The 62,045-nt window shown below is 41.1% G+C and overlaps 2 protein-coding genes across 8 annotated transcripts in view; both read right to left on the bottom strand.

Moving 5' to 3' along the window:
• Nucleotides 1–16,426: 16,426 nt before the first annotated feature.
• LOC307162327 (uncharacterized protein) lies at nt 16,427–46,841 on the bottom strand. 7 transcript variants are annotated; one of them, XM_079877569.1, is made up of 7 exons: nt 46,732–46,841; nt 32,414–32,664; nt 28,195–29,698; nt 24,925–25,030; nt 18,174–18,355; nt 17,072–17,168; nt 16,427–16,794 (listed from the first exon to the last, which is right to left on the bottom strand). In XM_079877569.1, exons 2-6 carry the CDS (start codon nt 32,445–32,447, stop codon nt 17,099–17,101), a joined length of 1,896 nt encoding a protein of 631 aa, XP_079733695.1. In that variant the 5' UTR covers nt 32,448–32,664; nt 46,732–46,841; the 3' UTR covers nt 16,427–16,794; nt 17,072–17,098. The 7 variants fall into 7 exon arrangements, with proteins under 7 accessions (XP_079733695.1, XP_079733696.1, XP_079733697.1 ...); XM_079877570.1 differs by lacking the exon at nt 24,925–25,030; XM_079877571.1 differs by lacking the exon at nt 24,925–25,030 and having other exon boundaries at nt 17,072–17,165.
• Nucleotides 46,842–57,410: 10,569 nt separating this feature from the next.
• Nucleotides 57,411–62,045, bottom strand: part of LOC307163631 (uncharacterized protein) — a 315,702-nt gene continuing 311,067 nt past the window's right edge. The window contains exons 9-10 of the mRNA XM_079879755.1: nt 57,760–57,853; nt 57,411–57,482 (exon numbers count right to left, since the gene is read on the bottom strand). The gene's annotated coding sequence lies outside the window, so the exon portion shown is untranslated. The remainder of the gene's footprint in view (nt 57,483–57,759; nt 57,854–62,045) is intronic.

The raw sequence follows: 62,045 nt of genomic DNA, 5'->3' as shown, positions 1-62,045 counted from the left end.
TTCTTAACACAAGAAGAGATTATTCTGTTAGGGAGCTCTGCGGTGGCCTATACCACTACATTGGCATTATTGAGGCGTTAAAACATACCCTTTCCCAGTGGAAAGACAAGCTTGTCGATGGATGTTGTTTACATCTTCAAATGTCAGTGGATGGCCTGCCACTTTTTAAAAGTTCAGGTCTTCAGTTGTGGCCCATTTTAGGTAGATTGGTTGGAGTACCCATGAAAGAACCTGTAGTCATCGGGATGTACTCAGGTATAAAGAAACCTGAGTCATCAAAAATGTATCTCACAGATTTGGCAAATGAACTCACACAATTACAGGAGGGGTTTACATTTGAGGGGAAAAGGCTCACTTTAAAAGTTCATTCGATGATATGTGACGCACCGGCAAAATCCCTTGTGAAAGTCACAAAGGCTTTTAACGGTTACTATGGCTGTGACACACCCCCTCATGAATGGCCAAACACGGTCTGATGAGGCATTTGCCAGGCAGGAGGATGAGGAACACCACCATGGTCCTCATGCCTTCACAAATGTACATTTTGGTTTGGTGTCCCAAGTCCCACTGGACTACATGCACCTGGTGTGCTTGGGGGTGGTAAGGCGCCTTATCTTTCTGTGGATGAAAGGTTCTCTGACTGTCCGTGTACCAGGGAGAGATGTGGACAGAATATCCAGAAATCTTCTAAGCTTAAGACCCAATTTGCTAGAAGGCCAAGAGCACTGAACGAAGTGGATAGGTGGAAGGCGACGGAGTTCCGTCAGTTTCTCTTATACACAGGGCCGGTGGTGTTGCGTGAGGTGATAAGACCTGATCTGCAAACTTCCTGCTGCTGTCGACAGCCATGGCAATGCTGGTCTCCCCTTTCTTTGCCAGATAGTACAACGAATATGCCAACAGCCTCCTTCATGCTTTTGTGGAACATTTTGCCCACCTGTATGGAAATGATCAGCTAGTGTACAATGTGCATGGGTTGACCCATCCTGCACAGGATGCAAAACATTTTGGCAATCTGGATGTTATATCATCCTTTCCATACGAAAATTATTTGCAAAAACTCAAGGGTTTTGTACGCAAACCCTCAAATCCCCTGGCCCAAATAATCAGACGCCTGTCCGAGGGATTAAATGGTGGTGTTACAAGTGACCAGCCCATCAAATTGTGCAAAGAACATGCCCGAGGCCCTATACCAGTACCAAACTTGATCTCTTTGGCGTCTTCCTTCTGAAATAAACATTTAGTGCAGCAGCAGCGAGCATGAGGAGAATATGTTGAGTTCATTCAGACCTGAGCGAGTTTGTGTTCGTTTGTGTGATTGTCTCGATGTTTGGAGTGAGAACTGTTACTGAATGTCGAGTCAAAGTTTGAGATCTGTGAGGGGAATTGATCTTGTTGCTACAGTCACTTTATTTCTTTATTTCTAAATGTGTTAGTTATTTTACATTATTAAAATAAACTGCAACAGATACTGCTAAATCCTTTACATTGAGCCTATAATGAGTCACATGAGACATTTTAAATCTATAAATATTAGCCTATATATATCTATTGCACTTGGAATAATATCACTTGTGCTCTTTATTTTTTAAAAAGCTTCATGGTCTGTTTCAGTTTCTGCACATTTTAATGATCTAATTACTTTATTGTAATGAATGTAGCTATCATAAAATCAAACTTTATCAATTCTTTCAATAGAGCAGTTTCACAGGCTTTTATATCCTTTATCATTTACTCAATCTGTTTCTAACGGTTAAACACTCAGAATAAAGTGAGATGATCTGCTGATGATCCTGAATGGCTTGTTGAATGAGTGTTGATAGTCTGAGGCTCATCAATATTAACAGATCTGCTGAAAACACTCTTTATTTCATGACAATAGTTCCTGTTTTCACCTCATTTATTATGCTGATGTCTTCAGATCTCCTGTAAATGTACACTTAAAGCTAATTTCATCTGTGTCAGCAGACTGATGGGGATTTGTTGGTTACAAATATTACTTTTACGTTTCTTACAGTTCTTTCCTACTTTCTAAATATTTGCCCTCCTTTTAATAAATAAAAACAATAATGTTAGAATTAGAAATAAAAATGTGGGAATTAGCATACATTGTTTTACGATAGACGGATAAATTATGAAATGTGAGAATTGGCATATGGATAAAAAGACAAAAATGTATACAGCAAAAAAAAAATAAAAAATCAGGCATGTTTAGAACAAAAATCATTTGATGACATACTAAAACACTGTATTTAAGGATCATAGTGCAGCCTAAAAATATTCATTAATTGTGATTTTAAATCTTTATACATTGCCACTGTCCTTCAAACCACTAAGTTTTACCCATTTGTCAATACGTTTTTAATAATTTAAATGAACTTAGTATGATCACTTAATCTTTTATAAATACGTCATATACAGGTATATATTTAATACAGGTCAGAATAACTAGGTTGCTTAATTTTTACACAAATATATCTGTTACGCTAACATTATTAACCTATGTTTTGACATTTTATCACAAAAAATATATTTCCAACATTAAAGCTCCAATATGTAAAAAAAAAAAAAAAATCACCACAAGAGGGCGCAGGACATTGCGTCACTGAGAGGCGACATTTCTTTTCTGGGACGGACAATTATTTAAAATCGGAATTTCTCTGAAATAAAAAATCTTTGGAGACTTTTGAGATATTGTAAGTACACAAATGGAGGAAATATATCACTCTGTGCAAGTTATTTTTGAAAATTTTATTGCAAAATTGCTACATATTGGAGCTTTAAAATGGACAGTTTACTTGCATTTAATGTTTTTCAATTTTAATAATTTTCCATTGTCCACATGCTAAAACAGAATATTGGAATCCTGGAAAAATATACCAGGCAGGTTCAACAAACAAGTTACACGAATAGTAAAACCTTCAAGACCATTCTACTAACACAAACTGAGGTAGGAACCAGGCTGAGGTAGGAAATTAAGGTTGAACTTGAAAGTGCAATATTCAAAGTGCAAAACATTTAAACATTATTAAGTCACTTTTCAATTTTTTGGCTTGTTTGCCTAAAGAATAAGTAAAAAAAATAAAAAAAAAAATAATAATAATAATACTAATAATAACTTAAAGGACTCAGTCAGAGCTCAAGGCCATGGACAGTGCTTCTACTTTCTGTCCAGTGAGTGAAAATACCTTAACTGAATTAATATCTGTCACTGGTTACAGTCCAAATAAATAACTAAAATAAAAATAATAAAACAATAATAATAATTAATGAAAAGTGTGCAGGGCCAAGGACAGTGTTATTTTCTGTCCAGCCTGAAAATCCCTTGTCTGAATGAAGATCCTGTCATTGGTCACAGTGGTCTCTCCCTGGTGGATCAGCTGTTTTTTGCTTCCTGTAAAAACAAGAGATGCTCTGTTATTTTTATGCAGCTCACCTCTGCACATCACTATAGTCATCCCCATTGGCAATACATTGTACTTCTATAGCCCAATAAACAGATCAAAACAATATTTAATATACCTTCAAATCTTTTTGTTGGCATTCAAGATCAGCTGCTTCTCAAAGTTGGCATCCCCCAGCCGGTTTCTCCTGGGCCTGAATGAGATAACAAGAAATTTTAACATCATGATTATTATGGCAAAAATGGGAACAGTAATCTGTATTAAAGCAATTGTGAACTGGGGCAATCACTGAAATAATTTGACCAAATATTTATATTGAAAACCAGAACTAGAATAATATCACCAAGAACTATGATTGAGGCTGGGTATGTACTGTACTTACTACCAAAGAATAATAATTATGTAATATAATCACAGTTTATTCCTACCTGAATATTAGACCACCGATGCTGAAGAGCCTCTCTACTGAAGCGCTTGAGGGCAGGGCAGTGTTGTGTTTTATGAACAGCCTTCTGAGCTTTGAAAACTGCATGTATTCATCAAACCCATCTGTGGTTGGGGCATCCAAATAGGTGTCCACTTCAGATTTTTGAAAAACCTGAGGTTTTTTGTTAAATCTGAAGAATGACGCTGCTGGATCTTTCTTGGTACTTTCACCACTGGACTGGGCTAGACCTGAGTCTCTTGCAGCTGAGTCATCAGAGTTGAGGGTTTGAAATTCTCTTTTCAGCATCAATCTGTACTGCATACGTTTCTCCTCATCTTGGACCCAGTCTAGCTTGAATCTTGGCACCAGCATAGCGGAGAGTATGTTGTCCCTCTTCTCCAGAAGACCTGCAAGCCTAGTGCTCAGTGACTCCAAGATACTCTTTATGAGGGGTCGGCATGTAATGAGACCCTCTGCTGCAGTGGGCTTCATGCTCTCATCCAACAGGTCATTCATATGGCATTGCAGTTGCACAAGGGTTGGAGCCAGGTAGCCAAGAAAGATGTTCTTCTCTGCTTGGAGGATGTTTAGTGCAAGTGTTAAAGGCCTCATCACATCCACAAACTTGTGTATGAAGTTGACTTCCTCTGGAGAGAATCGGCGAAAGCCAAACTCATCACTCACAGTGTGCAAAATCAGCTCGTCATGTAGGGGAGTGGCATCATTTTCAGGGGTGACCTCAGCCACGTTAATTTCTGCCTTGGTAGTTAGTGTTGCTATGCGAGACAGTCGCTCCATGGCAAGAAATACTGAATTCCATCTTGTGTCATTTGGCACAACAAAGCCAATCCCAAGCTTTTCCTCCACAGCATCAGAAGCCTTTGTACTTCGCTTAACCAGGTTCCACAGAGCAGATGCTTTTGCAAAAACAGCCTTCGACATTGTTTTTTAACGTTTTTCAGTTACCTTTTCCGTATCTTTGGCCACTAGATTCAAGGTGTGAGCCATGCACCTTATATGAGGGGGGAGAGACGGATGATCCAGACCTGAGAGAGGCTCAGGCTCCATCTGGTCATCTTCATCTGAGCTCTCACTGGCGGCAGCAAAGGCGGACTCTGGTTCATTGTCATCTTCACTGTCAGTTTCATCAAAGTGGACCACTGTCTCTGGCATTTCAGTATCAATAGAAACAACATCCATCCCAAAACAGTTGAACTCCTTGACAAAATTTGAAGCATTATCTGTTACTGTACACGCAACCTTATTGTGGATTTTGAATTCTTTGTTTACATCTGACAATAATTTTGCCAACACATCATGTGTATGTGCTCCTTTAATCCGTCAGCATGCCAGTACAGCAGAGTATCTCTTAGAAACATCAGTTTTGTTTAGCCAGTGGACAGTGATGCCCATAAATGCCTTGTTCACAGCTGACCAGCAATCTGCTGTTGTGCACACAGTATCGATCTCAGACAGTTCAGTCTTAAGTTCACATATGTTTTCTTTAAATTTCTTGTTTAACAGTGTCTGTACTTTTTAGCGCAATTTTCCACCGGACAAAATTGCGATTGTTAACTCATGATTTCTGTTCTGTCTGTGCGCACCAATCTTGTACTTCTATCTACTCCTCAACCAGACCACCTAGAGACTTCGGGTTTTCGGCATTATGTTAAGGAAGGTTAACACTCACTGAGTTTGTATTACTTGTTTTCTTGATGCCACCTTTTTGGATGGCTGCAACCCCTTAATTAAGTTTATGAAAGCTGGGCTTTCCACTTTACTCAAAGGCTGCAGGTCTCCGACAATATACTGCACCACCAGGTTGTCCAGCTGCGGCTGGGAGATGACAACGGACCCGCAACAGTACGCAGTTAATGGGGTTTGGGTCGAGGATCTTTTGATTTTTTATTTGCTTTCACATACCTTGAAAGGCTAGCCGGGTGCTTCAGTTCAATGTGCCATTTTAAGTGCGGATTTTATTTTTGAAAGCCGGCGGGCAAAGTTTGCACAGAAAAGTGAGATTTCTCCCATCCTCACCGACCTTGTCATAAACATCATAAAATTATTTTAAAGGGGTCATATAATGCCATTTTAGTACAAGCTAATATGATTCTTTAGGGTCTAAATTAAAAGTTTGTAATATACTTTAATTAAAAATTCTCATTAGTATTGTAAGAAAACACTAATTTTACCTGGTCAAAAACAGCTCTGTTTTCAGCACGCCGTTTCAGTGCATGTGTCTTTAAATGATAATGAGCTTTGCTCACCCCGCCCCTCTGTTCTGTGCGTACACCGTTTGTAACACAATAACCACGCGTTGTTCATTATAAACGTGGGATTATGAATTATATTGAGAACGTCGTACATAGAAAACATGCTGTAATGTACCCTGAGTGTAAACCTTAGATGCATTCATCGTGAAGCCTGCAGCAAGGTTTGCAAATTTCGCAAAGATTAATATAAATACTAATATAAAGGTTAATAAAACATTACACTCACATCTTGTTATGTGGAAGCAGGAGAGAACCCAAACGCAGACAGTGTGCAGACATTAACACGGTTTTATTAAGACAAAAATGGGAAAACAAAACCCACGAGGGGGCAAAACAAGACAGGACCAACTATACTAGACTAACAAGACAAGACTAAGACTCAAACAAAAAACTGAACAATAAACTAACAGCTAAGACAGGATCAAACTCAGACAAGACTTTTCTCTGGACACAGTACTCACAGGTTGATATCACATCAGGTATCACATAAGATATAACAATGAACGAGCACAGGATAGCAAACACCAGGGGATTAAATGGGGAGAAACTAATGAGGGAAACAGGTGACAAGGGTAAAGCAATAATGACAAAACGAGGATAACAAGGAGGCGGGGCAAGAGAACGAGACAACACAAGCACATGGCCCAAACAAAAGGCCATGTGCTTGCACCATAGACTGTAAAAAAAGATGGACGACGCCCCTTCGTTCTCTTCCATTGATGAAAACTGAAGCCGCCAGAGTCCCGATATGGCGCTGACATATTGGAACTTGAGTCTGCGCAGTAGCGATCTCGGGACCAGACCTGCGCAGTAGTGAGCAGGAAGTAAAGCCGCGAGATCAACGCTCCGCCTTCACTCTCGCAGAATGCACTCAGGGAAAGTGGATTCTGCACACTTTTTAAAAAATTGATTGCAGTACGACGAGAGGCTTGTTAAAATAAAGTAAATACAATCTCCTCAGTCCTCCGAAGATCCCGAAAAAAATGTCCGTTGGTGCTTCAGTGACTACTTCGCACGAGAACCTGTCAATCACAGCTGTCAATCATGACGTTACACCACCGCATCACGTAACTAACTAAAAAACAACTTATTTTTGAAACAGACACTTGAACTTACATCAGCGTGATAAAAATGACAGCAAATGAAAGAAACCACCTTTGGAAAAAAGATATTTGAACTGTAATTTAATTGTTTAGTTGGTCTCACGTCCCGTTGAATAACACGGGGAGGCGGGGCTTATGACCTATACTAGGACCAGCCACCGGGGGGCGATCGAGACGTTTTGGCTTCACTTTTCAGTGCTTGTGCGGCACGCTTGGCTTGCACAGAAAACATGGGCCTGTCATGATCCTGCCTCAAGACCAGGGAAAATCAGACAGGAAGGCAGAACCATGACACATCTTCTGGAGGTTCAGTAGTAACACGTTGGTACCGATCCGTTTTTTCTCGTTTGTAAAGCTGTCTGGTGTGAAATGATTCGCGTAAACATGAAAGCATGGACGATCGTGGGGAATCCCCGTGAGGGAATCCCCGCGTCAATCCTTTGGGCATATCGCTTCAAAAACAAAACTCAGCCACTGCATCTTCAACGGCTCGGATTTAGGAACATCCAAATGACTGCTGTGTTCCTTATTACATCTAAGAACAGAACACCACAATCGCGTAGACGCCATTCTACTCCAGCATATCAACAATGGCGGACTACTATGAGACGGCTGTCACAGCTTGCTCAGGGCGGGTCTTGTGTTGAAACACGGCTGTCAATCACAATCGCGGGAGGGGCGTACGATCTTATGACGTCACAATATCGAACGGCTTGATTTCATAGATGGTCAAACATATAAGGAGATTAAAACAAAACCACTGGATGGATTTTAATCATGATAGGATGGTTGTGTACAGGCACTGCCAACAGACATTTCAGTGCAATCAACTTGTAAAAGTGCATGTACCATTATATGACCCCTTTAAAAGAGTGCCTGATCCTCACTGTTTTCCTCTGGGATTGGGTCAGGAATTAACTGAATAATCTCATCAACCCTCTGCTGGTAGATGCTGGAACAACACCATCATGGCAGTAACATCATTTATTCATCGACAGCAAATGTGATAAAGCCAACGCTTCATGTAAAATGTTAGTGTTTATTTTGCAGATTTTAAACACACATAAAGATAAATAGGACTATCACATATGCAAAACCTCAGATGATCTCTTATAGATCATTTAACTGAGAGAGTTACTCAGGAGAATAGAGAAAGCTCAGATATGCAAGACTCTGAAATGGACTTCAAGTGCAGCATTCAGTGTGATTTCCAGATGATGGTGATTTTGCAGGATGATTTGAACACATTCAGAGAATAGCTCTGTTCTCAGAACAGGTTAAAGCGCTGATAAAGCTGTGAAGCAGATTTGAGGAAGTGAAACATGGTGTCCAAATGTTCAGCGTTTCCTTGTAGCTCAGAGTGTGGTAATGGACTCTCTTGACTAGTGTTTAGTGCTGTTATCATCCTAGGTCCCCCCTATTTTTTATTTTTCTTTATTTTTAAAAAAATGTAATGATGCAGAGGATGAGCACGAGGAGGAGGATGCAGAGGATGAGGGGGAGCATGTTTTGGAGACAGTCAGTGGTGCTCTGTGGCGAGACCAGCTGTCTGCAGAAGAGGCCCTGGAGGAGGTTCCCATTGACCATGACTATTTGTAACAGGCAAGTAAGAGAATTGTAAGGTTTGATTTGAGGATGTGAGTATTTCTTTTACGCTTCCCACTTTCTGAAAATATCTCAGGTACATGGCAGCTGTTGATTGAGTCAGCCCTGCAAACCTGTTGGTAGACAACACTCTGGAGAGCGTCCCAGATGATGTCCCACCAGCAGGAGGCCTTACCAGGGTCTCTATTGTGGAGCCCATCCCGGTCCAGCGGCTCCACCAGGGTCTCCCTGCTCAGCTGAAAGCGTACATACATTTGTTTTTCTTCGTTTTTCCAATCTGTTTTATGTACCGTTGATTTGAATTGTTTTCCTGTTGTTGTAAATATTTGTAAAAAGTACTTGAAATCATTTTCATTTTACATGTGACTAAAGAATGTATCGTTTACAAATGACTTCCATTTAAAAAGTCAACAATGTCCAGACCAATTACTTGTGTTTTATTTCCAAATGTAAACTCGTATTACAAAAATAATGTACAAAACTTGCTTCATTTACAAATAACTTAAAACTATATATAATAACAAATAACTTTTATAACTATAAAAAATTCACAGACAACATATGTTCACATTCATGGCACAATTCAAACGGGACCAGAAAATATTTATTTTCTCCCATTCACTTGCATTGACGATTTTTCAACCTAGAGGTCCACTTGGGGTTTTACGGATGGGCGGGACTTACCAGCTCTATTAAAGTGAACTCGCACAATGGGTTCAAGGAAAGTAATTTACAAATGTGTTCGATGCAGCTCGGTGTACGCAACAACTGAAGATATTAGAAGACATGTTTGTCGTAAGTTTTATTGTAAAAATATAGGATATCAATATAATGATGTAGTTGTTTATATTTTTAGCTTCATTTCAAGTGTATGACATTTGGTATAGAAATAAACAATGGTAATTAAGTGCTTTTCCTAAAAATGAGAAAGAAAATACAGGGTATTAAAACAGTATGAACTACAAATAAAGTCAGTATGTGAGGCTAAATAGATGTGTTTTAGTCTGAATTAGGTAAGATGTGTGCTTCCCAGGGCCGTTTGAAGGAATTTGGGGGCCCCAAGCAAAATGTACATGGAGGCCCCCCCAAAAAAAAACATATTATAATATGTAACCATATTCCATCCGTTCGAAAAAAAAAGTTGCACTGTTTGTTACAAGCAGCATTTGAAAAAACATATTTTTTCTAGCCTACCTGCTGCAAAATTACACCATTTGTACAAGACAAGTGGAGCTATTTTAGGGGTGTAACAAAATTCACGGTTCGGTTCAATACGATACACGTGTTACGGTTTGGTATGTTTTCGATACAGCAAAAAGAAAGAAATGCCAATTTCCTTGATTTTTTTATTTTTCTTCTTTTTTTAATTAAAACTAGCATCATAAAATATGATTTCTTTTTACTTTGAGCAATTCTGGAGCTATAATTGACTCTTCTTAGGAGCATATAAAACAAAACAGCTCCTTGGAAAAAAATAAATGTAATTGTATTTATGTATTGTAGTAGTTATAAACAAATGTTTATTTTAGTTGAGATTAACATTTGCATTGTATTCATAATGTCAAAATAAAACCGACGTAATGTTACTTGAAGGCATTATAGCCTACTATTCCTGCCAAACTATGTGAATGTTTCTCACTAGATCTCGCAGCGATGTTATTACTTCTGTGGCGAATTCAAATGCTTTCTTTACTGGATCTCTTATTAGCGCTGTGTAGTAACAGTGTCGCATGATCACGATCGGCTCGCGCTGCACTGGTCCAAACTGATAAACAACGGTCCGTCAACCACACAATAATAACGAGTAGCTCAGTTTCGTTCCGCTTACATTACGTTTGCCATTTGATGTTGGGCAATGTTGTGGTCGCGCCGGCGTCTCTACATTATGAGCGCGCTTGCCACGCGCAACGCGCCTACATTTGAAATAACTAAATTTTGGTCGGCAGGAAAAATGATCCAACGAACCGTTCGGTTTGAAAATGCGTACCGAACACCGAACCGAAAGCCTCGTACCGAACGGTTCAATACGAATACGTGTATCGTTACACCCCTACTTACCACTATTTTGTTTTTTCTTATCCTCCTCTTCCTTTCTCTTCATTATTTTCTGGCTTCCTGAAGCATAATTCCGCTTCATGATGACTGCCGAGGAGTTTTTGTATTTTGCCGGCAGCAGAGATCACGTGATTGGCTGGCTGCTGTCAGCGACTACTGAGGGGGGCCCCCTTGAGGGGGATCCCGATAACAGTGTCATTGCACTTTACTGCATTGACTATCAAAGGGGCGCTCACACAGTTTGTCATTGCATTTTATTCTTAACCAGTCGTTGTCTTGGGGCCCCAGGCCAGCTCGGGGCCCCAAGCAATTGCTTGGTTTGCCTGCCTTGTCGCGACGGGCCTGGTGCTTCCATTTCAGTTTCAGCAATCCCTTCACTCGATTGGGATGTTCTCTTTTGTTCTGGGCGGCAAGTGCAGTAACTGTAACACCGGGCATATTTTGTAGTATTAAACACATATTTATACCGACTTCATCAGGCTCCGAAAATTCTTCCCAAAGAATGGCCTTCTCAGCTGCCATAGTTGCAACTTTTGCGTTATCAGAACAGTGAGTTCAACGCATCACCGTTTCTGTTTAAAAAACGTTGTGCAACGTTTTGTCGGGGCTGAACGCAGCCCAGGTTCGCGTTCGCGTGAGAGGCGCTTTGCTTTCACTAAACCACATCAGTAAGCCTACTTCAGCCAATCGGTAATAGGGTAGGCAGGGGCTGGTCTTGGGTTTTGGCCAATCAGATTGATTCAGCAGTCACTCCACGTGAATTCCTCGGCCAACATTTTACTAATTACTAACACCCGCCATTTTCTTTGAATAAAATTGCGTCATCACCGTCACGCTATGAATTCTGGGGAAGAGTAGGCCGCGAAGTGTCCATTTTTGTATCCTTCGTTTTGTCCGAGAAACGAAGTGCGCATTTGGCGTCGCATTTGAATGACATTCGAAACTGGGGCAGCCTTCGTCGCGCAGCGGTGACGCAATCGGCCTTCCAAGCGTGCAGAGTTTGAATTGGGACAGCCTTCATCGTGCTGCTGTGACGCAATCTGCCTTTAAACGCGGCCAATCGGCCTTCTTTCAAATACGGCCTTCGGAGGATGCAGACTTCACCAAGTACACCTGGCTGCAGCCTGCAGATTGGGGTGGGGCTGCCCATAACACTTCTCATTGGTTAGGGGCAAAGTGATGACGTCGATCGAGGCGGGGCCACACCTAGCTTCTCATTGGTTAGTGGCACAGTAATGACGTTGACGCCACGGTAAACCGGAAATGCGGTTGAAAACAATGCGGTCTTTAAAACGCATGCGCCATATCGCGCTGACAGTGCATGCGTCGTATTTGCTTTAAGTGGTGACGTCACGCGTCTTAAAAACGCATGCGCAAATTTGAAATAATACTTTAATAAAATTATAGAGTATTAAAACAACTCAAAGTAAAATGTCAAAGTAATAATGAAAGCAGCAAAAAGTAGTAGAGCGCATATCCATAGTTTTAACTGTGCCTCATCTAAGGTAAACTTATAAGGAGTTACAGAGTAGGCTATATATTGTGTAATATATCTGTGTAGTATTTTAAAAGTTTTCCACATTCTGTTGCACTTCACTGTGTAAATTACAAAATTACTGCAAACATTAATGGCACCTTATATATTTATTATTTTAATCATGCCTCTGTAATAGTTCTTGTTTATTTTTGTGCATTAGGTTATTATAAAACATTTGCCAATAAAGTAGTTTGAAGTTAAACTAACTACATACATTGTAGTTAGCTACTGTATGTACTGTAGCTACTACACTGTCAATCTCTGTATCCTATATTATGCATGCCAACTCAAAAAACCAAACTCAAACCAGTGAAAACTTATTTCAAAACAAAAATAATTGTGTAAAAGAGATATGCACACATACAGATAATCACGTACATCAACCATACACACGCGCGCACACACACACACACACACACACACACACACACAAGATACACACACACACACGCGCTGCAACTGAAGAAAACACATGCAAATAGAAAAACACCTGCAAATTAAGAAAACATCTTCATCAGTTTCACAACACATGTGTGCTCCAAATACTCACAACACAACCAAATACAGAAACGCGCTGCAAAAGTTCACAACACAAACAAATACAGAAACGCGCTGCAAATAGAACACTAAAATTGATAAAACCCATTCACTTATTATAAGCCACAGAATATTAGATATTCCCCCGGGTATATTTTAGGTGTTTGGCCCACTTTTCCTCTCTAAGCCACACCCTCTTCCTAGGTTTCCTACCCCAATAGCCCCACGCGCTGTTGACCCTATCAGAAACTCTTACGAGAGGTAGCAGGTTTAGGCCTCCTTATTCTCCCTAACACGTACTGTGTTACTATTCTGTGTTATTTAATTTCAGACCTGGTCATCACTAGTGTTTTGTTTTACCTTGACGTTTTCTATCCTTTTGTTCTGTTGTGATTTGTTTCTTTTATTTCAGTTAGAGACAGTAACCTGTTAAAGCCACCAAGGAAGCTAAACCATAGAGTGACAACAAAGCAGCCGGTGTCAGCAGCCGTGACCCGCTAGGCTACTGCCTGTCAGAATCTCTATTTCAGGTCCTTCGTTGACCCAAGTTAATTGGCACCGCCTAACTGTCTAACTGTTTGCATTAGTTAGCCCAAATTCTCATAGACGGCATAGCCCGTATAAACATAGCTCGTTAGCCTTAGAACGAACTTGCATTGGTCTCTGTGTGTGTGTGCTGCGTTTCTCTCGCCTACAGTGAGCCAGTATGTCCCGTTCATCCAGTCCCGCAATCCCCTGGGATCACCTAGCGACATGGCTGGAAGCGATGACGAACACCGTTCTAACCAAGGACGCCAGTGACCTGCAGCACCTGACCAAGAGCAGCTGGATGCCAACCTGGACAAGCTGATGACACACGACCCGATCCAGAGCTACACCCACAAAGAATTCGCCAGGATCATCGGGAGCCTAGCTCACAATCTCGTCGCCCAGGCACAGCTCAGTGAAAGGAGCAACCTCGACCTGGAGCAGGAAGCCGCAGCTCTAAAGTTTCAAGCGGAGGAGGTCTGGAGGAACCAGGCCCACGCCCAGAGAGTTACATAAAAGCTTTTTATTTGTTTTCTTCCTAATTGTCCTTGAAATAGTGGTCAAGACTTTATTCATGCAAGTCATTTGTCACAGTGAATCAATGTAGAATTAATGGGTGCCAATGCTGTATTGATAGATTTGGAGAATTGCTGAGAAGATAGTCTTTCCTTGGAGCATATTTTGAAAGCTGCCACTTATCATAGAACGCTCTGTCTCCAGAAAAGCCAGATTCACTGCCCTGCCTCTTAGATGGAGGCTGGCCCTGCAGTGAGACAGGAAACGCCTCCAAAAACTGTCAGAAAGACCGCCGGGTGCTGGTTTCAGCAACTGCTGCTGTCCCCTTGTCCGAACAAGTCCTGTATAAGTGAGGAATACAACATTTATAGTAATATAATGTACAAATAGTTTGTGTTATGTCCTTGATAAATGAAGAGACATACCCAGCCATAGAGGATAAGAGCTCGGCTGCCTCCATCAAGTCCTCATCAAGGACCGCACCGGCGATACGGGCCAAGTATAAATTTGATTAAGTCCAGTTGGTGTGCTGATAAAAGTTTGGCGTCCACCCCAACCGCCCTACGCACACTCTGGCTGGTTGACATGCCCAGTCTATACCTGTTGGAAATGTTAATCGTGAAATGACTGTGATTGACAAGATGTAACTGAGTGTATACACTCAGATATGTGCACATGTATCTGTGTAGGTATGCACATCGAATGGAGATGGTTCATGTCCTGGGAGACACTGTGGACCGCATCACCAGAACAAGAAAGAAAACACGGTTGCAGCCTTTCTCTTCCTGAACACTGTGGGGCCTGATTGTCTGGTAGTACTGGTGCAATATCTATGAAAAAAAAGTCCAACAAGTTATTACATTTAAAACATTGGTGGTAAGCAAACTACTCTTTGTGTCACAATGAAACTTACAGCTTCCTCAGCCTGGCTCAAGGCAACCCGCATACCAACCGAGGTTTGTCTCTGTGTTCGCAGAATCACCCCCTTACTGCCGTGGATGACACGGCCCACCCACTCCGCATCCTTGAAAACACTGAAAAGGTGTGTGAGTGACTGAGTGATCCGGCCCACATCTGGTAGCACTAGGTTGTTGTCTGGGTCTGAATCTCAGGTGAAAATTGTCTTTTAGACCCACCTCTACAACATTTTCATCTCCTTACCGTAGCCTGATTCACAGCGGTGAGCTTTTAACGGGTTCTAATTTGAGTGGTACTGGTAGGTTTCCACGGGAAATACGAGCTTGCCGCGGTTCGTCTCTGCGTCATTACGTCACGTCTGTATACATAAAGAAGGAGTCCCGGCTAGTAGGCTATTCTGCGTGTGAGGATGCTGCAGGTGGCCGATCATTTATAGCCTTAAATACATATAGTCACGTAGTGTTGATAACATTAACAATTTGAGAACAAAGTATAACAATAATTTACACGGTTTGACGTGATCTGAGCTAACTTTGTGATCATAAGATTTAATCACCCGTTGATCAGAACAAAAGTGGCAACATGTTACTTGTTCAGATGACATTTTCCTTCTTGTTTTGGAAATAATTCCTGAAGGTCGTATCTGTATTTCTGAAGTACAGTGAATATCCACACTGGTGCATTGACTGACAGCCCACACATACACCTCAAGACATTATTCATCTGTGCTGAGAAGCCGTGCTGATGCACAACGCATGTAAAGATAATTCCACATATAACTGCAATAGCAGATTTCAAACTGAGATGGTGACAAAGAGGCGAAACTTACAGACTGCGGTTTATGAAGCGACTATAATATTTTTTAGTGTGATCGTGTGATCATGACACAGAACTGGCCAATAACGAGGCAGCGTTCTGACGTAGATCCTGGAAACACTGCACTGTGTACAACAACACGTGTTGGAGAAGTGTGTGCAAAGCAGCGGCGCAGTAAATGAAGATATAAACAAACCCAAGAATTTATGATTTCTGTGCTTTTCACATTCACAATGTAATGCGCTTGGATTTAACTAATTGCTAAATTTTATTAAATGCTGCATAAACTAGTTTCAGAGCTCAGTACAGGTCATTATACAAAACCATCTGCAGCGTTTTAATTGGAAAGTTAGTTTACATATTTATATAAACAATAACCATTGGGTAACGTTCTATATTTGGTAACTATTTCTATGTTAATATTAAAAATGCCTATGTTGTTAAAAATAACTATCCTGCAACGTTTTGGGAACATTATTTTATTGCTGCAAAAAAATAAAAAGAGCATTCCTAGAACATTATGATTTAGTTCCCAAAACAATAACCAAACAGGAACCAAATACCAATGTTAGGGGAATGGTCTGTGTTTACTGGGAAGCCGCCGAAGCAAACGTAATACTTGGCTTTCAGAACTGAAAATTATTGAATTATTCCTGAAGCAAGAAGAATCAGCAGACAATACAATTGGACAAAAACAACAAGCTGTTGATAAAATTATAATGAGTTTAATACATCATAACTTGAAGTACAAAAAATAATCAAATTTAAAACTAATGAGACAGATCTCTGAAAAACAATGAATGAGTTCAAATTAATATCAGATTCATGTCTGTGTTGAAAGTGTTACGGCCTCTTCTTCAGCTCCTGAACATGAAAGTGTTTTCCAGTGTAATTTTTCTGGTGCTCTTCTTCTGAATGAGAAGGCAGAAGAGATTTCAGAACGAAGGCCTGAGTGAAACTCTTCCCGCATTGATCACATGTGTAAAATTTCTCTCCGTTGCGGATCCTCATGTGAATCTTCAGACTTGATTTACATTTACACACATTTTTCCTTTCTCGTTCGCATCCATCAGGTCTAAAAGAAACATTAAATCAAGTGAGATTTTAAATGAGAGACAAACGTGAAATGAAAAGTGAAGCTCAAAGTCAAGATCACTGATGAGTTCAATAGTCATTTTAATCTCATCAAATCTGGTGGACAACGGCTGTGCACGATTATGATCTATTTTAATGTCATGAAGATGATTTGTGTTATAAATCACTAGTTTGGTCATGAAACAATATAAGTCTGGTGAGCATCAGCATGTTCTTCATCATGAAGAATGAATGAGGAATCAAGAATAAACACCAACCTCTTTGTTCTTCAGTCTCTTGATGTTTCATTCTGCAGGTTCTGGATCACTGGCGCTCTCTCTGTCCTCTCCTTCCAGATGCTTTCTGGCAGTTCTGCTAAAAACACACAAGTTTCATTTCTTACAATCATGATGAGAGAGGAATAATCAATATTTCAGACTCTGAACTAAGTACTAAGGCTAATCACATGTTGAAAAATATAGTGACCGTGATCATGTAATTTAAGATTATCAGGTTGTCGAAGCCACAACAACACAACAAACAAAACTGACATAAATCATCTAGTGCTGAAACTATGATTTAAAACCTACATTTAACGTCTATGAAAACAGACACTGTAACTAATAAGTCATATAAACAGAGATGAGTTATAAAACATTATCAATAATTCTAATAACATGCCAGATGAGATGGACTTGGCAATTGCGATGATGCTTTCATTGTTTTGTTTACTTTTCTGACAATGTATATAAAAAATATTTATGTGTTTTATGGGCAGTAACGCGTTAGAAGTAACGCGTTACTGTAATCCGATTACTTTTTTCAAGTAATGAGTAAAGTAAGGGATTACAATTGCAAAAACAGTAATTAGATTACTGTTACTTCCCCGTAAGCAGGCTGCGTTACTGCGTTATACTGCGAGACTGTCTCGCGACGTGAGCCGTGACTCCTGAGTGACAATGACATGAGCGCCCGCGAAGTCAGTGGTAAACACTACGGCAAGCGATCGCGTTCAAAAGCCTTAAAACGAAACGCGTCAACACGCACCGTTTGTCCGTGTTCAGACGTCATGTTTATTCATGAACGATGTCGTAATGGTAAACTGTATGCGCGTGTGTGATGCCCCAATTGTTGGTTCTTCACAATTGATGAATATAATATTATCGCTGTATGTGAAAATACATTGAGTGGATGGTGGTTCTGCCAGACCAGTGGAGGGCGCTATGTGAGTGCAGTGTGTTGCAACGGGTCTGCTGCGTTGCTCGTCATAATCCAGCAAGACCGGAGCTGATCACATGCACATTGTCGTCCTGTGTTTCTTCCACCATTCCACAGATTGCTGGGAACGTTTAACTGTCAGCTGATACAGAGATCCTGTACCCGTTACAGTTCTTGGGGGCTCGTCCGGGATGGCGCCACCTACTGGAGGAGTGGAGCTTATCCAAAAGAATCCGAAGACCAAGACCAGCTTGCTGTGATTTCCTGAATGGAATCCCTGCTGTTGTTTGACTGTTGTTAACAGTGGTATGGAGGTCAGTACGATGACAAACGAGAGAAGAAGCCTGGTGAGAGAAATCAGGAAAGCACTCTGTGAACTGTCTGCTGATGAACTCTTCTTTATCGCTAAAAACATTGAACACATTGACGAGAGGGAAGAATCACAAGTAGAACTGGGGGATGAAGAGGGTTGTTTTGATTTTGTTAGTGGGTTTTTGTGTAGTAAAAGCCTGTTGAGAAGGGAAGATGAGGGGATGGCTGTATTACTTGATCTGAGAGACAAAATTACACAAATTACTCAGCCCCAGCACATAGCAGCACAAAAAGACACAACACATGGCACAATTACAGCTCAAGCTCAGGTTTATTCTGATCACATAACACCTGACACAAACACAAATACTAGCCACACCCACACATACACATACACTGGGGACACTGAATACCAGCAGATGTTGAAGATGTACGAAGAGCTTGGCCGAAAGATTCAAGCTAAGAGTCCTTATGCTATACCCCCACAGCCCAGCTCTTTCCAACCCCCTTTTCAGACTTACCCTTCTCCGTCCAATACCGATGACCAAGTGTTCAGGAGAGAACTCGCATATAGCTCACGGAGAGAGTTTAAAGTCCATGGAGGTCAGATTGGTGACTCCACGTCTGAGATCAGCTTTAACAGCTTATGTCGACAAATTGATGAGGGCCTACAAGAACATTTTAGTGAGAGTGAAATTATTAGAGGGGTCCTGAAAATCACTAAACCTGGTCATTTCAAGGAGATGTTAATGGAAAAAGAGGATTTGACAGTACAAGAGTTAAGAGGACTTTTACAGTCTCACTTGGGTGATAAGAGTAGCACTGAGCTGTTTCAAACTTTGATGTGTGCACGCCAAGGAGAAAATGAGACCCCACAAAAATTTCTTTATCGCGTCATTGGCCTTAAACAAAATATTCAGTTTGCTTCGAAGCACAACACATCTGATATAAGGTATGATGCCAAGACCATTCAAGAAGTGTTTCTCCATACGGTTTGCCAGGGTCTGGGGCCCAAGTACAGTGAGATTCGTCGTGAGTTTAAACAACTTGTCGCTGCTGGAGACGTGACCGATGACATGCTTCTCAGACAGCTTGTAAAGGTTACAAGTGAGGAAGAGGAAAGACAGCGTCGACTGCAGTCTCTGCCACGACATAAAGTCACTCACGCTCGTAGTGCTCAGATTGAAGAAGCTCCAGAAATTAAGGCAGCAGCTGTTACTACTGAACATACTGATAAAGAGATTCGCAAACTAATAACCCAAGTGGAAGCGCTGACGGATGTTGTCAATTCACTGCAGCAGACCAAAATGACAGAACAGAAGTGTCAATGCACAGCTAAAGCACCTGAAAAGAGGAGAAGACTAGGTTGTCCCAACTGTATTAAGCAAGGGAAAGTAGAGACATGCAATCACTGTTTCTTGTGTGGCGAAGAGGGTCACAGGGCTGTTGGATGCCTGAGCAGACAAAACAGGTCAGCGCCTGGCACCAGGTCAAAGAACACACCACAGACTGCAGTCACCAAACCAGGGTCACCCTGCCGTAACTATACAGTCAATGTAGGTTCGTGGGATCACAGAAGCAGCACTGCAAGGAAACCATACACAAGGCAGCCTCAGAACTCAGAAGAAAAGATTGTTCAGTTTGTCGGGAAGAAGTGTCTTCTGGAAGGGGAAATTGGAGGCCATAAAATGAGCATGCTTCTTGACACTGGAGCACAGGTTAGCATTATCGATCAGAACTGGAGGGAAAAGTACCTACCAACACATGATGTTCGTCCCTTATCTGAAATAGTGGGACCCAGTGCTGGTTTGGAGGTATTCGCCATCAGTGGGGATGTAATTCCATTCAGTGGGTGGGTTGAAGCAACAGTAAGCTTACCTGGACATGACGGGACTCGTTACTCCATCCAAGTGCCCTTTCTGGTCAGTCAGCTGCAGTTGGAGAGGCCTCTTTTGGGGTTTAATGTGATCTCAGAGTTAATTACAGGGCCAAAAGATAGTGCAGATATTCTTACCACCTTGCATTCTCTTATGAGTAACATTGGAAATACCCAAGATGACCCTGTTGAGGTGTCAGTTGGCTTCATCCGTGCAGACAAAGTATGTGCAGACACAGCTCGGGTGAGGGTAGGACCGCAAAGTTTCACTATTCGTTCTGGCCAGGTTGCTAATGTGAAATGTAGGGTGCCTTATAACTTCAACACTTCCGAACCTACAGTTCTGTTCGAACCAAGTAATGAGATCTCACCTGTAGGACTTCTTGACCTTGGAGAAGGACTGATTGAGATTCACAAAGGAGGGCAGTCATATATAAAAGTTCCAGTTGGAAACCATACTAAGCATGACGTGACCATTCCAAAAAGAGCTATACTTGGGGAAATAGCAACCATTAACAAGATTGTCCAGACCGATCAAATTGAACCAAGCAGCTCACTGGAAATGGTGTCATCTCAGCCAGTGCAGCCGGATGACAGTGGCACACTGTGGCATCCTCCCGTAGATTTGAGTCATTTGAAGGCAAGCAGTCAAGCAGTTGTGAAACAACTACTTTATGAAGAGTCTGCTGTGTTTGCCCGTGATGAAAACGACATTGGGAACATCCCCAGTCTACAAATGACCCTGAGTGTGAAGGATGATATCCCTGTGCAAAAGGCCTACACATCTATACCCAAGCCACTCTTGAAGGAAGTAAAAGAGTATGTTCAGGACTTGCTTGCCAAGGGTTGGATCGTAAAATCCCGATCACCCTATGCTGCCCCAGTAGTGTGTGTCCGGAAAAAAGATGGTACATTACGATTGTGTATTGACTATCGCCAGCTTAAAGGGGGGGTACAATGGTGTTTCATGTATTCAGAGTTGTTTACACTGTTAAAGAGATGGATTCTCATGCTAAACATGGGCAAAGTTTAAAAAAAATATTTTGGACGAATAACGGAGAATTTCTGTGCCGAAAATCTTACTTCCGGGTTGGTGCAAGTTTCGGCTGGTTTTTTTTAGATCGTGGATCTAATGACGTAGATCAGAGTGGAACTCCTTATATGAGCATTTCTCTCGGAAAAGCTCGCCCGCGCACACGTCGACTAGAGGAGAGTGAGACCGCGCACATCAACGCGCTTCAACAGGAAATCATCGGCGCCAGCGCTGCATAGGATTTGTTCAAGAATGTCTCCAAAAAAGTGTGTATTTGGATGTGAGGGAAAGCTTACCGTGTTCAGCTTTCCAAAGAACCCAGTGTTACAGGAACAGTGGATGCAGTTTGTTTTTCCGGGGCAGCAACGGAGTGTAGGAAGTGCGGTTATGTGTTCTGGTCATTTGAGTGACGAATGTTTTATTAACAAGGCCTCGACGCTGGATTTGCAAATCGTTTGCTATTAAAACGTGGAGAGGTCCCAGTGATAAAAGACCCCAGTCATGTAAGTACAACTGGATCAGATTTCTGTCTTTTGCTGGAAATCAAGAACTACCGCTTGACTCTATAGCTCCGCCTCCAGGACCTCGGCTTTTCCCGGAGAGAATCGGAAAGCTGTTTTTTCTTTTAAAATTATAATAAAACTAAACACTTTTTGGAGATATTAAGGATGCACTACTACTCTATAGGTACTCAAGATTAACATGAGATTAGGTGAAACTGTGCATGTTATGTACCCTTTAACAAGAAAACCATACCTGATCGCCATCCTCTGTCACGAATCCAGGATCTCATGAACACCTTGGGTGGTTACCGTTGGTTCTCCATACTCGACCAGGGTAAGGCTTACCACCAGGGATTTATGGCTGAAGGGTCAAGGCACTTGACTGCATTTGTGACCCCTTGGGGCCTATTTGAATGGGTAAGGATACCCTTTGGTCTATCAAATGCCCCAGCCGCTTTTCAGCGGAGTATGGAAGAGATGTTAGATTCCATCCGCGATGAGTGTTGTCTGCCCTACCTGGATGATGTGCTGTGTTTTGCCAAATCCTTTGAAGAACATGTGGAGAAGTTGCGAGTTGTGTTCAGAGCTCTTCGGCAGCATGGTGTCAAGCTACGTCCAGCTAAGTGTGAGTTGTTTAAGCAAGAGGTCCGGTAGCTGGGTCGTCTTGTGTCTTCATATGGAGTAAGAGTTGACCCAAAAGATCTGGAGGCTGTGAGGGTTCTCCGTGACAAAACACCTCAAAACGTTGGAGAAGTCCGCCGCCTTGTAGGCTTCCTGAGCTATTATAGAAGCTACATTCAAGATTTTGCTAGGTTGGCGAAACCCATTTATGAGCTGCTTCAAGCTAGCACATCAGAAACTCCATCACAAATAGGACGTAAGAAGGAAAGGAAGAGAAGTCCACAGATGCCATCTCGACATCCGGTTGTGTGGGAAGACAAGCACCAGCAGAGCTTGGACACACTCATTGACATGCTTACCAGCCCGCCTGTGCTCGCATACCCTGACTTTGACACCCCGTTTATATTACACACAGATGCGTCTGAGCAAGGACTGGGGGCAGTACTTTACCAGAGGCAAGAAGGAAAATTACGGGTCATTGCATATGGCTCAAGAACATTGTCCCCTGCTGAGAAAAATTACAGGCTCCATTCAGGCAAGCTGGAGTTTCTTGCACTTAAGTGGGTGGTGTGCGAAAAGTTCTGCGATTACCTCTTCTATGCCCCGTATTTTACCATCTATACTGACAATAACCCTCTCACTTATGTGATGAGTTCTGCGAAGTTAAATGCAGCTGGTTATCGTTGGGTGGGGGAGCTCGCAGATTTTCGATTTGAGATCAAATACAGACCGGGCAAGAGCAACAACGATGCAGACTTGCTGTCACGTTGTCCCTTGGACATGGACCAATACATCAGTGAGTGCACAGAGAACCTGTCACAAAATGCCATCCAAGCAACTTGGGAGGGCAACAGGATGTCCATGAATAGAGATGTAGCCTGGGTGGCAGCTCTAAATTTGAAGGTGCCTGACGTGGTTACACTGCATAACCAGATTTCACCGACCATCAGTACTGATGAATTAAGTAGAGCCCAGCGGGAGGACATGGTGATTGGCCCAGTTTTCGAGCTGAAGGAAGCTGGTAAGATGGTGACCCCTCATGTTCGGTGCACTGCTGCTAGCGACACAAGGAAGCTGTTAAGAGAGTGGCAACGGTTGGTTCTAGAAAACAGCATCTTGTATAGGATAACTAAACAAAGACGACAACTGGTGTTGCCCGCAAAGTATCGTCAGATGGTTCTTCAGCAGCTTCATAACCATATGAGTCATGTTGGGTCAGAGAAGGTGTTACAGCTAACTCGGGAGAGATTCTACTGGCCTGGAATGAGGAGGAGTGTGGAAGAATATGTGACTCGCCAGTGTCCATGCGTAACGCAGAAACAGCCAGTAATGCATGTGGGTGCACCAATGGGAGGAATCGCATCAAGCGCACCCCTTGAGTTAGTATGTATTGATTACTTGCACCTCGAGGCCAGTCGCGGGGGTTATGAATACATCTTGATGGTGATTGACCACTTCACCAGATTTGCCCAGGCCTATCCTACCAAGAACAAATCTGGGAAGACCGCGGCTGAGAAAATATTCAATGACTTCATACCTCGTTTCGGATTCCCTGCAAAACTACATCATGATCAGGGGCGTGAGTTCGAAAATTCCCTCTTTCACAACCTACAGAAGCTCTGTGGAGTTGGTCGCTCCAGGACAACACCATACCACCCCCAAGGTAATCCTGTAGAGAGACTAAACAGAACATTGCTCCAGATGCTGCGGACACTGACTGATAAGGACAAACAGAGTTGGAGGGAACATCTGCAGAAGGCGATCCATGCCTACAACTGCACCAAACATGAATCTACGGGGTACTCACCGTTTTACCTTATGTATGGTCGTCATCCCCGTCTCCCTATTGATTTATTGTTTGGGCTAGTGCAGGAAGATGGATTTACCACCCCACATGGGTATGCGGAACGCTGGGCAGATCGGATGGCTGAAGCCTATAGGATTGCAGCACAAAGCAGCAAACAGATGAGTCTTCGCAATAAGGAATATTATGATCAGAAAGCCAGCTGTGTCATCCTAAGACCTGGAGATCGTGTCCTGGTAAGGAATTTGAGCCAGAGAGGTGGCCCAGGAAAGCTGCGTTCTTATTGGGAGCCTAACATTCACGTTGTAAAGGAGCAATTAGGTGACAACTTTGTATACAAAGTGCATCCTGAAAATGATAAGAGCAAGATCAGAACACAGCATCGAAATCTCCTTCTGCTTGTGAATGACTTACCAACATCAGAGAGAGCCTGGACCCAAAGAGACAGGAAGTGCGTCAAAAGGGGAGTGTTGAGACAAGGGGACAAAAGGACAGAAAGGCGACACAAAAAGAGGAAGTAGGAGAAGATGGAGAATCTAGCTCGGAAGAGGATGAAGGTTACTGTTGGAGGAGCATTCCAGAAGACCCAAGATCTAGAAGAAAAGGATCAGAAAGTATACCGATTCAGCGAGGATTGAATGAACCCTACATCATGGAAGGAGATGATTCACCAAGGACTTACACAAGAGAGACTTTGGAACAAGTACCAACAGAACCAGAGTACATGTCTAGTGATACTTGCATACAAGCTGACTCTTACTTACCTGCTGAGAATCCAGAACCAGAACAATGTATGGAACCAGAATGTGGAGACACACAAGAGGAGCAGATGACTGAGGACCAAGAGGGAGGGTCACAGCAACAAGAATCCTGTGGAGCAATTAGACGGTCACTCAGAGATAGAAAACCTGCCCAAAGAATGACTTACCCATATCTTGGACAACCCACATTCCAAACATTGACTACACTAAACACAGTAGCAGCAAACCCAATTCAGCCACTACCATTGGTACCCACAACTGCACACACATGGTTAGGCTATGCCAATGATCCATACAGAGCAGTGCCAATTACTTTTATGGTTCCAATTTATTAAAGTTATGCATAAAGACATTTAGTAAAAATTTAGAGGTTCACCTTCTGTGGTGGGGAGAGTGTGATGCCCCAATTGTTGGTTCTTCACAATTGATGAATATAATATTATCGCTGTATGTGAAAATACATTGAGTGGATGGTGGTTCTGCCAGACCAGTGGAGGGCGCTATGTGAGTGCAGTGTGTTGCAACGGGTCTGCTGCGTTGCTCGTCATAATCCAGCAAGACCGGAGCTGATCACACGCACATTGTTGTCCTGTGTTTCTTCCACCATTCCACAGATTGCTGGGAACGTTTAACTGTCAGCTGATACAGAGATCCTGTACCCGTTACACGTGCAAACATCAGACGTTATATTTGTTCATGAGGGATGCATTAGTACGTTGTAAGTGATGTCAGTCTTATGTCATGATTTGTCATGCAGTTGTTCGTTTAACGTTCTTTCTCAAGGTAGAAAAGTCAACAGCTCTTAGAATGAGTCTTTTATTTTAGCAAACTGCCAAAAAACATTTTCAGACTGTGTGCAGATGAACCAAGAAAAGCTTAAGATTGCATGGAGCTGATAAGCATGAATGGCAGAAGAAAAAGACTGCAATTAAAAAACAAAACCAGAGAAAATTATTTTAATGCAAGCAATAAAAAACTGCACACATCAGCTGTGGAATAAAAGAAAAGAAATGCATGATCAACTAGATTAAGGCAAACTCCTGTCTTAATTTAAACCCTGAGGGTCCACCACCCACAAAGGTTTCACAAAGGTATTCTTGCCACTGTAACTTGGCTTCCTAAAGACAGGTTTATGGGTAAATAAATGAATAATAATAAAAAATATATACCAGAGCTCAACATTTAAGCTTTTTCATTTGTTCTTCGGTCGGTCATTCACTTGTCTGAGTAAAAACATTTGTTAGAACAGGAAAAAATTTTGATTTTTTGTGTGTGTTGTAAATATAATTTATTCCGAATCAGTATTCTCATCAGTTCAGTCAGCTTTAACATATATAAATCGGCATATTTATGATATTTTAACCTTTATAAAGGGCATTTTTCCCCTAATCGTTTGCTTCATCTTTCATTTAAAATTCTTAAATTTGATCAATAAATTAAAATAGAATAATAAGATGCTAAAGGGCTGTTACCAATCAAATAAAAACTGCATTAAATAATGTAATGAGATTATTTAATTATATTTTTTGAATATACAAATAAGAAATATTATTTGTGCATAGAAATAATATTTATAAACCGCCAGTAGGAGGCGGCAGGCGACCATCTTAATGAGTGAGCCATTGATGCAATGTGCATAAAGTTAAAATACTGAAACTAATAAAACATTTGATTCAATTTTAGATGATGGAATATGCAGAAAGAATAGAATTAAGCAGAAAGGTCTATTGCTTTATAGCGTATTCATTTTATGCATCATGTTTTTGAAAAGTAACTAGTAAAGTAACTAGTAAAGTAAATAATTACTTTTGAAAATAAGTAATCAGTAAAGTAACTGGATTACTTTCTTGGAGAAGTAATCAGTAATCAGTAACTAATTACTTTTTCCAAGTAACTTGACCAACACTTAAGAGTAAAGAGAATGAAATATTCGCTGGAATATATGTAAGTGTTAATGCCCTTCGAGGTGTCCATTGTCAGGTATTAATGGACGACGGCGAGGCGTGAACCGTCCGATTAAGTCCATTAATACCTGACAATGGACACCTCGAAGGGCATTAACCCGCTTATACCATGGTCACTTGCCAAATAACACATTTTTAAAACATTGGTGTATATTATAATTAGGTTTACAATCGAAATCTAAAGTTTTTACAAACAATAACTTGGTTTCGGAGATATTTATAGTCCGCTCAGCTCGTAGAACCCTTCAGTTTTGTTTTGATTACTTTGACTGCCTGTTGCTATGGTTACTCACAGCTGATGTAGCCAGCGCATTTATTTATTAATTTCGAACGGTAAACAGTCAGTTTCACCAGAACTCCTTTACTAGGTGTCCTCTATCACTTTTTAACAGACACCCTGCAGCCAATCAGAATCGAGTATTCACCCAGACCATGGTGTATGTATATATATATATCCCAGCATATTCCATTCTCTTTACTCTTAAGTATAACTGTAGTTTTAAACCTTCGGTCTACTGTTTTCCTACACTTTTAATTTTAGTTTTAGTTTCCTGAAACATTTAGTTTTACAAATGGTTTAACAATCAATGTTTAGTTTAACAATCTTTTAAGGATGAACAAATCATGGTTTTGGTCATCACATTAAAAATAACATTAAAACTGGATAATATTTAAAAAAAATTGAAGAGCTGGAAAAAGTGTGAATGGCTTGAAAGTCCTTGATTAGTGCTTGAATTTTACTCTCAAAAGGATGTACGAACCCTGAAATGATTAATGTAAAAACATTTGACTATTTCTGCCACAATACCATGGTTACACTGAGCATTACTACATTAAATCCACAGGGAATATTGGTGATTTGTGGACTTAGCCATATTACTTCAAACTTCATGAACTTGTTCGTCCATGGCACAATGTTTCTCCTGGTTTCCAAGTCAGTGCCCATGATTTACTCACTCTCAAGTCATCCGAAGTGTGTATGACATTCTTCTTTTAGACAAATACTATCGGAATTATATAAAAACATGTCCTGGCTCTTCCAAGCTTTATAATGGATTATAATGAATTTCCATTTACTTGCAGTCTAGAGCCCTGTATAGTGCTTTATTTCTGCTTTTACATGAGCGCCACCTACTGTCAGAGAGCGAAAGTCAATAGATATGGTAAATGGTAAATTTGTGTCTAAAGTGTCCTGTGCTCACCACACACCGGCTATAGGTGGAGAGGAGAGATTTGGCTATAGGGTGATGTGTGTCTAACTTACACAGAAGAGACTTTGTTGCTCAGCACATGAAAATAAACTACTTACTGTGATCTCAGACTGAGGTGATGTGGTTTCTCCACTGCATGGATCTTCATGTGTCGCTTCAGGTGAGTTTGAAAAGAGAAACTCTTTCCACACTGATCACACGTATGCGGCTTCTCTCCAGTGTGGATCCTCTCATGTGTTTTCAGACTTCTTGACTGACTGAATCTCTTGTCACAGTGTGAACACCTGTAAGGTTTTTCTCCAGTGTGAATCCTCTCATGTGTTTTCAGATTTGCTGGCTGACTGAATCTCTTGTCACAGTGTGAACACTTGTAAGGTTTTTCTCCAGTGTGAATTCTCTGGTGCTTTTTTAAACTGTTCGCTGTAGTAAAAGTCTTCTCACACTCAAAGCACATGTACTCTCTCACACCAGTGTGAGCTTTCTCATGTCTATGTAAATATTGCCGCAGTGAAAAACTCTTTCCACACACAGAACATGAATGCGGCTTCTCCTTCGTATGAACTGTCAGGTGTTTCTTCAGCTCTGATGCACAGATAAATGTTTTGCCGCACTGATCACACGAGAACGGCTTCTCCCCGGTGTGGATCCTCATGTGAAGATTAAGGTGTGAAGATCGTCTGAAATCTTTCCCACATTTATCACAATTAAACGGTTTCTCTCCAGTGTGAACTCTCATGTGTCGCTTCAGTGTACTTTTAACAGCAAAACTCTGTCCACACTGATCACACGTATGCGGTTTCTCTCCAGTGTGGTTCATCTCATGTGATTTCAGATGTGATGATCGACTGAATCTCTTGTCACAGTGTGAACACTTGTAAGGTTTTTCTCCAGTGTGAATTCTCTGGTGCAGTTTTAAACTGTTCGCTTCAGTAAAAGTCTTCTCACACTCAAAGCACATGTACTCTCTCACACCAGTGTGAATTTTCTCATGTGCATGTAAAGTTTGACGCCGTGAAAAACTCTTTCCACACACAGAACATGAATGTGGCTTCTCCTTCGTATGAACTGTCAGGTGTGTCTTCAGCTCTGATGACCTAAGAAATGTTTTGCCGCATTGATCACATGAGAACGGCTTCTCTCCGGTGTGGATCATCATGTGTTCTTTAAAGTTTGAATATTGACTGAAATTTTTCCTACACTGATCACACTTAAACGGCTTCTCTCCAGTGTGGATCCTCATGTGTTCTTTAAGGTGTGAATATTGACTGAAATCTTTCCCACACTGATCACATGAGAACGGCTTCTCTCCAGTGTGGATTCTCATGTGAACATTAAGATGATATGTGTTTGAGAATCTCTTTCCACACTGATCACACGAGAACGGTTTCTCTCCAGTATGAACTCTCATGTGGCGCTCAAGACCATATTTGCATGCGAAACTCTTTCCACACTGAGTGCAGGTGAAAGATTTCTTGGCTCTTCTTTTCTTTAAAAATGTCTTTTTAGTCTTTGAGCGACTCAGAGGTTTTTCTCCAGGTTTGAAATGATGTTCCTCCTCCACTTCACTCAGTTCTTCACTCTCCTCGCTCTCTTCCATCAGGTCTGACATGAAAGAAAAATGTATTAAATAAAATTCACTACATCAAAATAATACACTGAAAGAAATATAAATTGAAAGGGCATGAAAGTGAGCCCTAAATTAATAGTAGAAAGTAGACAACTGTTTTAAATATTATGATAATTTGATAAATTGATTATTTATCAGTTAACCCTCTGGGGTCTAAGGTGTTTTTGGGGTCCTTGAGATGTTTTGACATGCCCTGACATTTGTGCTTTTTTCAGTTGCTTATAAACATATTAATGGCAAAGGTGTAAATTCACTCTATTTAGCACAAACAGGGCTACCATAATATGTGAACAACTTGCAAGTACATGTTTGTATTTTTGAGAGAATAATGTTTATGCATGGTTTTTAAAAAAACAAAAAACTAATGTTTCTGAAATAAGGCCACAAAACACATACTAAATATGTGTAAAGAAGACTTTTGACTAATGGATGTCGTTGCCTAGAATTTCTTTCTTCATTTCTTTCTTCAAAATGATGTGAAAATCATCCTGCCTAATCATTCACATAACACAATACATTGATTTAAATCTTGTAAAACACTTTTTGTTTGGAAAGGCCATATGCGGGTGGGCGTGATTCACACCTGTGGAGTCAATGGGGCCCGCATAATGAGGCTGCATACGTAATGAGCCTTTCATTCAGGTGTGTGACTGAGCCACAAGAATGCAAGGACAATATATAACTGGTTTGTTGTTTTTTCCACAAATTTTGCTTGCAAATTGTACAATATCCAAGGTAAACATTTCTAGTAATTGTGCAGTTAATTGTTCTCATACTGTATTTTCAGATTTGAAATATATTCTCTTCCCAAATGTGTCACAAATAAAGCATAATAAAATTATTTAAAGAGAAGGCTTATGATGACCTTTTAAGATTTTGTTTACATCTATCCTTATATATATATATATATATATATATATATATATATATATATATATATATATATATATATATATATATATATTCTTTTTTTTTTAAAGGTTATACAATTACAACAACATTTAAAATTGTAACAATATTTCCAGTGTAATCTTTCTTTGTATTCACGATTCATATTTAAACAGTCTTTTTTCCAGCTGTAGTAGCTCCACAACAGCACGCATCTGTGCATTCATTCATTCATAGAAACGCAATTCATATTAAAACAGTATTTTTTCCAGCTGTAGTAGCTCCACAACAGCACGCATCTGTGCATTCATTCATTCATTCATAGAAACGCAATTCATATTAAAACAGTATTTTTGCCAGCTGTAGTAGCTCCAGTACAGCAGCGCGCATCTTTGCGTTCGTTCATTCAGATTAGAACAAAGCAAACAGAACTGACCTATTCCTCAGCTGGATCCGTTTGCTCCTCGAAATGATACTTCCAGAACTTCTGAGGTAAATTTTTGCAGGATTATTATCAAGATAGTATTATTCCTCACAGCATCGTAAAGTACATAAGTCTGAAAGTGAACTCGCAGTGTGTGTTATCCAGCTGATGTGGGCGTTTCACAGGTTTGTTTGGATCGCCTCACATTTGCGTTTGAATAGCGCGCGCTCTCCGTGGGCGGAGCACATTAAAACTTAATTAGCTGAGATGAGAACGACTGACATCTCTCTCTTTGCATACATATTACATAAACTGTGAATATTTGTTTTTTTTTTATAAAAATTACTTCATTTAAAAGAAGAGAATTCAAGCTTCATGCCTGTGTGTCTGTATGCCTGTTTGACTGAGAATTCGCTGAGTTATGGTTCATTTTCAGACGCATTTCAGAATGGACTACACTGACGGAGAGTAGGCAGAACTTGCATCATGTTTATTTTTCTTTATTTGGCAAAAAGCACAACACTTTGTTTTTATTGTGAGTATACACAAACATAATACACATTTAACAGAATCGATTGATGTATGAAACTCCTATGGAAAATCAAATTCAACAGAGTATTCATGAGTTTCTTTTACACTGCTAAAAAAAAGCGAGCTGGTATCGCCGGCGATACCGCCGACCTCAGGGAGTTAAAATAGTATGTTGATAATCAATATAAAAATGTCTCAAACCTCCCTTTACTGACCATTTGTTGAAGAAAAACCCAGAACATTCTGTACCATTTCATAGTTGAACTGTTTATCTAAAAGTGATGAAGTGCTTGAATGTTTCTAACATGAATGAATGTAGGGGTGGGCAATATCTCGATATTTAAAATATATCGAGATATTTTTTAAACACAATATGGATTTTGTCATATCGTATATATCGATATTTGTTTGTATTAAATTCTGATTTCGCCAATTTGTTTGTTTGCCTTCTCTGTGCTGTGCCCACCTCCGCCTCCTTTACGTGTTGTCTCATTCAACCAAGTTCCCCAAATTTATTTGCCAAAATTAGTAATGATATTTATATGCAGGTTTATTAAAAATAGTGCAATATGTATTATTTATTACTTTATTTTACAGTTAAATTATTATTTTTGTATACAGGGATTTTGTTTTGTTTAATGTCGCAGAAGCACTTTGTTCCATGAACTGCCAACCTATTTGCACTTCAATAAAAAAATACTTTGTGGTATTTGGCATATTTGTTTTTGCAATAGTTATTGGGGGTTTTTTTCCTGTAAAGATATCGAGATATATATCGTATATCGAGATATATTTTTTGCTTCATATCGCCCAGCCCTAAATGAATGAATGAAGAATAAACACCAACCTCTTTGTTCTTCAGGATCTTCAGTGTGTTTCATTCTGCAGGGTTATGGATCACTCATGTTCTCACTGTCCTCTTTAATAAACTCAGTCTTTGCAGATTTCAGCTCTTCCTGATGCTCTGATGCTCGTCTTCACTTGTAGCTGATGGGAATTTACAGCATTTATTGGGGAATTGCTGTGGGAGGAGCATCACTGATGATGTGACCGCTGTGGGAGGAGCTTCACTGATGATGAATTGTAGTGTGAGTTGATCTGCCAAAATCAAAAATATATAAGTTACTGAGTTTGTTTTATGCTTATGGACTACAGAATATAATAATGTCAAATTTCCCAAATATAAATAATGGTAAGAAAAACAGTTGAAAGCATAAACTAGGGCTGTACTGTCCTAGTCGATTAGTCGATTAGTTGGTCGATACGTTCTGGTTCGACCAAAATTCTGATTGGTCGATTTTCTGCCGCGTTTATTTCATCAGTTTTGCCGCGCTGAGGCGCGCTCATTTCATCAGGTGGAAAGCACTAACTGCTAATGGGGGTGTTTTCAGAGTACCCTTGTTTCACTGTAACAGTCTGTCTTCAAAACACCCCCTTGTTTTCACCTTTTTTGGATTAGTTCAACCCAAGAGAGAGCGTCGAGCGTAGAAGGTTTGATGCTGAATATTATTTATTTAATTGTGAGAGCGTTTAGTCAGTCCTCTTCTAACATGTCAACAACAAAGAAATCGACAGTGTGGCAGCATTTTGTTAAAATTGATGACAGGAAAAAGGTCGAATGCAAAGTTTGCAAGCAACAGTTTTCCACAGCTTGACGACAAACATGACATCTAAAAGTGGTAAGCTCACTTGTCTGTGTTAGCTTGCCCTGTCTGTTTTGAGTAGGCTATGAACATATCAGAATTTGCATATTTCAATGTTTTAGTGTGATAACCTAACTTTTTTATTTTTTATTTGGAGCCTAATGCGCCATTGCGCTGTGCTGTTGGTTGTGTTAGTTTTGAGCCTAGGATGCTTTATTTTTCAGTTATGCACTTTATTTCGTTTCTGCTCTTGATCTGGTTTGTTTAATAAATATTATTTTTTTATTAAAGTAGACGTGCCTTTTGTGTTTATTAAGAGTAAAAGCTTTAAGTTAATAGTCTATACGTGTCTCAGCTGCGAAGCTGAGCTCATGTTCAGCCTCGCTCGGTGCGAGGACATGCACGGTGAAATGATAGTGTCTGACAATATAACTTATTATTATAACATATGACAAAAATAATTGTCTAAATTATGTTGCATATTCCTCAACAGTTCTTGTGATGATATCACTAGTTGACAACATATAGTACTATTTTCGGAAATCATAAGCTATGATATTGCGCAGGTGCACGTGATGCAGCGCTGTCAGAGCTGACAGACTCGAGTGTCAAAATAATTAGGTCAAAAACGATTTAATATACTGCAAATAGCCTACTAGTTGTTTATGTTTATTTATAATTCATTTAGGCGGACAACAAGGCTACCAAGTACTGCGCACAGTGCGCATCTAATTAATTTAACGTTTTTTTTTTCTAACGTCATTTTTAGTCGATTTTAGTCGATTTTTAGTCGAAAATTTCAGGACTTCAGTCGACCAAGATTTTCTTTGGTTGAGTACAGCCCTAGCATAAACAGTGTGGTGGCAAACAATTTTATATTACTGAATAAGAGACAAACATGTATCAAATGACCGCGAGAGGAGGGCATTAGGGATGTTGCGGTGACGGATTTTTTCCACCGGTTAATCGACGTGTAAAAAAACCGGTAATCCTGGTGTCACCGGGGTTGCGTGTCAGGGATTTCGGGTGGCCGAAAATGCGGACGTGCACACGTCTCAATTTTACTTTCACTTTAATTAGCGGCAATTCAGTAGCATTTGTTTGAATTAATCATGGGTTAATTTATTTTATTCTTAATAAAAATACACAAAACAATAAGACACTCGCTTGTATTACACACATCTTTACTGCAAAATGAATAATAACTTAACACACCATGTAAAAACTAAACAAAAGCACTTATGAAACACCTTTAAAGTGCATTTATTAAAACGAACCACTGCACACATCGTGCAAGTATCAAACAAGAAATTATATAAAAAAAATCACTATTCGTTAAATAAAGTGCCTGCCTTTTTCAGCAAAAAAAAACCAAACAAAAAAAAAAACACCGCACAACCATCGAATATGAAACGAACAAACATCAAAAACTTCGTTAAATAAGGTAGCCTACCCGAATAATCACTGGACACTTAAGTGCAAAAAAAAAAAAAAAAAAAAAAAAAAAAAAAACTAATATAAAAATTAAACTCACGTTTGCATTTCTCTTTGAAACCAGATCTTCCGCCATCCTTTGCCAGTTAGCTCGCCTCACTCTCCTCAAATGATAAATGAAATCGGACACCTGCTGCTTAAAGGCCTGATCACATATCGCGTCTTTTGCGCGCGCAAGTTCGTTATTTCAAATGTAGGCGCTCGGTATGCGCGCTCATAATGGAAGCTCGTTTTTTCCAAGCGCGTCCGCGCCGCATCGAGATAAAAACATCTCAACTTTTCAGAATGCCGCAAGCTCACCGCAGGTCGCGTGACAAGAACCAAGCTTAGCAACGACAGATGCCTCCGGAGCGCAACCACCCGAGCGCTTTGGAAAAAGGAGAACGCGGCGCGCCTATCGTTTTCTATGCGTTTTTAGGCGCGATATGTGAACGTTCCGCTTACGCTAAATTACGAAGGCACGTAGTCACTAACTGAATTAAGTGCTTTATTACTATAGGCTAAAACTTCAACACGATGGTGACGGTGCCGGTGGTCAAGTGCTATGACCGGTAGGTGGGTTAAACACCGTGTATCACCGGTAACACCGACTATCGCAACAAGCCTAGAGGGCATCCTTCCTTCATTATTGTCCTGACTCCCCAAAGGTTATTTTTCTAGGATAAATGAAAATATGTCTCAGTTATAACGAACACATTGTTACATTATTTATCAAACATGCATAAGGGTTAATAACAGTTCACTGTTATATTCATGTAGCAGAGAATCATGGGACTTCACATGCAATCCCGTGCATTTTATTACCATCATGTTTTCTAAGTTTCTATGAATATATGAAAATGCAAACACATAGAACATTTCTACTACAACAGAAATAAACATAGGCTACAAAGAGATAGGCTTACAGGAGATCTGAAGACATCAGCATAATAAATGAGGTGAAAACAGGAACTATTGTCATGAAATAAAGAGTGTTTTCAGCAGATCTGTTAATATTGATGAGCCTCAGACTATCAACACTCATTCAACAAGCCATTCAGGATCATCAGCAGATCATCTCACTTTATTCTGAGTGTTTGCTGTTAGAAACACATTATTTGAGTCAGGATACATGACTAAAGCCTGTAAAACTGCACTATAGAAAGACATTACTCTTATTTCTCAAACTATGACATGGATAAAAACATCAGTAACACAAAACAATGGCACTCATCTTCCTCAACCACTACAGATTACAGCAGCATAATGTCCAAATTAATCTAAATATATAGTTTGATCTTATAATAATTACATTAATCACTACACAGTAAATTTGAAATCTGGAAATCAACACCAATCAGGCATGTGATTGGCTAAGGACAAAAAAGCAGGAAAATATACTAAGACCCCCAACTCATGTGGATCATGTGATAGACCGGATGTCACATGCTGAAGACTGGAGTAATGATCCTGAAAATTCAGCTTTGCTTCACAGAAATAAATTATAATTTAAAGTATAATAAATTGAAAACCAATTATTTTAAATTGTAATAATATATCACAATATTAAAAAAAAATCTGTATTTTTGATCAAATAAATGCAGGCTTGATGAGCAGAAGAAACTTCTTTCAAAAACATTAAAAATAGTAATGTGTCCAAACTTTTGGCCTGTACTGTATCCCCCCCAAAACTGTTCTGTAGAGTAAAACATTAATAAAAAATGATAATAAAAAATGCGTCTTAAAACTGACATGATTGTAACAAAATCACACAGTCTGGAGAACTCAGAACAACTGCTAACATTAAGTTTAAGGTAAAAATAACTGCCATGGAATTATAGTATCTTACTCCTATGCAATTAGATAAACTGTTCATTCACTACATCACTTTACCTCTGTCTTTATCCCCTTTTATCCTCTTCTTTTGGCACTGTATCTATCGCAGACTATAATGCTCATTTATAATGTGTCATGTAAATTCGGCCATCCGTCACAATAAGGAAACTTTCACCGCGTCTAGAACTGGCGCGAGCTGCCAGGCCCGTTTCTACGAGCCTGTGTGTTAAGCGCCCTCAAAAAAAGCAATGCTGTCTACATTGGATGCGGCGTCGCGCACGCTACACAACAAATTACCAACAACTGATCGCGCGCGCGCTCTGTTTCTGACGCACTTCAAGCACTCGCTGGGCGGGGAAAGATTGCATCTCTCTGCCATCTGTAACCATGTTGACGTGCCGTCCGGTGTGGCCGCGATTCGCGGCGATTGTGGTTCCGTCCCGGGTTACCATGGTGACGGCTGTGAGATTAGCCCCCCCCCCCCCCCCCTGCCCCCCTTTTTTTTTTTTTTTTTTTTTTTTTTTTACAGATCTGCATGATTCACGTAGGTCACATTTTCAGGTCGGAAAATCCGGAATTTCGTATTAATCCGGAAAAATCACATCCCTGACCAATGTACTTACCGTAAAACTTCAAATAATAGCCCAGGCTTTTATTTTCCCAAATCGCCGAACTGCACCGGCTTGTATTTGAGACAGGCGTCTTTATGAGACAGGCCTTTAATTTAGTGTTGAGACTTCCCCCTGTGCTGCAATATACATTTAGTTTTACATTCATTTACAGAAATCAGCTGGTTGAATGAAAATTGCTGATGTTATCAGATTTTCAGTTGATATTCATAATTCATTCAGTTAACGGACGCTCTGAGGTAAAGCGTTCAGACTGCAGACTAAGAAATGATAGTATTTAAAGGGGGGGTGAAATGCTAATTTTCACTCAATCTCCTGTTAATCTTGAGTATCTATAGAGTAGTATTGCATCCTTCATATCTCCAAAAAGTCTTTAGTTTTATTATATTTATAAAAGAAAGATAGGCTGTACCGAGTCTTTCCGAAAAAAAAAACGAGCAGCTGAAGGCGGGCCGTGTGGGCGGAGCTAAAGCTGTGCTAACGCGCCGAGCTAACAACAACACACAGAGACATTTGAAGCTGTTTTACTCACCGCCCGTTCCCAAAGCACGACCACGAACCTTTATCATTGTGACTGCTCGATCCTTAAGCATTAGACGATCTGCAAATCCGTCGATCTGGGCTTTGTTTATAAAACAATCATTGTCGAAATGCAGGGAACAAACAGTCTTGCACAACCTCCGTTGATGCTCTGGAAAAACAAACTCCATCCACTGGTCCATTAACGCTGGGTTCTTTGGGAATCTGTGCAGGGTTGTCTTGCCCTGGCAACCAAAAACCCACTTCTTTGGTGACATTGACTTCCCTAAAGCCGAGCATAGCGCTTTGATGGGCGTACTGCTTTCGCTCTCTTGCTCTGGTCTACGGTTGCGCCCGCGCTCTTCCAGGAGAAGTGCCCTTAGGACCCGTATAAGGAAATTCCGCTACATCTGACGTCACACATGCCCATACTCAAAAAAAACTGTCCGAAACTTGTGACAAACGGAAGGAGCATTTTTGTAACAGAAATACTCCTTCAAACGTACAATTTAATTTTTGAAACTTTGTCCAAGTTTAGCATGGGAATCCAACTCTTTAACAGTGTAAAAAACTCAGTATGCATGAAATAGCATTTCACCCCCCCCTTTAATTGTACAGTACAATCATAACATAGTACAGACATGATCTTAATTCCATAATATCCTTAAACATAACAATATTGCTGGCCATAAACTGACAAAATGCACGTCCGGTGTGCAATACCTCGAGTTGTCATAGACGCGACGCGACGCTAGCTCTCTCTGCCTGCCTTGCTTGCGCTAACAGCTCCCGCCCAGATGTGCAGGGCTCTCTTGCGTGCGCAATCTGCTCCATAGAACCGGCTTAAACAGACGATCTGACGGGTTTTAGAAGATTAAATACAACCCCAAACTAAAAAACAGACCAGGCCTCTATTTGAGACCGGCCTTTATTTATCCAAACCTGTAGCCACACCAGGAGTGTAAAAGAGACAGGCGTCTATTTGGGACTCGGCTATTATTTGAAGTTTTACAGTAATTTCAACACTTCAAAAGTGTAAATATGGGAACAACCCTCAAAGTGTTAGTTCGACACTTTCAAGAGTGTTGCCTCTCGCAACACCGTCCGACACAGAGTTACAACATGAACACTAAGAGAGTGAAATATGAACACCTATTCTGCATTACCTACTTTAAAGAACTGTAAAATACACTGACAAATCATGTAATCTGAAAAAAAAAAAATCACTTTGAAATAAACACATCACTTTATATTACTCTTTAAAAACGTACTCGGTTACTAACGTAACCTCGGTTCTCTCTAGAAGAGGGAACGAGTACTGCATTTTTGTAAAAACGCTACGGGAAAAGTCTCTTCACGAAACACTGAAGCAAAAAATTATCCTTAATTTTCATATATTGTAAAGCGCGTTGCAGCAGTACACAGCTATGGCGAGACGGCTTGCTCGCTCATTGGCTGCTCTGCGGCAACTGCATAAGCCTATCGAGCGAGGCCTGAAGTGACGTCAGGCCAATGAGGGCGCTTCGCGCCCGCCTCGCCATTTCCAGCCGAGACGGGCGTGGCTAACCTCTATAAAAGGAGCTCGAAAAGGCTGATTCACTTGATTTTGATCGCCGAAGCGAACCAGAGTGAACCGTACGCACGGCAGAGAACACAGTACTCGTTCCCTCTTCTAGAGAGAACCGAGGTTACGTTAGTAACTGAGTACGTTCTCTTACGAGAGTCCTCTCGTACTGCGTTTTTGTAAAAACACTACGGGAACCCTTTGTAAGACGCCGTGCGTGCTGGGATAGAAACACCGATCACTGGAAGCTAATCCAGGAGTACAGTGCACAATCACCAGATAGACTCACATAGAGTCAGGGAATAAGGGAGGGGAGACCTTGATTCCCTATACTGTAGCGTCCGCAGGCTTAATATGACCTCACAGAGAGAGTCTAGAGACAAGAGGGGATTCCCTCCGTCCTTATATGGCCATGTACGCAGACGCGAATATGAGATCACATAGACAGGGTAGGAAGCCTGAACTAATGTGGGAAATGTGGGTCTTACACAGTTCTGCCCAAAGATAGTCGGTAGCGAACTGAATCGACTACACCGATAAAAGCTTAGCCTGCAAGGCGGGAACCTCTAGGTTATAAAACCTGATAAATGTAGACGGTATGGCCCAGCCTGACGCCGTACATATATCCTGTAGGGAAATCCCGCTAGACCAAGCCCACGAGGAGGCAACGCCTCTCGTGGAGTGCGCTCTAACTCCCAACGGGCACTGGGTGCCCTTGACAGTATAAGCCAGCGCTATGTGTAATGGAAATTTTACATTTAGATGTGTTTTTTTACTTTCAGATGTGTGCAACTTGTGTTAACGTTGAACATTTATTTTTACTCATAAGCATTTAAAGAAATATAATCATATGAGCTAAAGTACATTATTAAAGATATGTAACCAAGTTTTAGAAATGTATAAGTTAAGATAAGCTTGCAGGAACAAAATGTTTCTGGGTTAGAAGACTAAGTAGCAAAGAGACTATGAGTACTCAAGCTCAAGTGACCTATTGTATACTTTTAAGTGTGAAAAGTATGTGTGCAGCTTTGATGAAAATAGAGATAGGCAAAAGGTGTGAATGAGAGCAGCAGCTAAAAACAGGAAACTTTTGCAGACATGGTATTGCTTTGTCTAGATAGAATTTATGTTAGAAGAGATCTCGAAAAAAGACATGTTGCCTTTTAAGGTAAACCAAGGCGATCTTTTGAGACAGACCAGGATGTGTTAAGGGTATATAAGCTGGGCAAAAAGGAGAAGTCAGCGCCCTTCCATATCAGACTCTGACTGATGTGTGAACTGCCTTTCTTGCAAGAAATAAAGATCTTTATAACTTTTGAAATCTCCAGCTGTCTTCCAATTATTATTTAAAGTGGAGAAAGAATTTCCACGACATATGGCGTCAACTATCCATCTGGATAGACTCTGTTTCGAAACAGCCATTCCCTTGGAACGTCCGCTGAACGAGACAAAGAGCTGCTCTGTCTGTCTAAAGACAGCAGAGCGGGACACATAAGCTCTTAAAGCCCTAACAGGGCAAAGAAAACTTGAGTCCCCTTCCTCACTTGATCCCGGTAGGGCAGACAGGGAAATAACCTGAGCCCGAAACGGCGTGTTGAGGGATTTTGGCACATAGCCATGCTTAGGTTTGAGTATGACTTTAGAGTCATTAGGGCCAAACTCTAAGCACGCTGGGCTCACGGAGAGCGCGTGCAGATCGCCTATGCGCTTCACTGTAACGAGAGCCATCAAAAACACTGTTTTGAAAGACAGATGTTTGAGGCTAATAGACTGGATAGGCTCGAAAGGGGCACCTTTCATGGCCGCCAACACCGTAGAAAGGTCCCACATAGGGACTGAAGGAGGTCTGGGAGGATTCAGCCTCCTGGCTCCCCTGAGGAAGCGGATGACTAAATCGTTCCTTCCTAGTGACTGACCCAGCGTTGATCCAGAGAACGCTGAAATAGCCGCCACATAAACTTTGAGCATGGAAGGGGATCTGCCCTTATCCAACAGCTCCTGTAGAAAGGAGAGAACCTCCGATACCTCGCAATCGAGGGGTGATAAGCTCCGAGCTGTACACCAGCCGGAGAAAACCGACCACTTTGAGGCATAAAGCCGCCGAGTCGACGGTGCTCTAGCCTGAGTGATGGTTTTCATCACTCCCTCTGCGAGACCAACGGATACCCGTTGAGCGCCCACACGTGAAGGGACCACAGCTCCGGGTGTGGGTGCCAAATCGAGCCCCCGGCCTGCGAGAGGAGATCCCTCCTCAACGGCACTGGCCATGGAGCGATGTCTGCTAACTGCATCAGGACTGTGAACCATGCTTGGTTCTTCCAGAACGGTGCTACAAGCAGCACCGGGCATTTTGTTTCCCTGACCCGCTCTAACACCTGTGACAGGAGGGAGACGGTGGGAAAAGCGTATAGCGGGCAGCGTGGCCACCTCCGCGATAGCGCGCTGTCGCTCTTGGAAAAGAACGCGGGGCAATGAGCGTTTTCGTGGGACGCGAATAGGTGCACCTCCGCTCTGCCGAATCTCTCCCACAACAGCCGGACTGTTTGCGGGTGTAGAGACCATTCGCCCTGGGGAACGTTGTTCCTGGACAGTCTGTCTGGGCCCACATTCTGGAGCCCAGGTACGTGCACTGCTCTCAGCGAGCGTAAGTTGTGCTGAGCCCATATTAGGAGGCGTTTCGCCAACCTGTACAGGGATGTGGATTTCAGACCGCCCTGGCGATTTATATAGGACACTACGGCCGTGTTGTCCGAATGAACCACGACGTGTTGGTCCTTGATATGGGGACAAAAACGCGTCAGCGCGTTGTGCACTGCCAGCATTTCTAGGCAGTTGATGTGCTGGAGCTTCTCTCGTTCCGACCACAGGCCGAAGAACGGTCTGCCCTCGAGCAGCGCTCCCCATCCCGAGATGGATGCGTCTGTCGACACCATCCTCACTCTCGAGGAAGTCCCCAGGCTTACACCTGATCTGTACCAGTCGTCCGCCAGCCAAGGTATCAGGGCTGTCACACAGCTGTGATTGACCTTGAGGCGTAATCGACCGGACACCGACGCTCCGCGCGGAACTCGAGCTTTCAACCAGAACTGCAGCGGGCGCATGCGGAGCAAGCCCAGCTGGAGAACTGGTGATGCTGAGGCCATGAGACCTAGCATCCTTTGAAACTTCCTGAGCGGGGTGGGCGCGCCGCAGCGGAATGATCTCGCCGCGTGCTGAATGTGCAGCACGCGCTGTGGCGACAGCCGCGCTGTCATAGACTGTGAGTCCAGAACAATACAATACCCAGAAACGAAATCGTTTGACTGGGGTTCAGTGAACTCTTTGTCCAGTTGACCGTGATACCAAGATTCTCGAGGTGATCGAGTAAAATGGTTCTGTGCTCCACGAGCTGTGATCGTGATTGAGCTAGGATCAGCCAGTCGTCCAAATAGTTCAACACTCGCATGCCTCTGAGTCTGAGAGGAGCGAGCGCTGCGTCCATGCATTTCGTAAATGTACGAGGTGCCAGGGACAAGCCGAAGGGCAGGACTGTATACTGGTATGCCTGACCCTCGAAGGCAAATCTCAAGTATCGCCTGTGATGTGACGCTATCTGTATTTGAAAATACGCGTCCTTCAGATCTATCGACATGAACCAATCTTCTCGGCGAACATGCGCGAGAATTTTCCTGGTCGTGAGCATTTTGAAACTGCGTTTCACTAATACTCTGTTCAGCTGTCTTAGATCCAGTATGGGTCTGATACCGCCGTCCTTTTTGGGGACTAGAAAGTATCTGCTGTATAGCCCCCCTTCGCTTTGAGCTCGGGGTACACGCTCTATCGCCCCTTTGCTTATCAGTTTTGATATTTCGGCGCGAAGTAGGTGTGCTACTTCCAACGACACCGTAGTTTCGACGCGCGCTGTGAAGCGGGGAGGTTGTCGACAAAACTGTAGCGAGAAGCCTCTCTTTATAATACCTAGCACCCAGTCCGAAACCTCTGGAAGCGCTGCCCATGCTTCTGCATGGTTGGCTAAGGGTCGGATGCAGAGCGCGCTCTGTTCCCCGTGCGACAGAGGCGCTTTGGGGCTCAAAAACATAGGCGTTATGCCTGTGGCATTCGAGGCGGGGCGCGCGCTTAATACAGCGGGCGGAACGCTCGTCCTCGACCTTACAACAGTGCTAAACTGAGTGAGGGAGGATCGAGAAAGTCTCGTGGGACTCATGTGTGCGAGTAAATGCGGGCTGGGAGCGGGCACATTTACTGCCTTGGGCGCGCTGTCTGCCTGAGCAGAGCGCGCGCTCACAGGTCTCGTTTTTACAGAGAGCCTGTGGTCTGTTAGACATAGTGTTCGTGGGCACTGGGAAGTGGGCACTTTGACTATGTTGGAAGCGCAATCGACCTGAGTCGATTTTATGTGCGCGAGCCCTAAGTGTAGGGCTGTGCTTGTGTGTAGGGATGGGCACTGAGGAGTGGGCATCGACACTACATTTATAGCACCATCGGCCGTGGCCGGGACACCAGAAAATACACTCTTCTCGAGATATATCTGGGTAGCCGTGAAAACGGCTTTTGTGTGCAGGCAAGCGGGCAACTGTGCGGGCTTGCGCCTTGCAGAAAACGCTGGAACAGCCGCAAATCTTGGGACTGAAACAGCGGTGCGCTTGGGTGAGAGGCCGGCCGCAACGGGACTCACACACCTGCGCTTTCCTAGGAGTGCTAGGACTTCTTCAGGGCTTCCGGCTTCAACACAATCCTCGACCGTGGCCCGAGCGTAGTGGGGCGCCGGGAGCTTGATCGAGAGCGTGGCCTCGAGCTGCGCTGTGGCTGCTGTGAAGAGGCGGCCGGAGGCGGGGGCTGAGGCTGAGAGCTCCGCGGGGTCCGTTTATCACGGCTCGCTGCAGAACCGGAGCGCTTCGGTAGGAAGTGCTTGAAGGCTTGAGACGCTTTCTGGGCTTCGGTAAATCTCTCCACGAACTCGGAGAGAGAAGAACCAAAGAGGCCAGCGGAAGACAGCGGGGCGTCGAGAAACGCATTGCGCTCGGAATCGGCCATCTCCGTGAGCGTCAGCCATAAGTGCCTCTCAGCGACAGTGGCGGAAGCCATACAACGTCCCATGGCTTGTGCGGCAGCCTTGGTGGCTCGGAGCGTGAGATCAGAAGCACTCCTTAAATCCGCGATGCAGATAGCGTCAGGTCCCATCTCGTCCAACTTACGGAGGAGATCACCCTGGAATATCTGCAACGTAGCCATGGTGTGTAGCGCTGACGCGGCCTGCCCAGAGGCGGAGAAAATTTGCACGAGCAGCGTCGACGTCATGCGGCAGGCTCTTGAAGGCAACACCGGTTTAGTCCGCCGTCCAGCAGAGGGCGGGCAAAGGTGGGTCGCTATCGCCTGTTCCACCGGCGGAAGCGAGAGGTAGCCTCGGTCTTTAGCATTATCCAGCGAGGAAAATGCAGGCGACACAGATGAGCGCGTTCGCGCAGAGTAGGGCGCGTTCCAGGCCTTCGCAACTTCTTCATGTAACTCAGGAAGAAAGGGAGCGGGCTTTGATTCCGGAGAAGTGCGCTCACCAGGGAGGAAGCTACCATCCAGCCGGGTACGAGAGGGGGGCTCCGGTGCAGACCACTCGAGGCCGAGGCTCGCCGCGGCCAGCACGAGTACTCGCATGAGCTCCGTCTCAAGGCTGGCTCTCGTGGAGGGCTTGCGGGCAGGAGGGGCGCGGTCCTCGGAGCTCGCCCAGTCCTCGCTGCCTGAAGCTAGCAGAGAGCAGGAATCCTTCTCCCCCGACGCGGCCTCTGAAACAGCTTCCTCTGATGTAGCGGCGGCAGACTGCGGGCGCTGAGCATCAGGAAGAGATTCGAGAGAGGCCGTTGAAGCTAGCGGGCGAACCGGCGAGCTTGGTCGGGCTGGAGCGGGTTCCGGGACCCGCTGCGAGCGACGCTTTTTACGGCGAGGCATCGCGGCGGTGAATGCAGGCTTCGAGAAGGATGCCAGGCGAGTCCTCAGAGCCACCATTGGCAAAAGCTCGCAGTGAGGGCAACCGCCGTCAGCGAGCGTGAGCGCTGCATGGTCCTCACCCAGACAGGAGACACAGATGACGTGGTTGTCTCCCTCGGTGAGTGGGGCTCGGCACGAGCCGCAGGAAGGCATCTTTAAAAAGACGCAGCTCTTTTAGGGGGTGAGTGTACAAGCGAACACCCACACACACACACAAAACAGAGCAAATGCAATAAAGGATATGGGCGTCAGAAAGCGCAGAAGGTACGGCTGTTGAAGGCGGCGTTGGCCAGCGGCTTCGAGGGCTCGTCCCGCTGAAGTTGCTTGCTTCAAACGACGCTTGCTTCCGTGATCCAGCGATGCGTGCGCTTCGCTGAAGAGATTAAAATCGAGTGAATCAGCCTTTTCGAGCTCCTTTTAAAGAGGTTAGCCACGCCCGTCTCGGCGGGAAATGTCATTGGCCTGACGTCACTTCAGGCCTCGCTCGATAGGCTTATGCAGTTGCCGCAGAGCAGCCAATGAGCGAGCAAGCCGTTTCGCCATAGCTGTGTACTGCTGCAACGCGCTTTACAATATATGAAAATTAAGGATAATTTTTTGCTTCAGTGTTTCGTGAAAAGAGACTTTTCCCGTAGCGTTTTTACAAAAACGCAGTACGAGAGGACTCTCGTAAGAGAACTTTATTTCAAAACAATCCAGAAATTTTCATTGTAGGCTAACCTTAGTCTGGGATCATAAAAGTGGTTTTCTCAATTACAATAACATTTTATATGCACAGAAACTGAAAATGATCAGATAAAGATCACCACAAAGCACTATTGTTCCAAGAGTAAAACACTATTCATATTTATTAGTATTGATTTAATGTCTCACGTGGCTCATCATAGGCTCAATGTAAAACATTTAGCAGTATCTTTTCCTTTAATAAAGCATTTCTATGCATTTAAAATTAGTTTAATATTATATATCTATTAAAATTGCAGCTTAATAACATTTAGATTTTTAAACCATTTTAATCAAACACTGGTGAAACAACCACTTATGTCTGTAATGGTGACTTGATAGCTAGGACTGTAACTGTAGCTAGTTGAGTATAGGTGACCACTGGTGCATCGGTAAGAGTGCAATCGAATACTCTAATGCTCTTCAATGTATTTATTGACAGCAGCAGATGATTATCTGTCTTCCTGAGTGTACAGTAGCTATGATGCAGCTGACATGATGCAATAAGTAAAGCTAATAAATGCTAATTAGTACAACTTTCCCTTCAAGTAACTTTAGCTGCTTATCAAATAACCAAATAATATACCAGATAGCACACATTAGCTAATAACTACAATGTCAGGTGAGTACACACATAAACACACTAGTAGTGTAACACTATACTAGGTATTAGCATAATGCTAGCGAACTTTATGCTAACATACTGCATTTCAACTGAGTATCCCAGAATAGACAACACTCATAAAAAACCTAAGGCACCAAAATACAGATATGTAAACATTAAGACCAGGGTACTCACATGTCTCTGAACGCACATGCACAGATAACGACACAGACGACAACTATGCACTTCAGAAATATCTACGATGTGCTGCCCGTGGTCACTCACTCTCACTACTAACTCAAAACGAAACCTCTCAGTCAGCGCAAACAGATGTCCTCTCGGTGACCCCAAAACGAAAGCGCTGATTGGCTGATCCGCGAACATAAATAGCAAGACCTTCTTTACAATGTCTATGGCGTTAACAATATTTGAAGTCAAATTTTGGTTCGTTCTAAAATGAGCAGACACTGAAACACTGCCTTTCAGCAGCAGTTAATCTTGCCATACCTGACAAGAGACATGACTATGGATGTCCTATGTGTTTTATTAAAAATACAACATTTCTGGTTGTATATTGTCTGTGGAGTTACTATAGAGTCTGTGGTGTTACTAGGAAAGACAGTAACACCGCAGACAAATGAGCCTAAATCCAGACTTTTCTAAAAATGGAGGCTGCCATCATGATGATTTCAGGATCAGGGGACATTTTGGTATGTATTTATAAAAATGTTGATTAAAATATTTAAAATCTGCAAGTTATCAACATAACACAGACACTAATAAAGTGTGACAGATGAAATTGTCAAACGTAATTTTCTCTAACGGCAGCTGCAGTATGGAGCTAGAAGAGTCTCAATAAAGATAAATGCACAAACTGCATTCACATATGCACACACAGGATACACAAATGCACACACATGATTCATAAATACACACACAGTATACACAAATGCGCACAAAATTCACAAATGCACACACAGAATTTAAAAAGCACAGAAGATTCACAAATGCATACAAAATTCAGAAATGCACACAAAATTCATAAATACACACACAATTCAGAAATGAAAACAAAATTTACAAATGCACACAAGATTCACAAATGCTCAGGACAAGATTCAGAAATGTATTTCTGATGCACACACAAATATATCTTGATTTACAAACTGCTTGCGGTCTGTGAACTTCACTGCATTTGTGTGTGAATTTTGAGACTCCCCTGACTTGGCTCGACACACAAATGCCTTTTTTTAAACAGGGAATGACCTGTGACCAATCAGATACCTCCCTTGTTTTAGCCAATCACAAGAACGCACCCCACGTGGGGGATTGTTTACTTGTAAGCCAATCACATGAAGTGTGGGCGCGAGCGCTAGAGCGAGGTGGGTGGAGTTCTGCCAGTTGGTTGAGACCATTTTTTACAGTCTATGGTTGAGGCGGTGGGCCGGACCTCGAAATTACGAATTTAATACTTACCTCTCAGCTGTGTACGTTTTTTTTTTTTTTTTTGCTGAGGCCATGTAATAAAATCGTATAAGTACTGCAGACATTGTTTCCAACTTTGTTGTTTGCACATTTGACGCAAAATGTCCTTACAAACTCTTACTTTTTTAAACCGGCAAGTAAGCAGGAGTACTAATCATAACGTTAGAAAACCTCCCGTTTCCTTGACAACCAATGTAAATAATGAACAGATTCTACGGCGGAGGCAAAGTAATCTTTGTCAGTGACCAGGAAGCTGCGTTCTTGAAATTTTAATTTTGCTTTAATCTTAAAAAATGTAATTTTAGTAATGTAGTTCCGTAATACTGAGGTAAAAATTAGGTGTTTTATCCGTTTAGCCTCAAATGTAAAAAGCCCTGTAACTCCTTTCCCAGACAAGTTGGGCAAAGTCTGTTCAATGTAGCCTACACACAAATTATTTTTATTAATGCAATGGACTGTTGCCTATGGCTTGCTCAGTTGGGGATATTTAATTTAATTAATCAATCAACAATACTATTGATCAGCATTACCAAACGTGGACGTTTTCCACTAGAAACAAACATTGATGTATTGTTTTAATTTAATACTGTGAAGCTGCTTTGATACAATCTCTATTGTGAAAAGCGCTATATAAATAAACTTGACTTGACTGTAACGGCACATCCGTATGTCATATTTTCCTAATGTCTGGTACTGTTAAACATGTTTTCACGTGAATGAATAATGATATGCAAGTGATGCATATGACATACCCAAAAAAAAAAAAAAAAGGTTGTTGCTCAGAAGTCATTCTGAATAGACACATAACCAACATATATTTAGAAATCCAACCCTTGAGAGTTTACATTTCAAGTCTCAAAATTAATATTGATATATATACGCTTAAACACAAACAAAAACAACAAATATTAAGAATATATTTATTAAATGTATAAAAATTTTATGTGAATTTAGGATTGCAACTTATAACCACAACTAAAACATGGGGATTTTTTAAAGACAATCATCCCGCACATCCTATTCTATAATAAAATCAGCTAATCGAATATTTGAAAATCGTGCCTTATCCCTAATTAATATAGTATTATTGTGTAAGTGGATGACATGACAAGTAGCAAAGGCAGTGTAAGTGGGGTCAAATGTTCATAGCAAATTTAAAAATAAAACAATGTAGCAGCATCATAGTGTAAACTACCAGTGTATTTGTGCAAGAGTCAATCAGCTGCCCTTAGGTTACTGGAGGGTGGGGGTGGAAGGAAGAGGCTCTCTATGATTCCCCTATAGAAAGTTAAGAGGATGGATTTTTGGGAGATGAGCCTTCCTCAACTGTGGGAGGAAGTGCAGAGGTTTTTGGACTTTCTTGGCCAGGTTCTGTTGGTGGTGTCGATAGATCAAGATGGGTCATCTGTGATGTGGATACTAAGCAACTCTGTGATCTTGACCTGCTCCATCATGGTGCTGTTGATGTGATGATTGTCAACGATCACCTCTGTAGTCATTTGGGTGTGGAGAGATATGATGTTGTCCTGTCCGTGTTAGATAAACAACTGAATTATATTCAGATAAATAAACACAGAAAGCGCACATTACTAGATAATATTCAATCACATTTTTCATCTTGACATTTGTATTAAGACTACTGCAGTTCTGACCACAAATAATTTTGTTAAATAGCTCAAAAACAGCCATCTTTAACTAAAATATTTTTCCACCATATTCCATTTTATACCTGTTCTGTTGTGTAGGTGAAGCCCAACCACTGACAGATGTACCATGCACAGAATTGTGTTATTGTATAAAATGTGACAATCAACCATAATTGGCTTAAATAACTCCATGACTACCACTATAAAGTTGATTTGAAATCATTCTTTATTTTGGTTTGCACTCTTTTTAGCTGATAATTAGTCTAGCTTACTTGTAGCCTAGGTAGCTTGCTGTAACCAACCTGGACATACCCTCCCGTTTACCCCGTGATTCTCCCTTAGTCAGACTTATTTCCTGCTGTCTTCCCGTTTAAAATTTTTCCCGTAATAATCCCGTATTTGAATACTCTTTGCTTAGTTTATTGTGTATGTACCGAATGATTATTTTGGATTAGCCTAAGCAGCATACCGTTAGACCTAGCTTTACTGCTCCACTTACCAACATTCTTTCGTGGCTAACGTTACTGTTCTCATCAACAACAACCAGTGATGCGCGGGTTGATCCGAAATGAGCGGGTGCCAGGGACGGACTGACAATCTGTGCGTTCTGGAAAAGTCCAGAACGGCCGTCCAACCGAGGGCCGTCGGCACAAAAAAAAAAAAAAAAAAAAAAAGTCTAATAAAGCAATATGAACAGCCAACAGCAGGGGCACTAATACGATCACTTATATGCTACGTGTAAAAAACAACAACTGAGGAAGAAGAGTCGGCCTATAGCCACTGACAGAAAGTTAGTTTTATAAGGCTGCACTTTTAAATTTGCTTACATTATATTTGAATAGCAGTGGTCTCCAACGTGGTGCCTGTGAGTTGCCCGCTAAATACATTCTATAAATAGCCACAACTTGCCGTCGGGGTTCCAGACTTCGAATAAATAGTATAATTTTTGCGACCTTTTCAACTAAACGTTTCAATTTGAACTTTTGCCTCCACAAAATTACCCAACTCTCTTTGATTATACGCTGTCATTTGCGTTGCGTATGAGAAACATCAAATGGCAAAATCTCAAAAAGCGGAACAAAACTTGTTTGATCTGAGCAGCGCATTATTAGCTCGGCCCAAAAAACAGCGATCGCGGCCAAAGCACGTTACGCTGATCTCGATCACGCGAACATTTATACACAGAGCTGCGCGATCCACTGAGAAGCATTTAAATTCAGCGCAGAATTCTCTATCTCTATTATAAACCCACAAATGACTATGTGATTTAAGCTTGTAAAAAGCCAGATGAAACAGCGCTGATATTCTCAACATATTGACGCAAAAAACAAACAAACAAAAAAAAACAGGCGAAACATTGTTCCAAGAACAAACCAGTTAGAAGACATTTCACACCAAAACTTATGAATTAACTTTAGTAAAACAAACTTTTTTGGCAGAAATGTGCCTGTATTCATATTAAAAATGCTGTTATATTAATATAGTCATGTAAAATGTAGCCTAATGCAGTAATGTTTTGTTTAGAAGTTATGGCAGTTTATTTTTATTTATATTTATACTAAATGTTTGGGCTACTGTTTTTGATAACACATACAATAGGTTTATAGAAAATCAACAAAAAAATTGTTTTGGAATTTTTTTTTTTTTTTAAACGCATGTAAGTCTGAACCAGAATATCAAGATATTTTATTATTTCCCATATGATGGTGAAAAGTAAAAAAGCTTCACCATGTTATGTATAATAAATATTGGAGTAAGAAATAAAAATTCCTTCTAGATTATTTTATCCCTTGAGGTAGCCCTCGCACACAAAAAAGTTGGACCCTGGTATATAGTAACTATATGTTTTATAATTACAAGTTTGTGTAATTTGGGGTTACTGTAGCCAGTGACATTTCATTATTTGTATTTTATGGCATTGTACATTTTTTGTTTTTATTTGAAGGCTGAGGCTTCATTAATAAATACAACCCCAATTATCATAATTGGTTTTGAGATGTTACTTGCTGTGAATACCTTGTCTGATAGGCTACAGTATTGTGGCATATACTGTAGTATCAGCACATCCTGACTAGTGTCTGTCGCACACGGCTAGAGGCGAATGGCCGGATGATGGGCCTATTTGGGAGAAAGTCCAGGGCTGTTTTTTAGCCCCAGTCCGTCCCTGGCGGGTGCCTGCGGTTACGAGTCATCCAAAAATATTTTTAATGATATTCGGGTCGCGGTCGGTCGGATCGTTTGAAATAAAGATGCCAATTAAACCTTTGTAATTGATATAGTTCTAGACACAATTTTCTATGAATACGTTTTAAATTTAATTTACACTTTATTGGCTGAATAACTGGCGCGAAGATGACGCACGAGCTCAGTCTGCAGGTAGAGATGGAGGCGGCAAGAGAAAAGGTGAAGACTGGGGAGTGGAAGCTCCGCAAATACACAAATAGAAAGAGCAAAGTGTGGGAGACATTTGCCGAAATAATGAAAGATGATGACCAAAGTGCTGGCTTTGTCATGTGTAGGCTACTTCTTGCGATGCTATTTACACATTTGATAACCACAAAACTGGCACGACCAAGCAGGCACGGCGCCAGGATTCCAGTTTTGGATAAGCCAGACCAATTGTGGGTGGGCCTTAAATTAAAAACGTTAAATAAAAAAAAAATAAAAAAACGTTATCCAATCACTGCTTAACCTAATAAAAAAATATTTACTAATATAGCCTACTGTTATATTATCTGTGCGTATACATAATATAGATTGTAATAGCTTGATGCTCTTTAAATATTGTGTTGCATTGTAAAAGTAAATCCGCGATCGCTCTCCATGGTTCTGACCAAAGAAGAGAGCTTTGGAATCTCCATTATGAATATACCTGGGCTGCATTTTCCGATAACATTGTCTCTTAGCGCGCTGCGATAACTTAACTAAAGGTATACTACCACTAAAGGTATATCATTGCTAGGCGTCTTCAGGGCTATCATCCACTCGTGAGGCAGAGGCGCTGAGAGGCAGAGGCGCTGACGCCCTCCTAGCAACGGCGCTGTTTTTGGTAAAACATGATTTTGACAACTTCATTAAGTTTTGTTTTATAGAAAACTCTTTTTAAAAGATTTTCGTTTTGTATAAATTGTATCTTAATTTTGATCAATGTTTTATCAATCAATTGCCCGTATTTATTAAATAAGAAGCAAATATATAGCAGACAAAATAAGGCGCCGGTACGCGATCACTGCATGTGAACTGGAGGGCGCCGAAACTCAACTTGTGCCTCACAGATTTGATAAATATAGGCTATATATTACAGAAAGCTTGAAATGTCTACTTTTAAACGAAAATATTCAAACCAAAATAAATAGGCTATACTCTCTGATTATGTAGGCTAATCCATATGAAATGTACATTTCTCTCTGGCGTTCATGGCGAGTCTGCAATCTCCGCACTGTCAACTTCATCTTTGCAGCGACACAGAAAACACCAGTTTATTACTAAACAATTAAATGTCTCCTTGCTAATTTAGACACATTCATAATCATTACTTCAACCGGTTCTTTGTGGCAAGCTTTAAGCGTGCGGTCATTACGCGTATTCCTGTAGGCTAGCCTTTAAGTAATTAATTTAATATAAAGGGGCGATTTGTCCACGAATGGCTTAAATGAACAACTAGTCGACAAGAAAAAAAAAAAAATAGTCGGAGGCAGCCCTTATTCCACATATTTTCGAACCAGCAGGCCATCTGGGTTGGGCGAGCGACCATGAGCGGAGCGGAATATTCAGAAATGCGCTCTCCGCTCACGAGCTCTGATCGGAAACCCGAACCTCACTGTCTGCTGAACTTGCGCAGAAACATCAAAATAGACATAGCCAGCTTTTTAAAATTGTTTTTAAAACTAAACATTTAGACTATTTTAGTTCAAATTATGAGCTTATATTGACGATTTTTTATAATTCTTGACAAAATTTGAATATTAAGTTATATTAATAGCTACGATGAGCATTATAGCTACTTTAAAAAAATGCGGGTCAGGAAGCGGGTCGGGTACAATATTTTCTTTTTCGTTTTTTGCGGTCCGAGTTGCGGGCGGGTTAGTTGAAAACGTCGGTCGGGTGCGGTTTGTTTATACATTGACCCGCGCATCACTGACGACAACGCATATATTCACGGCGAACTATAGCTTGCAGTCTTAAATACAACTTATATGAAAAGCATTAAGATATAGGGGTGTATAATCATTGTAAAACAAATCTTACCTTGACGTTGTCTTGCCGAGACACACCGGTCTCTTCACGTTGGGTTGTAGACTGTACTAGACTCAAAACTGACGCGACGTCGGTTCAACGAATAACGTGATTGGCCAAATCTATTCAACAAGGTAACAACACAAGCGTTGATTGGATCTCACTCCGGCCAACGTTTGTGATCAGCTAGCGAAATGAAATCTATTTTTATACTTTAATGTGCAACAATTGGCGTTGGAAACAATCATTAATCTTTTTGTGAATTATTCATACAGACAAAAATGAGCCACACAGCTGCTGAGTAACTGTCAAATCAAAAACTAAACGAGATAGACGGACTTGGCCCACCGCCTAAGAAGCCGGTCTAAACCAACTGGCAGAACTCCACCCACCTCTCGCGCCCACACTTCATGTGATTGGCTTACAAGTAAACAATCTCCCACGTGGGGTGCGTTCTTGTGATTGGCTAAAACAAGGGATGTATCTGATTGGTCACAGGTCATTCCCTGTTTAAAAAAAGGCATTTGTGTGTCGAGCCAAGTCAGGGGAGTCTCAAAATTCACACACAAATGCAGTGAAGTTCACAGACCGCAAGCAGTTTGTAAATCAAGATATATTTGTGTGTGCATCAGAAATACATTTCTGAATCTTGTCCTGAGCATTTGTGAATCTTGTGTGCATTTGTAAATTTTGTTTTCATTTCTGAATTGTGTGTGTATTTATGAATTTTGTGTGCATTTGTGAATTTTGTATGCATTTGTGAATCTTCTGTGCTTTTTAAATTCTGTGTGTGCATTTGTGAATTTTGTGCGCATTTGTGTATCCTGTGTGTGTATTTATGAATCATGTGTGTGCATTTGTGTATCCTGTGTATGCATATGTGAATGCAGTTTGTGCATTTATCTTTATTGAGACTCTTCTAGCTCCATAGCTGCAGTGACACGATGATGACTTTACCCAGGGCCGGAGTGGGGCCACTTTTCAGCCCGGGAGTTTCAGGCCCAAGACCGGCCCACTTTTTCCATGGTGGAATTCCAAATTAGCAATTTTTCCAAATTGGATAAATGAAGCAACAGTTCAGCTCTTCCTATTGTGTAGTTTTTATTAATACCATGGTTCAACAAATAATGTAGGAAGGTTAAATAAAAATTCACTTAGACTTTATAAGAAGCAATTGCGACTTTATTTCACATAATTCTGACTTTATATTTTGCTATTCTGAGAATCAATGTGTGCCCTTGGGTCGTGTTCACATGCAAGGGGCCTTTTGATGATGATTCTCTTGGGATTCAGAGAGCGCCGAGAGAGACTCTGTACCCATGTGTTGCTCTATATATCTGTCTGAGTTGACTTGTAAAAGTTCGAGGGTCAATTTCTACACCCTTTCATCTGCTTTTCATTAAGTGAACATCCTCATGTGCATTTCTCTAGGGAGTAAAGGGGGATATTATCGTTCCTGCTTTCTGAGGAGTGAAATGTCTTATCAGCTTGTTATGGTGGACTGCTCTTCTGATAATGAGCTCAGGCCTTCTTCAGCCTTGAAGAGAACTGTTGTTCGTCAGTGTTCTGTGTGTGTGTGTTTGATATTCGTTGCAGGTTTTGAACTCTGTGATATACAACATATAGACTTGAAGACGTCTTTCTCGGACCCTGGAAGGTCACCACGGACTTAAATCTTGGAATTGGGCGACAACTATTCTGATTAACGACGATATACCCACTTATCTATCAAAAATGAATTATTGTTTAGACTTAATGTTCTCTTAGCCAATCAGAAGAGGAGGAGGGAACCTTAAGTGTCACTAGGCTGACAGCGGTGCAAGAGTCAGTGGAAGAAGGGAGTGAACAAAAGGGGTGTTGTGTGAGACGTGTGTGTGTGTGTGGATTGTAAGAAAAAAAGGATTGCTGGTTGGGGGAGGCAGAGCGGAGAGAGAGAAAAGGAATGCAAAGGGAACAAGCGTATAGGGCAGTAGGGCCTGATGATAAAATTTTTAGCAATGAGATAAGAGCCTCGTCACCAGAACCAGACCGTGGGCTGAAAAACACATAAATCGAGCCATGGCCCGAAAACCAAGTGACTCAGGTGAGAAATTTGCTGAGGCGCTAACTACTTTCTGTAAAGAATTTAGTCCCACCATACAGGAGCTCAGGCGACTGTTATCTGTGAGTCTGGGAGCGAGCGACTGGCATAAAGTGAGTGGCAGAGTGCCAACATCGAACATCAAGCGGACACATATGGACTGGGATCATGACGAGAAAGAGAGGCATTTTGTACCGCCATTATTACAATTCCTACAGAGTTGACATGCCATTCTCAATGGGTTCTTTTCCTGGATGACCATCACTCTATCCACATCAATCCACAGACATTATTCATCCGTGCTGATGCACAACACTCGTAAAGATAATTACGCAAATAACTGCAATTGCAGATTTCAAACAGAGACGGAGACAAAGAGGCACAGACTGCGGTTAATGAAGCGACTGGAATACATTTTGTGCGCAAAAACAAAACAAAATAACTTTATTCATCAATTTCTTCTCTTCCGTCATTCTCCAATGCTGTTTAAGTTGTTCTACGTCAGAACGCAGACTCGGCATTCGTTGTGCTGCTCACATGACCAGCGTCGGCCAATGCGTGTGATCCTGACGCAGAACTGGCCAATAACGAGGCAGCGTTCTGACGTAGATCCCCGAAACACTGCACTGTGAACAACAACACGTGTTGGAGAAGTGTGTGCAGAGCAGAGGAGCAGTAAATGAAGATATAACCAAACCCAAGAAGTTATGATTTCTGTGCTTTTCACATTCAGTCTAATTAAATCAAACTAATTGCTAAATGTTATTAAATGCTGCATAAACTAGATTCAGAGCTCTGTACAGGTCATTATACAAAAATATCTGTAGCGTTTTAATTGGAAAGTTAGTTTACATATTTATATAAACAATAACCATTGGGGAACGTTCTATATTTGGTAACTATTTCTATGTTAATATTAAAAATGTCAATGTTGTTAAAAAATAACTATCCTGCAACCTTCTGGGAACATTATATTATTGTTGCAAAATAAATAAATAAAAAGAGCATTCCTAGAACATTATGATTTAGTTCCCAAAACAATAAAAAGGCAGGAACCAAAAACTAACGTTTATAGGGAAATGTTCTGTGTTTGCTGGGAAGCCTCAGAAACAAACGTAATACTTGGCTTTCAGAACTGAAAATGATGGAATTATTCCTGAAGCAAGAAGAATCAGCAGACAATAAAGCTGGACAATAACAACAAGCTGTTGATAAAATTATAATGAGTTTAATCAATCATAACTTGAAGTACAAAAAAAAAGTATAAAAATTAAAACTAATAAGACAGATCTCTGAAAAACAACGAGTTCAAATTAATATCAGATTCATGTCTCTGTTAAAAGTGTTACGGCCTCTTCTTCAGCTCCTGAACATGAAAGTGAAACCCGAGTTAAACTCTTCCCGCAAAAAGTTTCTCTTTACTGCGGATCCTCATGAGATTCTTCAGACTTGATTTACATTTACACTTATTTTTCCTTTCTCGTTCACGGCCATCAGGTCTAAAAGAAATATTAATTTAAGTGAGATTTCAAATGAGAGACAAACGTGAAATGAAAAGTGAAGCTCAAAGTCAAGATCACTGATGAGTTCAATAGTAATTTTAATCTCATCAAATCTGGTCAACAACGGCTGTGCACGATTATGATCTATTTTAATATCATGAAGATGATTTGTGTTATAAGTCACTAGTTTGGTCATGAAACAGTGTAAATCTGGTGAGCATCAGCATGTTCTTCATCATGAAGAATGAATGAGGAATCAAGAATAAACACCAACCTCTTTGCTCTTCAGTATCATGATGTTTCATTCTGCAGGTTCTGGATCACTGGCGCTCTCTCTGTCCTCTCCTTCCAGATGCTTTCTGGCAGTTCTGCTAAAAACAAACAAGTTTCATTTCTTACAATCATGATGAGAGAGGAATAATCAATATTTCAAGTACTAATGCTAATCACGTTTAAAAAAAATAGTGACCTTGATCATGTAACCTAACCGTGTTGTTCAATAAAACCCAAATGATAACTTACTTTGATACTTTATTTGAACCAATTATTGCTTGTTGTATATTTGTAATTTAAAGGCTGTTGTTTCACTTGGATCTATATTTATTACCACATTTATGTTCGATTACTTGATTTATCGGTGGAATAATTGGTAAAATACTCAATTACTAAAGTAATCGATAGCTGCAGCCCTACTTTTTTTGCTTTAAAAAAAAAGATTTCATAGAAATTTGATTTCATTTGGCGTTTCACTACTGAAGTCCTTTTTCCATCTAGCTGTGCTGAACAGAAGCCCAGAACATGTGGACATATTGACATTCAGAACATAACGACTTTCTCAGACTTATTGTTTTTACCAATATTATGTTATTTTATTTTTTATTTTATGTTTGTATACAAATTTTTACTAAATTAGTCAATAGATTTATCAATACAAAAATAGTCGTTAGTGGCAGCCCTAGAAAAAACTATTATGGAGTGGAAATGGCTTATAAGTCAATAAGCGGTCCTCTGCCGCCATCTACTGGTCATAGTGCTAATTAATTTTTGTTTTATAAATATGTTTGTTTTGCCAACTATAATGGGGTCAATCTTTTAAGGATGAACAAATCATGGTTTTGGTCATCACATTAAAAATAATATTAAAACTGGATAATATTTAAAAAAATTAAGAGCTGGAAAAAGTGTGAATGGCTTGAAAGTCCTTGATTCGTGCTTGAATTTTACTCTCAAAAGGATGTACAAACCCTGAAATGATTAATGTAAAAAATGGACTGTTCCTGCCACAATACATACATTGCATCTTAATGTTATCTACATTAATATTAAAATCACTAACAATTAGGACTTTATCTGCACCCAGTACTAACTCCGATAGAAAGTCAGCAAATTCTTTGATAAAGTCTGTATGGTGCCCTGGTGCCCTGTATAGGGGAGAGCGGGGCACAAAGTAACGCTTTTTGACTTTCTCAGTTTGTATAAATCTACTTATGGTTCAGAGTATTTATTTTTTCCCACATTAATTTCCCACATGTCTACTACAATGGCTATGTAATGATGTGGGGCTATTTTAATTCCAAAGACCAAGGGAACTTTATCAGGATGCATAGTATCCTAAAAAAAAAAAAAAAAAAAAAACTTAAAAATCTGCCTGCCTCTATGGGAATTTAACATAGGGGTGTCCAAACGTATGCACCCTGTATTTTAAGGAAGAACATTTATTTATTTACGATACATTATTCATTCACAAAGAAAATTGGTGTCCTTAAAGGTTGGATTTTTCCTAATTTTTTTAATTAAGGCATTAAGTTCAGTTTCCAAAAGATGATTTTTTATTCCTTTTTAGTCAACTTTAGCATGGGTGTCTAAACTTATGCATAGCACTGTATGTGAGGTAAATACTGGTGATCAGTTCAGCTTATTGGAAGCAATTTTGAGACCGTTGTTTGTATTAAACCACAAGTGGGTTAATTTCAGTCTATTGGTTTTGGAGACAAAAGTCTCTGGACTTTACAGCTGCAGAAAGGAGGTGTTCCTGGTTTAGGGTTTGTGGTGATTCTGAGCATCCTTCGTTTCCTGATAAGGCTGTGGATTTATGCATTGGGGTCACCACAGGGTTTCTTGGCCATATGGTCTTAAGTTTGGGGAACAAAGATAAATCTTTTCCTGCTGTCCTGGCATCACTGGTATGAGATTAGACAAGCACCACAAGGGGAAGGGGGGTGACATCTCCTTTAGCCATCTCAGCACCATGACGGTGTTTTATGACTTACTAATGGTTCACTGGGGAATCGTTCCGAACTGTGGAATGCGGTGTTGGGTTCATTTAATGAAATGGCCTGTTCACGGATAATCCTACATGAATTCGAAACTTCTCATAATGACGACTTAACATCTCATAATGATAAAAGTTCTCATAATAATGAGATACTTTCTTATAATTATAACTCTGTATCTCATAATAATGTAAAACAAAAATGTGAAGCAGATAGCAAGCAACCACCAAGATGCCCTGTTGCTCATCATGGCTGTTAGGAAACTAACTTACACAGGAGAGACTTTAATGCTCAGCACATTAAGATGAACTACTTACTGTGATCTCAGACTGTGGTTTCTCCACTGCATGGATCTTCTTCATGTGTTGCTTCAGGTGAGTTTTAAAAGAGAAACTCGTCCCGCACTGATCACACGTGTGCGGCTTCTCTCTACTGTGGATCCTCTCATGTCTTTTATGATCTGTTGGCTGACTGAATCTCTTGTCACAGTGTGAACACTTGTAAGGTTTTTCTCCAGTGTGGTTCTTCTCATGGGTTTTCAGACTTATTGAATGACTAAATCTCCTGTCACAGTGTGAACACTTGAAAGGTTTTTCTCTAGTGTGGATCCTCTCATGTGATCTCAGATTTGATGACTGACTGAATCTCTTGTCACAGTGTGAACACATGTAAGGTTTTTCTCCAGTGTGAATTCTCTGGTGCTGTTTTAAATATTGCGCTGTAATAAAAGTCTTCTTACACTCAAAGCACATGTACTCTCTTACACCAGTGTGAGTTTTCTCATGTTTATGTAAAGATTGCAGCCATGAAAAACTCTTTTCACACACAGAACATGAATGCGGCTTCTCCTTCGTATGAACTGTCAGGTGTTTCTTCAGATCTGGTGCACTAAGAAATGTTTTGCCGCATTGATCACACGAATACGGCTTTTCTCCGGTGTGGATCATCATGTGAAGATTAAGATGATGTTTTTGTGTGAAGCTCGTCCCGCACTGATCACATGAGAATGGCTTCTCTCCGGTGTGGATCCTCATGTGAAGATTAAGATGTTGTTTTTGTGTGAAACTCGTCCCGCACTGATCACATGAAAACAGCTTCTCTCCGGTGTGAACTCTCATGTGAATCTTAAGACTATTTTTGCGTGTGAAACTCTTCTCACACTGATCACATGTGTACGGCTTCTCTCCTGTATGAACTCTCATGTGACGTCCAAGATTTCGTTTGGTTGTGACACTCTTTCCACACTGAGTGCAGGTGAAAGATTTCTTGGCTCTATTTTTCTTTAAAAATGTATTTTTATTCTTTGAGCGACGCAAGTGTTCTTCACGCTCCTCGTTCTCTTCCATCAGATCTGAAGTGAAAGAAAAAAATCATCAAAAATGAAGTGAAAGGACATTGAAGTAGACAACTGCTATAATATATTAATTATTTAAAAAAAAAATAAAGTTAAATAAAGCGAGTTCCCCTGTGTTCCTGTTTGAGTTTGGCGAACTCAGTTCTTGCTCTGCTTGCCACAGAAACGTCACACTGTGGCCTCTTAGTTTAATTACAAGAACACAAGCTTTTTGCAGTCCAGTGGAGCAGATTGTATATTATTACATTTTGGATTTGTTATTATTTGTTATACATTGAATTTATCTCAACAAAAAACACCACAGAGTGTGACATTTGACAACAATGTCAATATCTGTAGAAATTTCACAAGCTGGAAGTCTAGACTGATCCTCTCCTTTAAAACTCCCTATATTGTATTAACATATAACCTTTATTTCACTATTAAACATCTAAATTATTAATTACTAAGATGCACAGATAAAAACAGCGCTCTGTCAGCTGGTTCTTTACAATCTAGACAGACAAAAACATTAATAATTCTGATGACACGCCAGATGAGATGGACTTGGTAATAGTGATAATGTGATACAGAACATTAGTGGTGTCAACAATAATCGATTCAGCGATGCATCGCAATGCAGGGCATGCACGATTCAGCATCGATGCTACAAAGTGCCATAATCGATTATGTCACTGTTTTAGGGGTGTAACGGTACGCGTATTCGTATTAAACCGTTCTGTACAAGGCACGCATTTTCAAACCGAACGGTTATTTCAAATGTAAGCGCGTCGCGAGCGCGCTCATAATGTAGACGCTGGCGCTACCACAACATCAAATGGCAAACGCAATGTAAGCGGAACGAAACTGAGCTACTCGTGACGGACTGTTTATCAGTTTAGACCAACGCAGCGCGAGCCGATCTTATACTACACAGCTCTAAGAGATCCAGTA

Source organism: Squalius cephalus (assembly GCF_949319135.1).
Source record: "Squalius cephalus genome assembly, chromosome: 1".
In the NCBI taxonomy this organism is placed as follows: Eukaryota; Metazoa; Chordata; class Actinopteri; order Cypriniformes; family Leuciscidae; genus Squalius; species Squalius cephalus.
Note: the sequence above shows the minus strand (reverse complement) of the source record. Positions and strands in the feature narration are given on the sequence as shown.

Bases quoted from the DNA above. Each gene is read 5' to 3' on its own strand.
- LOC307162327 (XM_079877569.1), bottom strand. From the start codon at position 32,447: ATGAAACACACTGAAGATCCTGAAGAACAAAGAG. The intron at 18,356-24,924 runs GTAAGTAAGAGT...TTCTCTCACCAG, and splicing joins TGGTTCTGGATTCTCAGCAG to GCTTCTTCTCTCGTTTGTCA. The intron at 17,169-18,173 runs GTACAGGATCTC...GTGTGTTTTTAG, and splicing joins GCCCCCAAGAACTGTAACGG to CAGAACTGCCAGAAAGCATC.